Source organism: Centroberyx gerrardi, chromosome 4, assembly GCF_048128805.1.
Source record: "Centroberyx gerrardi isolate f3 chromosome 4, fCenGer3.hap1.cur.20231027, whole genome shotgun sequence".
In the NCBI taxonomy this organism is placed as follows: Eukaryota; Metazoa; Chordata; class Actinopteri; order Beryciformes; family Berycidae; genus Centroberyx; species Centroberyx gerrardi.
This window is the reverse complement of record NC_136000.1, coordinates 6296962-6366312: the sequence shown is the minus strand read 5'-3', so window position 1 is coordinate 6366312 and position 69351 is coordinate 6296962. Positions and strand designations below refer to the sequence as shown.

General features: G+C 41.0%; 7 protein-coding genes and 1 non-coding gene across 13 annotated transcripts; 6 read left to right on the top strand and 2 right to left on the bottom strand.

Annotated features, from left to right (window-relative positions):
* Window positions 1-5307: 5307 nt before the first annotated feature.
* Window positions 5308-12001, bottom strand: LOC139916133 (uncharacterized). Its single transcript, XM_071904930.2, has 8 exons — window positions 11834-12001; window positions 11447-11565; window positions 10993-11191; window positions 10226-10854; window positions 8129-8252; window positions 7652-7726; window positions 6745-6897; window positions 5308-5778 (listed from the first exon to the last, which is right to left on the bottom strand). Exons 1-8 carry the CDS (start codon window positions 11999-12001, stop codon window positions 5575-5577), a joined length of 1671 nt encoding a protein of 556 aa, XP_071761031.2. The 3' UTR covers window positions 5308-5574.
* Window positions 12002-14186: 2185 nt separating this feature from the next.
* rpl27a (ribosomal protein L27a) lies at window positions 14187-18797 on the top strand. Its single transcript, XM_071904941.2, has 5 exons — window positions 14187-14257; window positions 14929-14992; window positions 15102-15177; window positions 16707-16881; window positions 18623-18797. Exons 1-5 carry the CDS (start codon window positions 14255-14257, stop codon window positions 18749-18751), a joined length of 447 nt encoding a protein of 148 aa, XP_071761042.1. The 5' UTR covers window positions 14187-14254; the 3' UTR covers window positions 18752-18797.
* On the top strand, window positions 15635-15762 carry LOC139916154 (small nucleolar RNA SNORA3/SNORA45 family). The gene has a single exon (XR_011784841.1). It is a non-coding gene; the product is annotated as a small nucleolar RNA SNORA3/SNORA45 family (small nucleolar RNA).
* Window positions 18798-19714: 917 nt separating the features above from the next.
* Window positions 19715-23720, top strand: akip1 (A kinase (PRKA) interacting protein 1). Of its 2 annotated transcripts, none has more exons than XM_071904950.2 (5): window positions 19715-19790; window positions 21029-21220; window positions 21346-21420; window positions 21805-21924; window positions 22814-23718. In XM_071904950.2, exons 2-5 carry the CDS (start codon window positions 21062-21064, stop codon window positions 22961-22963), a joined length of 504 nt encoding a protein of 167 aa, XP_071761051.1. In that variant the 5' UTR covers window positions 19715-19790; window positions 21029-21061; the 3' UTR covers window positions 22964-23718. The 2 variants fall into 2 exon arrangements, with proteins under 2 accessions (XP_071761051.1, XP_071761052.1); XM_071904951.2 differs by having other exon boundaries at window positions 19748-19877; window positions 22814-23720.
* Window positions 23721-32186: 8466 nt separating this feature from the next.
* Window positions 32187-37184, bottom strand: LOC139916132 (nuclear receptor-interacting protein 3-like). The gene is made up of 7 exons (XM_071904929.2): window positions 37026-37184; window positions 35844-36014; window positions 34734-34816; window positions 33866-34005; window positions 33691-33743; window positions 32857-32945; window positions 32187-32271 (listed from the first exon to the last, which is right to left on the bottom strand). The coding sequence occupies exons 1-7, from the start codon at window positions 37182-37184 to the stop codon at window positions 32247-32249; spliced, it is 720 nt and encodes a 239-aa protein (XP_071761030.2). The 3' UTR covers window positions 32187-32246.
* A 1090-nt stretch (window positions 37185-38274) lies between these two features.
* On the top strand, window positions 38275-43735 carry rlig1 (RNA 5'-phosphate and 3'-OH ligase 1). Of its 3 annotated transcripts, none has more exons than XM_071904948.2 (7): window positions 38275-38447; window positions 39404-39521; window positions 39887-39982; window positions 40323-40439; window positions 41332-41529; window positions 42102-42271; window positions 42924-43735. In XM_071904948.2, exons 1-7 carry the CDS (start codon window positions 38358-38360, stop codon window positions 43110-43112), a joined length of 978 nt encoding a protein of 325 aa, XP_071761049.1. In that variant the 5' UTR covers window positions 38275-38357; the 3' UTR covers window positions 43113-43735. The 3 variants fall into 3 exon arrangements, with proteins under 3 accessions (XP_071761049.1, XP_071761048.1, XP_071761050.1); XM_071904947.2 differs by having other exon boundaries at window positions 41302-41529; XM_071904949.2 differs by having other exon boundaries at window positions 38344-38447; window positions 39892-39982; window positions 41302-41529.
* A 2362-nt stretch (window positions 43736-46097) lies between these two features.
* Window positions 46098-59352, top strand: znf143b (zinc finger protein 143b). Of its 3 annotated transcripts, none has more exons than XM_078283210.1 (15): window positions 46098-46165; window positions 47131-47246; window positions 48028-48216; window positions 48798-48878; window positions 49553-49749; window positions 50376-50444; window positions 50529-50645; window positions 51685-51760; window positions 52812-52937; window positions 53575-53754; window positions 54571-54798; window positions 55705-55853; window positions 56485-56637; window positions 57459-57587; window positions 58982-59352. In XM_078283210.1, the coding sequence occupies exons 2-15, from the start codon at window positions 47141-47143 to the stop codon at window positions 59063-59065; spliced, it is 1884 nt and encodes a 627-aa protein (XP_078139336.1). In that variant the 5' UTR covers window positions 46098-46165; window positions 47131-47140; the 3' UTR covers window positions 59066-59352. The 3 variants fall into 3 exon arrangements, with proteins under 3 accessions (XP_078139336.1, XP_078139335.1, XP_071761038.1); XM_078283209.1 differs by having other exon boundaries at window positions 49553-49755; XM_071904937.2 differs by lacking the exon at window positions 46098-46165 and having other exon boundaries at window positions 47126-47246.
* A 1315-nt stretch (window positions 59353-60667) lies between these two features.
* Window positions 60668-68050, top strand: wee1 (WEE1 G2 checkpoint kinase). The gene is made up of 10 exons (XM_071904938.2): window positions 60668-61605; window positions 62311-62528; window positions 63143-63209; window positions 63836-64008; window positions 64546-64814; window positions 65216-65314; window positions 65440-65525; window positions 65627-65797; window positions 66298-66443; window positions 66821-68050. Exons 1-10 carry the CDS (start codon window positions 61123-61125, stop codon window positions 66975-66977), a joined length of 1869 nt encoding a protein of 622 aa, XP_071761039.1. The 5' UTR covers window positions 60668-61122; the 3' UTR covers window positions 66978-68050.
* Window positions 68051-69351: the final 1301 nt, after the last annotated feature.

The window sequence follows — 69351 nt, the reverse complement described above, 5'->3', positions numbered from 1 at the left end:
GCCGACTGGTTCAAATACTGTCACCCACTTCCCTTCAGACATTCACATAAACATGTTGAGCGCGTTAATGTACAGTACAAATGAAAGATGAAAGAGAACTGAACACACACACGAGGGAGACTCATAAGTGTGGCCCTCAGTTTCGGGGGCACGGCCCAGATTGATGAAGTGCAGAGATAGTGTCCGTCTGCCCGATGACATCGTATGACAACCTTCGTTCCTATTCTCATGGTGTGATGAGAAGTAACCCCCCCCCCACCCACCCCACCCCCACCACACCCCCAAACCCCTTCATCCTCTCCCCTCTGGTTTGATTCCCAAATTTGGGCATCAGAGGAGACATTTCAACATCTTTCCATAGTTGTGACGCTGAAATTATGAGGTTGAAATAACAAATGATTGATGGAGAGTCGATGCACTTTTGGCTTGTTCTATTTTAAGGTTCCTCTGTTCAGCTCACTCTTAAAACCGTCCAAATCTCTGTCTTGGGCACAAGAACATTGAAAACAAAAGATGATGTCCAACATTATCTTCTCCTGAAAAAAACATTTTTGTGTTAGATACCAGTGGTTTTACAATGAATTATAGACACAAATGAGGCAAAAATACCTCTTCACGGTATCAACTGCCTTACCCCTCGCCATCAATTTTGGGGATGTGACTGAAAATGTGGTATATATCTCTCCAGGAGGGTATAACAACCATCAGGGCCTGCTCTCAACACCGTCCAAGGCAAACATCATGCACTTTCCCCACTCCCAGACACAATAATTCAGAAAAGAATGTTTTAATGCAAGATCTAATCAAGGCTTAAAGCGAGGAAATGAGTCTGAATGACTCCAAACGGCACAAAGAGCGTCAGCAAATCTTCCCGGACAGTTTGTTGGAGACGGTACGCATCCTACAACCGTTCCAAACTGATGAAGCTCCTCAGTGATGAATGATGAAAAATACCCAGTGTGTAATCATGGGTAATGCATGCTCTTGAGCTTGGTCTAAACACTGGATGTAGGTCTTATCTCAAAGAAGAGGTCGTCTATAGCAGCAGGAATGCCAGGAGGAATGCCGGCCGTTTCCTCCGTTTGTGTGTATTGGTGATTCACCTAAGATCAGACAGCGAGCGAGGGGGGCTGGAGGGCTTTTTGATGTTTTTTGTCTTAAATGAAACATCTGCACATTAAAACAAAGTGAGAGAGGGAGACAGAGTGAAGAAAGACAGGAAAAGAAGAAAAGAGGGCAGACATGTGGCCGAGGTTTACTGGACTGGATCAGGAGGGCATAAAAGACACAAGCGGGGAATAAACCTCCCTTTGATAACATCTCACGGTCAATTTCCCCCATTTTAACTGAACATTAGCCACGGGGCTGCTGGCCCTTAAAAGCCCCCTCTCATCTTCCTCTGTATGTCTTCATTCACTGGCTGACAAATCTGGATCCCAGCGAATGTACACACAGATCAAAGACACCATATAGTGTTTATGGCTCGCCGAGAATGGGTTTTATCAGTGGTTGCACCAGATCTTGCCCACTGAAAAGTCTTTTATTGGGTTCACAAGGTAAGAGCAGTCCAAGTGCAGCATTCTTGACAGATTGCATGACGGCAAAAAGTGTGTGAAAGTATGAGCTTTCTAGAAAGAGTGGAATGAAATGGAAGCGGAAAGCAGTCGATCGTTGCTTTTTCTTGTTTGACGAATTATCCTGAGGTGAAACTTGGAAGAACAAAAAGTCCTGAAACACTCAAAAAGAGCCTAATGTTCAGGAACAGAGCAGTGTAGCCTGCTTCAACTGAAAACCGCAACCAAAAACTGACAGCAACCATGCACAGTGAGCAGACCACCAAGAACTGGAACGCAGTCCAGTAGAAACAAAGCCTGTCGGATCTGGTGGACGGGTCCACATTCGCCTTCAGACAGCAGAGGTTTGTCAGCAGAGGGATTTTGAGCTGATTCCAACGGGAACAGGAGAGACATGCAAATTTACAAAGTGATACAAAATAAAAAGAACAAAACAAATATATCAACAAACAATCAGCTATAATTAATACAATTGCTACGGACAAATTAACAGTGCTACATATTACCAGATTAGCACATTAACAGTGCTACTACACCATGCATAGAGCAAAACACACTCATAAGCTAAACTGATGATGCATAATCGCATATATTCTTTAAATGTTTTATTTGGCAATAGAAAATACGTTTTTTGGTGCTTCCTTCATCCACCATCACCAAACCAAATGCAGGTTTAATTGACTCCGGTGTTAACAATATGAATGTGAGCAAAGCATTTTACAGCCTTGGGATACACATAAAACAATAAATTTCAGAGTGACCAAATGGCTTAAATCCAATAAACCACTATGTAACCAACGCCAGTAAAGTGGTGGCAGTGTTTCAACAGGGGGCGCCACATCATCCACAACTTGGACCTTTATTATCATGGTTGTATAGCTATTGATATAGGGGCATTAGGCTATGTGCTATCATGTGTGTTAAGTCCAAAATGAATTTTCCTGTTTGGTATCAATGATGTTCGGTCATGAGTGGATCCTCCTGTAAAATTCATCGTCCTCAGGGAGCCCTAACAAGATATACGAGCTGATGCATTTTATTTGAGCCGTCACAGTGTTTTAATTACCTTCCTGTGGGCGATGGCCTTCTGTATCCAAGCAATAGCTGAGAGAGAACATTACCAGGCTCATGGCTGTGATACTTGGCAGATTCCTGTGTGTTCCCGCAGAGACATTCATGTCATCAGCGAGATGCAGCCAGTGAGGAAGTTACTGTAGGTCCGTTTTAAAGGAGAATACCAGTGTCATTTAGAGTTATAGCCCGTTTATTACTGTCTAGTTTACATTTCCCCGAATCATAACGGTGTCAAACCAAGCTTGAAATTAACTGCTTTTCCGGGTTAACAATGACGCCCTAAATAAAAAGACATGGATGTAACAATAAAGTTTGAGAGGCGACATGTTTTTGAGGGATTATTTCCTGGCAGAGATTTCCATTTCTTGCTGTGGGTGTCAGGTGATTGATGGGAAGCAGTTGCATAATCACATAGGATGTAAGTGACTGGTGAAATGTTTTGTCTACATCCTGTGTTTACATTGTGACACGCATCATGTCTGGCTTCGCTCATCCAATCATAGAGCCTGAAATATTCTCTGTATTGTCTGCTTATTTTATTTTTCTGCTCTTATGTGTTTTTATTCTTCTTCTTGCATTTTTATTCTTGCCTCGTTTTATTCTTTGCATTTTTATTATCGTCTTTTATAACCAATTTCTGTAAAGCACACAAACTTGTTTTGTTTTTTTAAAGTGCTACATAAATAAACTCGAACTTGAATAAGAGGTCTCTGAATGTGAGCACTGATATGAAAACACACTCAACTAAAAGCACAAATAACACTAAAACAGAAACTTTGACAAAACCAAAATTAAGGGCTCGTGTTTACTGTGAGGGATTCTCTGGCTTGGGCAATTTTCAAGTCTGTGGAAGTTGTTTTTCATACTCTGCACAAGAATGATTGGCAGCAAATGGCTTCTTCTGAAGGGAGGAAAATGAGCCTTGTTATCTCCAATTATGCTGACTGTGTGCAGACACCAGCAGAAAGAATGGAAAGGCGAAGGGGCAACCTAGAGGACTGGCACAAGCTTAAAACAAAACATCGGTATTATCCTCTAAAAGTCTCACAGCAGACAGCTTGGTTCCAGCATACAGGCTAGATGCGAGTGCTCCCCCCCCTGGTGGGAGTTGTGTGTATTAACAGCAGAAAAGAAGGTGAGACTGCATGAGCACACTCGCCCCAAAGCAACAAACCAACGCCCTGATTTCCAGATAAGCGTCTTGAAATGTTTGTCTTTCATCAGAACCATCCAAGAAAGAAAACATGTCTCATCAAGAAATACCTCGTCACCTTCTCTCATAGCTGCCTTCTCAACTCTATGTTAATATCCACTTATCTTCAAGTAAAAAAAGGAAAAAGCTCTTATTTCTCTTATTTCTTTTCCAAGCACTTCCCTCCTGCATGGTCTTTCTAGAGTCACAGGAGTATTTTCAGTGTGTTGCGACTCTAACCCTTGATCTTTATTCCTATTGGTTGCTTGTAATGTTGGTGATCTAGTTTTTCCACAGTTGCACTCATTGTAAATTGCTCAGCATAAGAGCATCAGCATAGCGCCCACTGGGTGGATAAATGAATAACCACAAAACAAAATGAGTAAGATGCAAAACTTCTAACAAGTAATTTAATCTCTTATAAAGTCTTCAAACTTTATTTTTCTGTTTCTATTCAACTTGTTTCAGGAATTAGCCGCTGAAGTGACAGTAGGATAGATAAATCATTCAGCTACAGACAAAATTTACCAGCATGTTGTTAGTTAGTTGTTAGTTGGTGTTAATTTGCCAGTCTGGAAAGCACTGGTTAAATCAAAACTCCTTAAGCATCCTGTCATCTTTCTCTCTACCTTTCTGTAATAGTTCAATCCATCTTCCTGTAAAACAGGTTGGGGCGGCACAGCGGCAGAGCTGCTGACAGACGTATCGATAGCAGACACACATGAAAACAAATGGTAACTTTACTAAAGGGTATACATCATGTTCCCTTATACTGTACAGTACAACTTATACAGTGGTGTTTCTCAGGTGGAGGATCAGGACCCAGAATGGGCTGCAACAAATTGAGAAACGGCAGGATATAGAAGAGCATCGATTGGGGAATTTTGCGTTGTCTAATATATTGATTTTTTGTTTTTGTTTTTTCCTACTGAGGTTTTTGTGGGAGTTTTTCATTGTTGAGGGTTTGAGGTTAAGGGGTGTCGTTTTCATTTATTGTTTTCATTTATAGTTTCATAATGTGGGCGTTGTGAAGCCCTTCGAGACTCTAACTGTGATTAAGGGCTGTAATACAAATAAACTTGGGTTGTGACTTCATGGAAAGGGAAAACTTGGTATAGTACGTAGTAGGAAACCTGGTTTTCTCCCATGTTTAATTCTTGACATCACTTATTACACTTGCATCAGTGGAGACCGACACACTGAGCTTGGACAAGTCCTGAATTGTCCCTCTGTAGAATCTACTGAGGTAAAACGTAGGCCACATCACACAAAATACACAGAAATATCTGAGGAGCAGAACAACCTGTCTAAAAATTTAGTTCATGTTTGTCAGACATGTTCGCTCATGTTCCATTCTGTTAAACAACAAAAGGAAATGTTTCATCTTTTGATTTGAGGAGACGTTAATGATGAACTACACCTTTCAGAAAGTCAAAATAACATGATTCATTTATTTTCAATTGAAGGTTTCATTCCCTGAAATTCATCAGGATATATGTCAAGAGTACAGGTGATTCTATCCACAAAACTGTAACATTTCGTTGAAATGACTCATTTTCATTTAATGCCAGTAATCATTAATAAAACTAGACCCTTTTTTCAAAGGGTCGATATCTAATTTTGGAATGAAATAATTCAATTCTACCCGTTTTTCCATTAATGTCACAATAAAATAAGAAACGACTTTATTCCAAGACTAAAAATATACACCTCTGTACATATTGTGTTGACCAATCACAGGTAATATTTTTTCCCTCTAAATACGCATCTCTTCTTCTTGTAGTTTTCCTTCCTCTTCCTGCTGATCCACTGGAGGCGGGCTCTGTCCGTTCTGTCCTGGCTGGCCGTCGGGAACGTCTGGTCGGGGAAAACCTCCTTCAGCTTGCTCAGGAAAAACACCTCCAGGTTTCGACCGGCCTGGGCCATCTCCGAGTCCGGCTGCAGAGCAGAGGGAGACGCATGCAACACATACAGAGAACATGTTTTTTTTTTTCTTCCTTAAACCTTTATTTAACCTGGGAAGGTTGACTTACAACGCCATTCATTCCCTCTCACACATTAACACACATTCACATCTAGTAGTAGTAGTAGTAGTAATAAACTTTATTTGTATAGCGCTTTTCATGCATAGGATTCTTTCAGTTCTTCACAGACAATAAAATGATACAATAAAAAGATACAAAGGTAAATTTAAGTCAGAAGCACAATTCAAACCAGAGGTACAATTCAAAAAAGTAGTAGTAGCAGTAGTAGTAGTAGTAGTAGAAGTAGTAGCCTAGTAGTAGTAGTAGTAGTAGTAGTAGCAGTAGTAGTAGTAGTAGTAGTAGCAGTAGTAGTACCAGTAGCAGTAATAGTAGTAGTAGTAGTAGTAGTAGTAGTAGTAGTAGTAGTAGTAGTAGCAGTAGCAGTAATAGTAGTAGTAGTAGTAGTAGTAGTAGTAGTAGTAGCAGTAGTAGTAGTAGTAGTAGCAGTAATAGTAGTAGTAGTAATGTTACTATTACTATTACTTCCATCCAAGCTATTATTATTTACCTGCATGTTTCATTAAATGCAACATGCTACACAGACCTGTTTTCAATGTGTTTGGTTGTTTTCATTTGCTTGGAGCACCAGGTGGGTGGAGTTTACCACATCAGGACAATTCAAATTTGTCAGGTAAGTTATCAGTAACAGAAAAGTATAAGTTCTTATGAATGTCCAAACTTTCATGGCACTAATTGTATTGTCTTAAGTGGCAAACCCCACACAGCTGGCACCTAAGGCTATTTGAGCCCAGTTTGCTGCTACATGTGGAACTTATTCCCATGGGCTGTGATGAAAAAGTAATTCAATTAAACTAGTAATTAGATTAAAGCATGAAATCCACTCAGATCCTCAAAGTCCAAAGTCCTTATGACAACTTACATAATTGAAAGTAGCACAGTTCTTGAACATCAGCAGCACGTCATCCACAAACTGCTCGGCGGTGAAGTAGTGGAGAGTGTTGCTCTTGTCCAGTTTCCTCCGGATCACTGACAGGTCAACCGGCCTCTTAATGATCTGGTAGTAGTTACGGGCCTGGAGCACAGTCACAGAGATACTGTCAGATCATACAGTACAGAACGTCATCATATTTACATCACTCACTTTTGTTATGAGAGCAAAGTGGAACATTTTAGACGTGAGCCGGTGTGTTTTTCTGCCGTTACACTCTGCTATTTCTGCTCTGCTGAGTTCTGAATGAAGCCAGCAGTCGTCTTCCCTTTGTCAACGCCGAAGACTTCTTAAAAAATGTATTTTGTTCTGTTTGTTTTACAGCGCTTTGTAACTTTATTAAGAAAAGTGCTATTAGTTATTATGACTGTAGGAGCTATTTCATTAGTTTGATTAGTTTCATTATTATTATTTGTTATTTTTGTATTTGTTTGAACAAGCACCAGACCAAGCACTTGTTGGGTGAATGACAGGATTAAGGATAAAGGTATCAGGTGTGTCAATGTCAGGTGATTCACCAGGAAGGGACATGGTTTTTTAACAGAGCAAGCGAGAGGCGGCATGATGAACACATGTATGTTTGCTTTTGAACTGGAAAAATAAGTCAACCTAAACGTGGATCTTGCCTGGACAATGAACTTCTTAAATTACCTGAGTACAACCCAACTGAAATGGTGCATCAGTGGCCTTTTGTTGTAAGTTTTATTTATTTTTTAAATCCTTTTGACAAATAGCCACTACAATGACATATATTTGTAATGTAAGGATGCAATGTTGTATTGATTTGAAGATGAACAAGTTTCAGCACAGCCCTCTAATGGAAAACAGTTGGACTAACCAGGGGGCTGACAGGCTCGTGGAACGGAACGCTAAGCATGTGACAGGACAACAGGAGAGTCAGCTTCTCACACCTCTGCAGAGGGAAACACACACACACACACACACACACACACACACACACATTCATTGAGTTAAAGCATGCCAACTTCCCCCACCACACCCTATTTATTTGTTCTCCCCATTAGTTGATGCAATGGCAGTCCACAAACAACAATTGTCAAAAGAAAATTGTACCGTAACAATATGTACCGTACTGCTGTTGTTACAGGTTTTAATTTTTTCTTACTTGAATTCAAAATTGACATGGTTATTTATGCACTGAGTGAATTTCATGACCCTTGGCCCATCAGAACCCATTCTATAACTTCAAAAGTGCTCATTTCTTTATTCCTGAAAAATTTATGTTTGCAGATATGTGGTTATTGTCCGATAACAATCAGACAATCCCAGTCTTGCTGTGTGTGGTCCAGCTCACCCTCTGGTCTTGGCTGGACAGTGTGTACGGAGGTTTCACCCCCCCACAGGAGTGCATGTTCTCACAGTCGTAGGCCTCCGCCGGGTCCTGGTCGGTTCTGCACAGCGTACACACCCAGTCTCCCCTGCAGGACATAGATGTTATTTTACAGTTTTAGAGTTTTAGCATTAAAAGATGCATTTTCATTATGGTTATTCTTTACAGGAAGCAAAGCATGTATTTAACCTCTATTTAAAGCTGCACTAGGTAAGATTTTTATATAAAAATACACCCATCTTATAAGCCTAAATCACAAATTGTGACTGCAGTAGAGAAGAGCGTCCCATTCCCCCTAATATAAACCCTGTAGATTTACTCTGTTTGCCCAAATAAAATTCTGGCATTGAGTATGAATATCTGCTCGGCTCACAGAAAGTGACAAATCGAAATTTAAGAGCAAAATATAAACTGTCTCCTAAACAGCAGTGAGTGAGCGCTCCGTCCAGAGAAAGCTGGACTCACCAACTTAATGGTTGAACAGAAAATATTGTTTTTAACCATCTCCACACCCACCAGCCACTAAGAAGTAGAGTCTGCGGAATGGTGCAGTTTACTGATGTTACTGTCAAGTTACACGATTTCTGGGTAATGAAGTCCTTCAAAACTTTCAAAAATTCGAAAGTTATCTCTCACTGCCACTTAGGGCCACCAAAGTGCGAAGCAGCTTTAACCAGGCCATACCACGGAGACTGAAAAACTCTTCTTCAAGGGGAGACATGGCTAAGAAAGCTGCATTAGCACCAACACATGCATTAGCAAAAACACATATAGTCAGAATAGTCAGAATCTTAGCTAAACAAAACATAAACTGCATTATCTGAATTATTTTAAACTCTCCGACAGACATGCTCTTTCAGTGTTATATGATTTTTCATTGTGCTCCTGAAACAGGCTGGACCAGTTACTTCTGGGCGAATATTTATCATCTGTCTCTGAATAGAAGTTGTTATCCAGGAATGATTTTGTCTTTTGATAGTGTTTGAGATGCCCAGGGCCCCCTAGTTACTAATCCTAGATGAACACTGCAAGAGGCTTCACAAATAAGAAAACTGGTGCTACATGGCCACTTAAAGGCATTTCAGTCAGGAAACATGAAGTTTAAACCATTTATTGCTATAAATGGTTATACTGTTGTATTTGGCATTAAAGGCTCTGCTCTTTATGGGGCTGTCTGCACAAATCCAAGTATGTCGGGTTAACAGGGAACACAAACAATAACAGACAGCATGGCTGCACAGAACAGAACAGCCACTATTAAAAAATCTTTTAAGGCATTCAGCTGACACTAAATAATAATAGTGAGTTATGAGTGAGCAGGTAGGGGTTCAGTCTTGCTCAGTGGTGATTCTGGGACTTTTTAAATTGCAGGGGCAGGGCGGGGGGGGGGGGGGGGGGGGGGCACCACTAACTTGGGGGTCCGAGGACCATACGCATAAAAACGAGGTTGAGTCAAAAATGAACTATAGTGCAGTAAAGTTTGATTGTTTTTAATTGTTGTGTGTACTCAAGATCCAGCAAATAGCTTTGAATATGCTGAGAAACAAATTAAAATACAAACAAAATTAAACTAACTGCAGGACAAAGTTTCTATTATTTCACAGACTCATGCATTTGACTTGTATTGTCCAATGATTATTTAGGTGAAAAACAGACTATGGACTGGACTGTTAAATATCTGAAAATCTGGAACATAATATCGACATGTCACACTCTTCAGCACTTGTCTCTGTCTATGTTACATTTCAGTCAATTTCAATGTGTCAATCAGAGTTAAACAGCCAATGATGTACAAGAAAAATTGGGGTGGCACCAAGGCACCCTTTGGCTCCACCCCTGGTCTTGCTCAAGGACATTTCAGCAGGAAACATGGCTGTTGATACATGTAAATTGAGGATCAAACTTGTCAGTTCTCAGTTATGGGACGGTTTCTCTAACCAGTACACCAACCAGCTGATTTTACAGGGATAAATCAACATTTCATCGTCCTATATGCGTTGTCTGTCAGCATGTAAAGCTGAAAAACATGCACACGGCCTATACTGTTGGGCGTATACTTACAGTGGGAAGCTCATGAGAGGAGGTATGTGGCAGGCCAGGTGGTAAACTTTAGGGCAGCGGTCGCAGCAGAGCAGATCTCCTCCGTTCAGACACACACCACAGAAATCCTCACTCTCCATCTCCTCGGTCCCAGCTCCAGTTTCAGGCTGCTGGCTGGACGCGACACTCTCTTGCCGGGTTGGTGAGCAGCTCCCACTTTGATCTCCGCTGTCATCCACACACACAACATCCTCTTCACATTTGGATTCAGATTCGTCGTCCAGCTCCGGTGATCTGTCCTGCCCCGATTCCAGCGGAGACGATTCTAGTTCGGGATCCAGTTCGAACACTATATTCTCCTCCGGGTCGGCATCCAAATAACACATTTCTGAATCCGTTTTCACATCCGGATCCCATTCAGATCCAGACTCCAACAGGATATAAGGTTGATCCGGGTTAGATTCGCAGTCAAAACCCGAGTCCTGTTCTGGTTCCTGCGCTACAGAGGGTGAGCTGTCAGGACAGTACGGTTCAGTCCAGGATGCTGATGTTGTTTCTGGCTGGCTGAGATCAAACAAACCTGCTGGTTCAGACGCAGGCGACACCTCTCTGATCTCCGCAGTGTCTGCCGTATTTTGATTTGATCCATTCTGCAGGCAGAGAAAACACACAAGGAGGGATAAGAGTGATGAAACAAAGAGTCAAAAAAGCAGAGTACAGTAGGATTCATGTTTATCTGCCACCATGTGTCGTTTGGAGTTAGTCTCATAAGACATTTGTTTCTTTACCTGCTGAAGATGATCCAAAGAAGAAACCTTATCCTGTAGCTCGGTGTGTGTTTGGCACGGCAGTCGCACCAGAGACACCACCGGCCGAAGAGACGATAAGGACACAGACTGATGAGGGGGCACGTGGATCCTCAGACGTTCCAGGCAAACTACGGCGACGCAGGAATTACCCAGAATCCTCCGGGCCTCTGGGTGAATCCTATGGAAACAAATGAGGCTTAACTTGTTGTAATGACAGCAAACATAAGAATAGTATGTTACTAAGGCATTTGGCAGGAACAACATCTTCTCTACTGCGCCAAGATATTTTCTACTCTCTTACATTTCATCACTATCATCCAACATGGATAGGACCACATGATTCTAAAGTATAACTCAAAAGTGAATGCTGTCAGTTCACGACAGAGTCAGTGATTTGTGTCTTTAGGAGATCATGCTCCCCATATTGTTTTACCTTATTCTCTTCAGTAGAGCTGTTATGCCTTTGTCTGGGAGAGCAGGATGCCTTTTGGTTTTCCTATGCCAAGACCTGTTTGGCTCCATTTCCATCCCATAGAATCTAGTACTGCCAGGCTATTCAAAGAAATAAACATTTAGTGCCACAGAAATTCAAATCCCTGGTATAGGTGTCCGCCGCCACGTCAAGGCATTTGCAGACACATTTGATAAAGACATAAATTGCAAATACTAAATATAAATAACTTCTTCACTTCATTCTCTTTGACGTTCTCCTCTCACTTTCTACTTCACTCCCGACACTGTAAACATTATCCAGCTGTTATGAAATCTCTCTCCTCCGTGATTAAATATTTTTTCAGCACCGTCTCTTCCTCTGTCTTACCTGTTCCGCTGGGAGGCTTGGCTCTGCCGCTGCGGTTGCCAGGTCTGGGCCGGTCTCAGATGACACGGCCTCCAGTGCCAGCCGCACTCTACGCTTGGCGAGCCGTGGCAACAGTGTGGCCCGCCTTTGGGGGAAGTTGCCATGGCGTCTGTGGGGCAATTCTGCCATCTCCAGGAGATCGGGCCTCTTGGGGTAAAGAAAAGAAGAAAAGGCATAAGGGAGAAGTCACACGTTCAAAACCTCCTGAGTCCTGAGTGTTGAGGGCAAACTAAAACCACCAAAACAAACAGAACCTCCTAACACCAAACAGGTGGTTGGATTAAAATTAAGAATGCTGCTCAGAATGCATCATACGCACACAGTTGATATTTCTACTAGTCAAACAAACAATAATGAGGACACAGTAGTAGAAGTAAAGGCAATCATGTATACAATAATTAGTTACAGAACATTGTCAACTTGCAGGTGTTAGGTTCAGCTGCATCCCAGTAATTATTCCTTACCTGAGTGTGAACGTAAACAATGAAAAAACAAATGAAAAATGAAATGAAAAAACAAGATGTCTGCTTGGGAAAGACAGATGTATTCGTCTCCAAGTGGTTGTAAAATGACGATGAGAGGGATCGCGCCTTTCCATGTGTCCAGTATCAAGGGGGACACAAATGATTTGATTGGTGGAGACAGGCGACAGCGGGACAGCCTCTCCGCTCCCCTGACGGTTCAGTCATATAGTGAGTCACTGTAAGCAAGCAAGAGTGTCATATAACCAAGAAATATGTTTGTTATCTAATCATGTAACTGTATTCATCTCTCATATTATGGTAATTAACTCCAGTCACAAGCATGTGATAAAAGTAAAGCAACATATTTGTAATTCATTTATGGCCAAATGTGTTGATAATGTCATATAATGTAGGATTGAAATCAATTATTCAAATCAGAGAAATTCCCTTGCATGCTCCATGACTTCAAATACCATCATGGGTGGATGTAGAGCCTCTGAATTCCTCCACAAGGCACAGAAAACCTTTGGAACAGTCCTGGAGGTTTATCTTTTCTTCAGTTGGAGGGCGAAGAAGATTTCAGAATACAAGTTTAGAATAACAGTTCACTCCCTGAAACCCCTGGCCAATGAGAAGCTCCAGGCTGTGATGTTGACTTTAGCTTTGACTAACAACTCAACTGAAGAAGCCTATGTAAATCAGATTGAAATGAGATGTGGTTGAGTAGAAGTGAACAGTATCACGGTGAGGAGATGCCGGGGCAGCGGGGCGGTAACTTGATGACTTAATGACGGAGAAAGTGTGCCACATCCATCTGATTTCTGTTACAGATTACCTGTTTTCTATTGTAATGCTTTGAATGAATGTGTTGACTGTGCAACTGTGCATTTTATAGACAGTCTCACATAATGCATCCACATGTGCATCGCAAAATGCACTGTTATTTCACTTCTTGAGTAAAAGAAATAGTTCATTTACTATTTTATTTGAAATTATGTGGCAAAGGCTTGTGACTGGAAGATGACTGGCAGAAGACTGGTTGTACTGGAAATGTGTGTAAGTGTATGCATGTGAGGCAGAGTGGTGCTGACAAAGACCATGTGTTCTCTAGAATAGAATAGAACAGAATAGAATAGAATAGAATAGAATAGAATAGAATAGAAAACTTCAATGTCCTCATTGAGGCAAGTTGTTTTGCAGCTTAAAAACAGTTGCTTGTTTTTATTTTGATCATTACTCCTTTTAAATGATTTGACTCATGATGTTTTGAACTATTCTGCAGGTAAATATGATGCTACATTATGGGGCGAGCACTTCATAGTATGCACTTTATCTGGACATGTACATGCTATATATGTACTTTATAGTATGTACTTTATCTTGATATGTGCCTATCACCTGAGGGTTGTTGACAACATAGCACTGAAACTCTGAAACTGTAGGCTATTATTACTGTACTATTATTGCACATATGCTTTTTATTTTAATGGGGTATTCCACTTTTACCATGTGATATGATTGTGTGCTGAATGTTGAAATAAGTGTCTGCTGTAACCTAAATAAAAATGCAAGCAGCCTCAAAGTTAAGGTGCATATTGTTTGTAGTATGTAGGACTGGAACACATTACCACATGCTACTAACAATATGCATAGAGGTATGTAATGTGTATGTGTCTAACAACAACATCATTTAATATTTGCATATAGCCTACATTTACATTTACATATACACATTTACCTGGCGAACACACGATGCTCAGTATTCACTCAAAAATGTATTCTTCTCAAATTAAACCAATTTCTGCCATCCTACACTGGATGTCGCTGTAGATTTCTTCGCACTTTGTTGTCAGACAGCAAGTCTCGCACAAAACCGTGAGATTTCCAAATCCCGTTCCTCTTTCAACTAGCCTCCAAGATGGTAGGTGCTATCGTGTAACCCTGTGCTATGAAATTGGTGTAAATCTACGTCCATCCTTGTTCATTCGTATATCAAAGTACCATCTGAGGACAATTTTGAGTATACTCTTATGTTACCGTCGGTCCCTGGATATTATTACCGTGACACGGGTGTAAACATTGTGGGAAACGGCAAGCGGTCTTCTGTATGATAGTTCGCCTCTGCCAGGCCTTCGGCTCTGGCAGTCAACCGGCAGTTACTGTCTGTACTCACATGTTGTGCCCGCATGCACAAAACCTATTTAGTCCTCACAAACGTGGCAGCTATAACCACTGTTAAAATACTTAATTGATCTGGGGACAGTATGCTAACTGACTCTGCCAGGGGAACTGAGTTGGATTAGCATTAGCTTGCTAGGAAGTTAGACGGCATGATAGCCAACGTTATCAAGGACTGGGGATGAGCTTACAACATCCACCGTTGAAGGAAAATAACCCGCAAAAGCCCATTCATTGATTTAAATTTTGTGCAAATTGTATTTGTCCGTCATCTGGATAAAATAGGCTATGCTGCTGTGGCTTCCGAGCAGACGTTAGTCGTTTAGCTCGGTAGCTAGCCAGTTGCTAAGATAATGTGTCGGATTGTAGCTGGTCTAGCTAGTTTACTAACCTCTATTAAACCAATGTTGACAGCCTACCAAGAAGACCAAGACCAGGAAGCTCCGAGGTCACGTCAGCCACGGACATGGTCGCATTGGTGAGTATACACATTACCTACACTATCTATCTGCTTGGTGGTGTAGCTGATCTGAATCTGCCTTTGGCTGTGTATTGCCACGACTAACTCCCCCGTTTTCTTACCATAGGCAAGCACAGAAAGCATCCTGGAGGTCGTGGTAATGCTGGTGGTATGCATCACCACAGAATCAACTTCGACAAATAGTAAGTGCCACATATGCCTCTAGTATCTGATTCTTGTATTCCTGGTCTTCTGTCATGTGGCCTCGAAATACAGTGCAAGCTCCTCTCCAGTTGGGATCCACTGTTTCATTGCTGTTTCTCATTCCAAGTACTTGACATCAAAATTTGGGCAACGCCAAGTTTCGATTCATTATGCGTGTGAGCAGTTTAACTCAAGACCTGTAGTTTGGGATTGATGGGACAAAAATGATCAAGGTGTTGGCTAATTAATTTGTCAGATCTAACATTTCTCTGTGGGTGACAAAGGCTAAAGAATAAGCAGGTTTACCTTGATTTCTGACATGTTACACAGGGCTGTTAGTATCTGAGTTCAGGACTTCTCCAAGACCCTATAGCCTGGTATATGGCTAATGTTTCCTATGCCAGTATTGGTGTATCCCTGCTCTTGAATCGAGCCAGTTCAGGTGAATGTTTTTCTGTAGAGACTAGAGTCTCATCTTGACACATCATTGTCTTGGTGTGCTAGAGTTCTCTTAGAGTGAAGACTGGTCCTATTCACCGACCGGCTCTCTGATAGGCCGGTCAGCCACATGGGCAGTTACACTTCTGTTATTACACCCTGTCCTACAACTACTACCACTTGACTGATGATGCACTCACATTAAATGAGAATAATAGTTGGATTGACTGGTATCGGTAATCATTTGGAAGTATAGAGTTTTGTTTTCGCAATGAGATACCTACTCTTCAAAATCAAAAGTAATCATGGTACATTTTAAAAGAAGTTAACCAAAAGCAGTTGCAGATTGATCTATGTTTTAGATGTTGAAATGTAATGATGTAATGTAATGCTTTATTTTCCACCTAAAATGACTACAGAGCATTTTTAACTCTTCCAAGTATTTGTTTGTTCATAACACAAGGACAGTTACAATTCCAAGGTGCTAATGTGTCTGTATATTAGTACTGATACAGTTAGGTTGAGCACAAGTCTAGGACAAAATTTAAAGTGGCCACTGAATGACTCAGGCTTGTGATGGACACATCTGTTAAAGATGCTGGCTGGTGAGTACATTGTCCAACATAGGCTGATGGGCTTGCATGCAGGTGAACTCAAATCAAATTGGGTTCAAATCATATATCAGATTGGACAGTCAAAACTGCAAATAGTGTGATTTTAATAAAAAAATAATAATAATGTAATCTAACAAAAGTATCCAAAAAAGTGCCACAAGTACTTGTTGCTATGATAGCGACATATTTCAAGCTAACAGAAAATGCTTTATTCTGTTACCAGCTCAGATTAAGTGTAGGAATCAGGATAGAGAGCCCTTTTATCCACCAGCCACAGCAGCCTGCAGTTAACCAGACACTTTAACTCACAAGAATTAGAATAGAGCAGAACCTCCAAATAAAGATTAGCTACTTGCCTAAACGGGGGAAAACTACGAACCATCTTCAGCATTTGTCCAGAGTTTAGTGTTCATTTCCCGCCCTGGTTAGTGTAGCTGTGGTTTATATCTAATGTCCGTTCCTCTGCGTCTCCTCAGCCATCCGGGGTACTTTGGTAAGGTGGGTATGAGACACTACCACCTGAAGAGGAACACAACCCACTGCCCCACCATCAACCTGGACAAGCTGTGGACACTGGTGAGCGAGCAGACCAGGCTCAACTACGGCAAGAAGCCAGAGGGCCCCGCCCCCATCATCGATGCTGTGCGCGCTGTAAGTATCGTCAGTGGGAGGTTGTATGTCAGTTTGAAGGAAGGAATTTCGCACTCAAAGAAGCAGATTGCTTTATTTTGTTGTATTTTCATGACTGGCAGAATGTGTTTGGCCCTCCTGCCTTCCTCACACTTCTTCATACACCAAAATGAGTGAGATGTATAAAGGTGGAGCAAGCGGTCCACTTTACTTTTTTAGTTTTTATACGGGATAAGCATACAAGATTAAAATCTCAGTTGGGATTTAATACTGGGTCAGTGGAGTATGTGGTTCCAGAGGACAGGGACTTAAACACTCAACTATCTCTAGGCACTTTGTCTTTTTCTAAATAAGCATGATTCCATTCTTTCTAATAGCCATTCGTCATAAGGTTAACATACTGACCAGTCTGACCACAGTGGTCTGGTGTTTTCACTTGTAAAGGTTGAGGTAGTGTCAGCTGGAGGTTAGATTGTTCTCATTCCAGTCTAGTACTTTGTTCAGTGGGAATTCATGGGATTAAGTGCAAGTAAGATGACTGCTCAAAGATTTTGATGCCCATGCTGATTTCATGGGATTGATTGTTTCATATCTCAGCAGTCTGGATATTAACTTTAAATCATACTAATACACTTTAAATTCAGGTTCTAATCTGAACTGTTGGGCAAGATGAAAAGAGTAATCTCTGATCAAAACATTGATCCAGATGCTTGTCATTGCTTGAAAATAACAGTAGTTGTGGTTGGTTTGACGTTGTCCTGATAGGCAGGTTTCGTTCAACAGTTGTCCAATCAGAATCACTTTATTCACAATTTGTATTGTTGACAAAAAACATATTGGCAGCGTACACAGAGCACATACTGATACGGTGCAAGAACAAGAAACCTTGCATACAGCGCAAAACAAAAGTGCATGATGGACAGACTAGACACATCAGTTTGTATCCGTGGTTTGGTGCCACTGACCTGGTCTCTAATTATTAGCATCAGGGCATTATTTAACATACAGATCTACCAAAATTGAATGCTAGCCATTCCATGTACTTCTGTAGCTGTAGTTATTGATAGAATAAGTAATAGAAGTGCAATGAAGGATATATGAGATGAGTGATGGTTTCATCCCTGTTGATTTAGTGACATTGCTACCAAATGCAAACAGGAGGCTGGTGCTGTTCCTATTCTCAGTTTTTGGAAAGAAGGAATCCTGAATCCTTCAATGTTCACCTAATTTGTGCTGTGCTGGACTGTTTGTATTTTAAAGGACAGTTTGCCCAAGCTGGTGCACAGCCCTCTGTCAGAGTACTGAAGTGTGTAGTTGGTCTAATATGCAGTATATTGTAGCCTCACGTGTCATTTTATTGCATTGACTCACTGTTAATTTGTCGTTGGTAATGGTTTTTAATTACATAAATTGGTCTGAAAATGTTCTTGGCTCCGTCTCGCACTTGATTCTGACTTAAGATTTCAATCCTTTGTTGAAGAGATTGGAGTTGGTACGGAGATGTTTTGATGCAAATGGGTGAATGTTATTTGAGCTCTAACTGTTAACATTTAGTCAAATAATCCATCAGTTGGACTAATTTATTACTTTAATTTGAGCTGACCTCATTGTTAGCAACAACTGAAGCTGTTTGCGTTTGTGATTTTTCTTGTACATGTAAACAGTTTTTTATTTGGGTTTGTCAGATAATATAACAGTCTATATGCAAATGTTATCAGTGATGACCTGATGGCACTAACGTTGTGTTTTTTTGACTTCACAGGGCTACTACAAAGTTCTTGGCAAAGGCAAGCTGCCCAAACAGCCTGTGATCGTCAAGGCCAAGTTCTTCAGCCGACGGGCCGAGGAGAAGATCAAGGCAGTGGGAGGAGCCTGTGTGCTGACGGCATAACGCTTCTGTCAATGTTTTTTTCAAAAATAAAATGTATAAATGGGAACTGTTGTGTGTTCTGGCATGTCTGATTTAAAGGGCTTGCAATACATATCAGTGTTTTTTGGTATATTGGCTGAGAGATGCTGTATCTGTTTAATTAATTGGTGAATATGCCAGTAGTATTTGTTGCACACCTGTTGAAATAATTGCAATCACATTACCTCAGGTGCAGCTTTAACATTTAAGTGTGCAATAAGGTGAAGACACATTTTTATCACCACTGTGGCACCACATAGCTCAGTACTTGCTGTTTCTTCTTAAAATGTAGCATCCAAATTATTTATACCTCATCACCATCTTGGCATCAAAGCTAAGTGTGAGTCCTTGAGTTTCACTAAACAAGACCACGAAAGTCTTCAAGTCCTTGAATTTGATGTCCAAGTGAGTGTGGAAACTGGAAGTTGTCTGATGGAGCTGGATCCAGGCTAAAAGTTCTTAGATAAAAGGAATGATGGGTAGGAAGGTTCAAATCAATTCAGGAGGATGAAATACTTTATTCAGACTGGAAAATTTCACAATTCCCAATAACTGAAAAATGCGGGAATATTGCTGTGAGCGATCATCCCCAGCTATGGAGTGACATGGCATACAACATATTGAACACATGGATACTTAAAATACAAAAAAAAAAGAGTATGGAAGAACTATGTATTATAAACAGAAAATGAGTAGGAACCCTGACTGGTATACCAACTTATTATGAAGCACCTCTCGCAAATATAGCGCAAACCTTGTCTGTCTGGCACACAACCTCACATCTGTTAGGAAACACATCCAACAGAGATGAGGAAAATATCTCCTGGGCTCAACATTGGTCCATTCCGTGTGTGTGTGTGTGTGCGGGGGGGTTCTTGGCTTGTAAAAAAAAAAAAAAAAGTGAGTAGGCTGTAACGTTATAAGATAGAAGGCGGAGTTTAGCATGCAGGATTTCCTGTTAGTGATAAAAAACAGGCACGGCAAGTCAAATGTAGAGAATGCGAGGATTGCGCGCAAAAAGGTAACTGATTGAAGAGGGTTTTGCTTCTATGACAAGTTGTATTTGTGTTTGTTTACGACTCGCTAAATAGTCCATTCAAGTCATGAGGTAAATAATCTTTTTTACTGAACTTGTTGAATGCTCTAAGATTTGTTGACATACTGCATGTAACCGTGAGGCGGTAAACCGTTATAGTGATATGTCTAGAGCAGCCTGTGTGACGTAATAATATATTATAATGTTGCAGTGGTTATCGTTTAACCTTTTGGTAGAGAGGTAAGGGTAAAGATTGTCTATTTAGAAGATAAAGTACTCATAACAAGCTTTCCCGGTCTGCTAATGTGGGCGTTAATCTTCACGCATGCGCTGTCCTCTTGCAATTTATGCTGCATTCAAGTCCTATAGGAATAACCTTCAGAACGATTTGATGGTGAAAAGTAACGACTTGTAAACTTTCCTGGGTTAGAACTCGTTTTCTATAGACTTTGGTCGCTCCTGAAGCTTTTTCCACAGTTAAAACAGACTTAATGAGTGATATTGAATTCCACACAAGTATGGATCAATATACAGCATATTGTTTATATTATTATTATTATCCTGGGTTTCAAATGAGAATTTTAGAAATATAAATGTATTAGTATGGTATTGGCCTTCAAAAGCCTTCAAATTGGTTGAAACCTGATCTCCAGCACATAGAGAGCAGATTCCAGTCCACCATGCTTTACAATGACATTTGCAGTGGTGGAAAGAGTACTAGAATGTCCTATTCAAGAATTCGGACTGTTACTTTGCTAATATTTTACTTAAGTAGAAGTAAAAGTACTGGTGTAAAAATCTACTTAAGTAAAAGTAAAAAGTAGCTAATTTAAAATGTACTTAAAGTAAAAGTTAGTTACTGTTTAGAAAAGAAAACATTGTTACATGTGATCAGTTCAAAATGGATTATTTCTAGAAATTTCAAAATAAAGTGCACAAAGTAAAGCCAGATTACTCTTCTCTTCTTTGCTGACTGACTGTTCTCTGTGAATGGCTCCACACTTGGCCTATTTACTTTGGTCCAGTTTCTGATGCTTACGGAGAGCCACAAAATTTGTAGTCTGTAACGGACATGATTTGAAAATTTAGTAAAGAACAATATTTCAGTAAAAACGTACTTGCGTATTAGTTACTCCTTCCACCCTTGAACATCTGTGGTACCAGGGGCAAAAAGGGCTGTGAGAGAGAGTGAGTGAGAGCGCTGTGCTTCTTCCTCCGCTCAGGTGAAGATCGCCTGAGTCTTCCTCACCTGGTTCATGGCGAGTCAAGCCTGGCTGGAGTCTTCGCTGCGCCGCTCGGCCGTCCTGGGCCTGGAGGTGCTGGAGCGGGCCTCGAGGCGGAGCGTCGACTGGACCTGCACCGGGGCATCCCAGACCCCCACTACCTCGGAGGAAGACGCACAACAGCCTGTCCAGGTGTGTGTGTGTGTGCATGTGTTACGTATGATAATGAAGTATGAAGCGACTGGAGTATTTTACCCTCGGCTGTCTCTCGTTTCCGCTCATCTTCTCTCCCTTCTCATGCTCTTGTCGATTTTCAGAGAAGCCACACAAACCTCGATGATGCTTTCGAAACCATAGCAGAGTTCATGGCACAGACAACTTATCAATGCAAGGTCAGATGCTGATCATTTGTTTTATTTCACACATAAATTGCAGACCTGGATGCCTTGCCTATACTCAATCGGCATAAGAAATGAACTTTTTTAGGGGCAATATGATCCTTTTATGGGGCAATTTTGTTGATCTATGAAATAATATGTTTGCAGTTCATATTGGGAAATAAACACTCTACTTGTACCATTGAGATTTGTTTTAACTTCTTTCCCACTGCTGGAAACTGGCAGCAGGCCTTACAGAAGAACATGGTGCTGTTTTCCCCTCTCTGTCCCCAACCAATCCATTCTCCACTCCCTCGATTGTTGAATTTTTGATGATTTATGACTTTTTTTCGAACACACTCAGACGATAAAAATGTGAGTTGTCTGTCTGTGTTGCAGAAGTTTTATGAGTCAGGCCGTTGCTCTGAGCCCAGCGACCCTGAGAGGACGCATGTGTCCAGGTTCCATACACAGCCAGCTGCTGGGACGACCACACCTGCGCTGCCAACCAGGAAACACGTAAGGCCTCTGTACGACAAAGTAGCATCATGAGCTGACACTTTTATAATCTGACAGCTTTAAATGCTGTTGAATAAACCTCTAAAGGAAAAATCCACCCTCGGATCCTCTTGTTTATCATCAGTCTGCCATGTTCCGTGCATTGCAGTTATTGTTTGATGAAGTCTTGTAATTTGCTTGTAAAATGCTTATTTTCATGTATCCGCTTTCCCTCAACCTGCCTCGTCTACTTCAACTTCAGTTTGTGATTTCCTACATTTCCCAGAATGCCATTCAATAACCCCCAGAAAAGGGGCGTAAACTTGTTGCTTTCAGCTGTGGGTAATATGTGTAGGTAAAGAGAGAAATAGCAAGAGCAAGAGAGTGAGAGTTTTGCAGTCATGAAAAATCAAGAGCCGCATCCCTTACTCAAATTACAACCTGTCTTGTTGCTGCATTGCATTCTGGTCTATTGAGGCTTCTGTTCTCTCCTCTTCTACGATGGATTTCTCCCTGTAGGATTGTTGAACGCCTCTTGGTGCAAAATGGCGGCTCTAGAAAGAAGCCCTCGCTCTCTGATACTGAGGGACTGACTCCAAAACCTGGCGTTTACTGTTGATGTTTTAGATCGCTGAAAATTGACACACAACTAAAATTTCCGCTTTTAAACCACCAAACAACAAAATGTCTCCAGAAACGCAACGTACAACGCCAGTAGCTGTTTTTAAAGTGCTTTAGGATGGATCTTTCCTTTTAAAACAGCATTAATCCACTGTGTGGGTATCTTCTACTTCATTGTCTCACCATTTTATTTTTGTATTAAGCACCTGGTCAGGATTTTGAATGTGGAATAAAGTTTATTATTAATATGTCTTTAAAATTGAAGCTGTCATTAAATTCCCACCTTCAGGGTCGAGTGTCGGCGGTAGATGAGGATTTCTACATCGAGGTTTCTCCCGGGACGTACGCCATCACCGCCGGCATGCCAGACTCCCAGCAGCAGACCCAGACGGTCAGCATCAGCGCCGGGGAGAGTATCAACCTGACCTTTAACCTCTGACCCCTCACTGACCAAACCAGCCACCTTTCACCTTCAGTAATACAGCTGACCAGTCCCAATGTTGTTTATGTGTGTCTTCACTTCAGAGGATTTTTGCCTCTTTTTATACTATGACCTGTGCTTAAGAGTTTCTATTTTATTTTATCAACGTTTTATTTGCTGCACATTGAGAAGCCATATTTTCATAACATTATATTTGTGTATTTGATTATGTAGATTGTATGTCAAAGTGGAACATCATGTAATGCACTGACAGTTATGCCTGCACTTATGCCGCATCAGTATATCAAAATAAAGACTATTTTTATCAGTAAATATTTGCTTTGTATCACTATTTTTCAAAGCAACAGTTTTGTACAGGTGTGTCAGGTGTAAACAGCGGTGGTGATGTTGCCACATAAAGACTGAAGTCCTACAGGTGGTCGAGGTGCGAAGCTAGTCTGTCCAAAAACATCTCTGATGTTCGCTCTTCTTCCCTTAGAACCAGGAAGTGGCTGAAACAGTGAGCTGTGATTGGGTGAGACACTGATCTGTATGACAGGATAGCTGAACCTCGCAGGCTGTGATGTCCTCTTTGGCACTATGCTGCCTGGAAATTAAAAAAAAAACAGGAATATATCCAACATGACCAGATCTATTGCAGATTATATGGCAGTAGGGCATTGAAAATACAGCACTTTTCCTATATTATCACAGGCTTTTATGTGTATGTGTGGAGCCAATGTACATGCTCTTTGGAGGAGTGTGTAGCCTTTTTAAACATCAGTATATCATTGTCAAATTAATTGTTATACCTTGGTATAGTTACTGTAAATAAATGAGACCATTGGTCAAGACGATTGGTAGCCTCTATCTCATGCAGTGGTATTGTTAATGCTAGTGTTTCTTTAAATTAAGACTACATTTCCCATAAATCCTGATGCAAAGAGGATGTTGCTACTTGTCGCTCCCCGGCGTTGCTCTGTGTGAGTTTGTTTTCTCTTTGGCTTTATTAAAGAGGATAAACATTTTGGAAGTGATGTATCCATCGGCCTTTCACTCCTTCCAGCATCTGCCATTACAAGAAACTCTGACATCTTTAGATCTGTTTGCTCTGGAAGAACAGCACTCTCTTCCTGTTTTGTGCCGTAAAGCAATCCAGCAGATTTCCCTCCCAAATCCAACCAGGTGGCTCACAATGTAAAATGCAGAGTAGAGGCTGATAGAGGCTGACAGGCTTCTCAGTGATGGTCTCGTTTGTTTACAGTAATTATACTTAAGTCTCAAAATGAATGTGATGATGATTTGTTGATGTCAAAATACGACACATAGCACCTTTAAGTATTGTTTTTAGATCTTTCATTTGAAATCAAATTGAATTGCTTTGGCTTTAAGACCAGAGTGTGTCAGTTGACCCTGTGTATGTTTCCCACCTGGCTGTCTGTGCTGCGGCTCTGGACCGGTTCTCCTCCAGTACCTCCAGGGCGGCCGCTGCTGTTTACTCCTTACTTTAACCGCAGAAGTCAAGTCCACTCTGGTCTCATCCTCAGAAAGAGGTGAAGAGGAGGAAGACGGCACCTCAGGATCACTCTTCCCTGTATCTGTATCTTTCAGGTCCCTCCTATCTAGTTCTGCCCTTTCAAATCTATCCATTCTCCCAAAGCTGCATGTATAAGAGGGTGGAACAATGTGTGCCCACTGCTGTGTGATTGGACAGCAGCAGGAAGACGACGCTGACTGACAGCAGTCGGTGCAGCACAGCTGGGGAGGGCAGGAGGGGCTGCGAACACAAGGCCAGGTACAGTAGAGACTGGGAGCTGGTGTTGGGATCTGGAGCTCCCTCACTATCCTGTCATGGTGAGAGGCCGGGATGTTCACAACCAGGCTGCCAGGAACCAGAGACACACAGCCGTTCCACATCAACACCTGGAGGGCCGTAACACCGTCAGCTGTAACATTAAGAAAGACTGAAGTATTGACAGTGGTCATGAATAGAAACCAGTGCTCGTCTTCATAAACAACAGTAATATTAATCCTCATTAGCATCATCTTTATTTATGGAGCACTTTTCAAAATGCAATTACAAAATTTACAAAGGAGTAAAAACATAAAATCAACAGCCAAAGTAATGAAAGCAAGGTAAGAAATACAAAAGCAAGGCAGCAAATAAAAGGGAGACCAAAAACAATTAGTGAAAAGTCATTACATGAAAGAAAGTCAACAAAAGTGAGTTTTAAGAAGCGTTTTAACAGGTGATACATATTTAGTCATTACAATGTTTAGGAGATATGGTTGTGGAGAGATATCCTAATAAAGCAAGGAGCTCTGAAATAATATATGTCAGTGTTGTGGTCAATTAACTTTAAATTCACCTGATTCAAAATCAGTTGCAATCACATAATAGTTAAAGAAACCTCCTTGTTGATAATTCCTTTAAATGTTAGAAGTTTATTGGCTAATACTTATTTTTAAATCAAAACCCCAATAAGTAACTACCAAGATACATGTATATAACAAATGTAATATATAAAAATATAGTGTACCATGTGATATATCAAACCTATGAGATATATTTCTTTACTGTCCCTAAACTTTTGAGGCGGGGTTAAACTCTACTATGCCTTCTGTTATCTATAGAGGACTGACTGGGATCATCCTACACTTCTTAAAAACACAAACAAAACAAAAAAAATCAGAGCCCAGAGATGAACTGCATCATACCTCCCAGACAGTCTCTGCGCTCTGTGGCGGCCATCACTCTCCCCGGTCCGTATCTCCTCAGGTCCGGTTCCCATGGTGACAGCACAGCATCCCCGGGTGCCAGACAGTGTGTGTGAACCCTGGTGTGTTTGACCATGTCCAGGGAGCAAACCAGCTGCTGCCGGGAGGAGTCGACGCCCACACCAACACTTCCTGGATGGTCAAACTCAACTACCCACAATCCTCTACGACCCTGCGTTGGGACACATGGGAAGAAGATGTCTACATGTGCAGTGAATCAGTGATATGTGCTGTCTACTGGTCAGTGTGCAGTGTGTATTCACCTGTACTTCTTGTACCACAGTACCCAGGTAGTAAAGGCCATCCAGCTCCCTCCTGGCCAGCACTCGGCATCCTGGGAGGAACTCTGCGCCGCCCGGGGTCCGGCCAGACAGCACAAAGGAAGGAACCGGGCGGAGAGGATTACCCAGACTGCACCTGGGTGACCACAGAAAGCCAAGAGCTCTCCTCAGAAATGCATATAGGCCATTAGCCAGATGCTTTTAACCACAGCAAACTACAGTACCATCAGTACATGCATTTGTAAAGTCACAATAAAACAGCATTTTGAAAGCATCTTGCTTCTTAATTTGATGTATTTTCCTGTTGAAATAGGATATTGGGGCAGGACATAATGCAGGGAGGGATCATTCAAAAGTGTAAACCAATGGGATATCAGGTAGGGAGATAAAGGTAGTTTTATTTGATGGGAGGGATGGGATAGTTCAAAAATCTTCTGGTTTATATATGCTGTTGGCCTACTGGTACAGCATGAGGTAACCATTAAATATACACTGTTTTCCAGGAGGTAAATATAAAGGGATTTTTATATAAAAATACAAGAAAATAGAATCTAAGGTGAAAAAGTATTTTTTTCATTTCATTGTGACTTTAACATGGAAGGGGAATTGAGCTATACAGGACCACAATGCAATCACCACAACAATCATAATATCACATGCTTACGCCATGTGTGTACAATATTAGAGATCATCTGTTGACAATGGGGAAGGTAAAACGTCAATCTTGATAACATTATCTGCTACCTAGCTATAACACTGTTTGTAGTGCGCTGTTTGAAACTGTAACCATGGAGACCAACCTGAGGAGAGGGAGGGACGTGTTATGCTGGTGTGGGAGGACAGAGGAGGACTGACAGTAAGACTTCACTGTAGACACGGACGGCACTGATGTCTGGCTCTCAGCAGTATACAGTGGAATCACCTGGCAACATACAGATATACAGACAGTAGATATTATATGCTGCACCTCTATTTATTCAACACACTCTCTGCTAAACGGTCAGTACCGCTTAAATTCCACATTCTGCTCTCAGAAAGAAACATTTAGACAGTGATGAAAAGAAAACAGAACATATATTGTTTTTTAGTCAAAACACATGCTAAATTTTCCAAACATGAATCTGTCTCCCTATTTTAGAGTCACTCCAGCTCTTGCAGACATCTTTCACAGCTTTAGGGCCAACTAAACTATTTCCCCTTGGCTATACAAAACTTTTTTAGGCCCATGTTCCTGGGTCTTTTTTCCCATAATTTGTCCTAATTACTCCTGTGGTGTCTTTACAGCCATTTATCCATTCAGTTGCCACTTTCGCTACACACTGATGCAGCGTGGGACCTGACACAGTCCACACACATCCTTGGACTTGGAGCGTCTTTTCTCGAAGTGTGTTTCTAAAAGTCTGTCTCCAGATACTCTTTACCGTGCAGTGAAGTCAGTGTGTATCTATTTATTGTCAGAAAGCTTTTTGATTGGCTGGGAGGCCAAGACGCAGAACTCCAATAGGAGCCAATCTGGGGAGTTTAACCATACACTTTGCATCATTGATTGTTTTGGACTGATCCCATTATTGTAGCTGCATTTAAAGATGAAAGTGTGGTTTCTTCAAGTGTGTACTGCAAGGCAATCGGACAAACTGTTCAAAAGTTACTGATGTTTGAGTAAAGCTTGTGCATTTTCATGGCAGTTGACGGGACAGGATCAAGGAGGGAAGGGCTACAGGTTCGATCCCCCATGACAGCAGCAAGATACTGAATTCCTACCAGCTCCAAGGACACGATTCAGGGCAGGTTAAAAGAGGAAAGAAGAATTTCCCCCCTCTGGATACAATAGAGTATCACAATATTTCTAGATGAACACATTCACACAGACAAAATACAGTGTAACAGCATCAAAGAGCCATTAAAAAAACCCACCACCTCTCAACCAATCCCAACCAGCAACCGTCAAGTTCAGTCATACCTTCTCCAGCGCCCCGTTCGCACCGGCTGGAATCACATAACAGCTCCCTCTAGTGGCGTGAGTCAGACACTGCAGGAAGTCTTGAGTTTTGCTGTCCAGCTGACCGCCTGAATCCAGCAGGTAGAAGACGTTCACGGGCCTTCCGGCAGCCAGGGTGGGCAGGGCTCGCAGCAGGACCTCAGGGTGCTCTGGGAGACCCCCGGTGAGCAGGTGGACAGCCTGGCAGGCTGGGTCAGTCAGGGCCATACTCAGACCGGCCAGCAGATCCCTGCCGCGGCTGCAGCTGATGGAGTGGATCCAGGAGAGGGCCTTGTACACAGTGTCAGGAGCACAGGGGAGCATGTGGTGGGACCAGCAGCTGACCTACAGTAAGTGTGGGAATTAAACACCAGCCACTTAAAGAAATAGCTCACTCCCAAATGAAACCTCAGTTATTATCTATTCACCCCCATGTCAGTCGAAACGCAATTGAAGTTCGTAGGACCACCAAACATACAAGTTCCATCTCAGCCTTCTCCCAAACTGTTTTAGTTAATGTGGCCATCTTTTTACAGCTCCAAAAAAAAGAATAAAATACCCATGAAATTTCTCCAAACTGCTTGTGCAGTGTAATTATCCAACATAACTCAAGTGTTTTGTAGCCAAACGATTGCACTGTTCGTACACACTGATTACAATCAACAGTGTTCCAGTGTGCTTGCTAGGGTGCGCACATGACCAGATCATTGTCAGTGAGGATAATATATAGTACGGCAGCGTTTTGACCCACAGTGCAATCGTTTGGCCACAAAACACTTGAGTTATGTTGGATAATGTTTAAGGACATTTTGTGCTTTTTTGGAGCTGTAGAAAGCTGCCCTGTTAACTTCAGTAGTTTGGGAGAAGGCTGAACTATTACTGGCTGTGTGTTTGATGGTCCTACAAACTTGAATGGAGTTTTTACTGACATGGGAGCATATAACAATGTTTAGGCCTTGGAATGTGTCAGCGTGTCATTATAATGAGTTATGGCTCATTATAAACAATACAACAATGTATTTAATTTACTCTGCACCTTTTCTATCAGAACAGCCATTAAACTATCTACTAAACCCCATTGATGTATCAGAGTGGCAGTACACTTGGTAATTTGGGCAGTTTAGATGGACAACACTCAACAACAGGCAGCAAAGTGAGCGACTGAGAAGATCTTTCCTGGCAACAAGATGTTCCTATGTGATTAATGCAACAATGCTGAAGCAACTCCTTTGGCACTGTTTCTGACTGAAGTTGCCCAAAAAGTTGCCCTTTGTATCACTGCTGTAATCTCTGATGATTTTGCTGTTATGAGCTGTGATCCCACATCACCTTGTCTGAGAATGTCATGATGTTGAAGAGAGAGTCTCTCAGAGAGGCTTTAGTCAGCAGGGTCTGGATCAGCAGGCGAGTCACTGACCCCAGAACAGCTCTCATGTCCTCTGAGCTGTCCAGGACAAAAACTATGTTGCAGCTCCGCTTGCCCAGAAACAGTGGAATCAGCTTGTCCAGAGGCAGCGCAGCATCAGAGGCCATGGTCCGCCCAGATGTCCTTTTGGCAGTTTTGTTCCTTTTTGATAGTTGACAGCGGAGAGTAACAGGAAAAATGGGAGAGAGAGAGAGAGAGGGGGATGACATGCGACAAAGGTCCTGGGCCAGATTCGAACCCAGGATATCGCAATTACATAGTACACGCCTTAGCCAACTGAGCCACCAGGATTCAAATTTTAAAATATTGCATAACATACATAAGATACCGTATGTCCATGTAATGCCACAATCTCCAAATACTGTGATGTTGATGATGTTTGTTCTTTTTGTGGAAATAATGATGAAAACCTGATTCACTTGCCATGTGAACATGGTATGCAACTTCTGGGATAAACGCTTTGTACTGAAAGATTTCATCTGCTACTACAGTAACAGCAACAAATCCATTGAACTTTTTTTATCCTTGCTGCTAAATCTTTCATTCACAAACAAAACTTTACAATGAAAATACAGAAACTTATCTTATCAAATCTCTAAACATGGTTAAAAAGAAAAATGTAATCCTTTTAAATCATTTTTGTTGAATCTAAAAACTAAGTTATATTACACATATGTTTTTACATTCTGAAGCCACCAGGGCGGCCTAAAACACTTTCAACATTTCAAACATTTTCAAGTGTGATCAAATGTTTATCCAGAAAAATGGCAAGCCCCCTGTGCACAGCAATTTATAGCTTATTCTCCTTGGTGCAGGCCATGAGGAAACATGATTATTATAACATTTATGTTCTGTCACTGTCTTCGTTGTGTTCCCAGTAAAGAAAGCAGCTAAATACTGTATATGGCTCCTGCTCGTCTCTCTTGTCCTTTCCTCTGAACTGGAAACTATACCACATGTTTCTCACATAAGCAGCAAACACTCAATGAGTACATTACCTACAGTTTATTCTGTAAATCCCCAGAGTCTCTGCCTGGCTCGCTCACAGTCAGCTGCACACAGCGACTTCACCTCACTGTTGATGTGGGTTTCCATGGAGAAATGTGCAGGACCGGGCCACTGGAGGGGCTGTTCACCTGCCAGGCAACTAACCAGGGTGCGTTACATAACACAGCCGCCACGTCCCGGTTGCTATAGTCATAGGCCAGCTGTGCCATTAGAGCTTCTCCCCACCCAAGGGTGAGAAATGACACTTGGCCCTGCTCTTATTCTCATTATTCTCTCCAAATCCCCCTGGCCTTCGCACACTTCCCACTGCGAACCCTCTTGACATCTTTCAAAAGGAGCGTTCCCTACTGTTCCACCTCTTATAAACAGCTTCAATTACGTCAGACAACCTTTAACTGTCCCATTCACATAATTGGCGCTCACCCTAAATAGCACAAGGCATAGTTACATCAGGTCTTGTCAAGTGGTAAATGTCCTCTGTTGCAAATTACACAAACAATCGGAAAGACACATTCACATCACTTGGGATTTTATTTTATATTAAGTGCTACATTTTGCTACGGTCAAGTGATAAAGCATATAAGTGTCACTATCATTTTTATAAATATTCAAAGGCAGTGACCTCAATGCAAATACATGTTTAAGACTAGAAAATACATTACAACATTATAAAACACAATAGATAAACAGTGCCAGTGTTAAACTGTATCCAGTAGATTCTGCTACGCTTGTCGGAGACACTTCAAGACATAAAATAAAAATCCTCCTTGTTCTGCAAGACTCATTTCCAGCTTAAAATGTAGAGGAGTATGTCTAATAAAACAATACAAAGTTGTAGAATACAATAGCTATAAATCACAATTCTATAAGAATCTTAAAATCTACAGCGCTACAGGTTCTGTCACTAATTTGTTACCTAGTTACACACCACATGTTGCTGTATTGACATGACACTGACATGCAGAACAAGTGCCACCACCTCGCTTTTTGCGTCAATTCGTTCTATCAAAAGTCATCGCTTGTGGGCGTTTCACTGGGTGTGTTCTTGGGTCAAGCATCGGTTTTGTTTAACATTGTTTGTTTATGCAAGCCTATTTTGCATTTTATCCTTTTGTTACACCCAAATAAAATCTATAATCATAATCTTTAAATTATGCTTTACTCTAGCTAAGTGGCTACAGCTATTTGGATGTGATGGGATAGATAGGCTAGCAAGCTAACGGAGGGCCTACCAGAGCTCAAGTTGGCAGCTAAAATATTTGAGGCTACTTCAGGTAACGATACACAACAGGAAAAACAACAATCTGGCTCATATATATGATTCGGGAAACACATCGTTTTCCATTCAGACAGAATGATCCTAGGAACAAACTTTTAATAACCAGGAGAATTTGAGAGCCAATTTTTTGCCTGAATCTGATTGGTTCTCCTCCATGACTGTTGTGCTTATTGGATATAATCAGCTCAGAAAAACGCATCTGGTGATGTGACTACGGTCAAGAATATTTATTGTATTCATAATCTCCACTATCTCCATCATCATCATCTTGACCCTACACTAGGCTACAGGAGTGGTTTTTGTTGCCGGTGCCATGTGAGGAACTGCTTGTGTGTGCGGCTGTTGAATAGCTCTCTGCCCTCCATGTATAATTCAGTGAAGTCAAGGTGGAATATCTGACTTGTTAATGCAGCAAACAACAGAGAGACAGAGTGAGAATATGAAGTGACAAATCTGTAGTTCCCCAATGAGGCATCTAGTCACAAAGTTGTAAGAGGAAACTGTCCTATTGCTTTTGGTCACTGTGACGGAGGTCGGTGTCACTGTGGAGGTCACAGGTTTCTGAAGTCAGAAGAACTGTTACAGGAAAAAGGAGAGAAGAAGAAACAGGGAGGACTTGGTGAGATTCATTCAGAAAACATTTGGTCTCTTCAAATTCCGGAGCAAGATTCATAGACACATATTCAAATGAAGTCAAGGAAAAAACGCAGTTATTTTGTGTTGTAATTAACTTTTTTTTTGGTGAATCCACTTTCCCTCAACCTGCCTCGTCTACTTCTACTCCAGTTAGTGATTTCCTACATTTCCCAGAATGCCTTTCAACAACCCCCAGAGAACACGCCTGAAGTTGTTGCATTCAGCTGTGGGTTATGCGTGTCTGAGGAGAGAGTGATAGCGATAGTGGAGTGAGAGTTTTTCCAGTGAAGAAAAACCAGCGCCCCTTACTCAAAGTGTCTTGTGGCTGCATTGCATTCTGGTCTATTGAGGCTACTGTCAGTGGAGAAACTGGTAGATGCCTCTGCCTCTTCTACGATGGAAAGTTGAAAGTTGAAAGATGTGTGGAGCTGTGTGGAGTTGGATGAATGTGAAGCAGGAAAAAAAAACATGCATGCTCAGCAAACCTTCTCTGGATACATAAAGGTTAAAAAATATCCTTCTTACCTTTCACTGAACGGCGTTTTGGCAAACTGGACCTGCTCCCTCACTGTCCTCCCAAACACCAACATCTGATTCTCCGTGTCAATTACACACTGCAACAGGATGACAAGCCGACACGTCACACAACCTCGCCACGCGCTTACCTCTACAGAATCTGTCAATATGTCAATCAGCCCATTTTTATATTATTTCAAGCCGCATTAGGCAAGATTTATATATAAAAACACCCCTGTCTAATCAGCTTAAATCACAAAGTGGAGCTCCAACTGAGAGGCGCATCCCTTCCCTATACTAACTATTTTACTACTGTATTTTCCCAAATGAAATTCCGGTGTTGGCTATGGACACTGGTGGGAAATCTTGTCAGCACACAGGAAGTGACGAATCGAAATTTAACAACAAAACACGAAACTGTCTCCCAAACAGCAGCAAGCGAGCGCTCCGTCCAGAGAAAGCATCTCCACTCCAATAAGTTTAAATCCGAGAAGGACACAGTTTGCTGATGTCACGCTACATGATATCTGGGTAATGAAGTCCTTCAAACTTTCAAAAAATTCAAAACAATTAGCTATGAGTGCAAAGTTGCCTAGTGCAGCTTTAATGTGTATTATTTTTGATATAATTTGCATTATCCTCTTTATATGTTTTATGTCACTATGCTACTGATGACACCCAAATTTCCCCCCAGGGATTAACTGATTGACTAATTGATTAATTGATTGACTGACTAACTGACTGAGTGTGTGACTAGTAAGTAAGTGAGTGATTAAGTAAATATGTACAGTATGTATGTACAGTATCTAGAACTATCTGTCTGGGGAAAAGAACTGTTTTTACCTTGAGTGACTTTAATGTCTTGTTGCCCAGGGACATCAGCGGCCTGTTGCTTTCTGCGAACAAATCAAGGCAATTTAGTTGTTGGAGGCTCATTTCATTCTGTAATAGCTTGTGGTTTTCAGAATCATAAACTACAGTCACATAATTGGCTGTAATCTCAATCCTACTTCCTTACCCACGATGGCAAAGGAGCACTTCATCCTGAGTTGCCCGATGGTCAGGCCCAGTTCCTCGATGTGGCCGTTGATCCAGAGCCTCCGCTGAAACGGAAAGCCGTCCGTCTCCGTTTTGTTCACGTCGACCATTTCATTCAAACTTTTGGGAGAAACAAAAAGTGTGACCAAGTCAATTTTGCTCAAGTCCCAAGTCAGTCCCAAGTCTTGAGGCACAAGTCTCAAGTCAAGTCCCAAGTCTAAAAGTAGAACACCAAGTCAAGAACAAGTCAAGTCCATGTCATTAATGTCAAGTCTCAAGTCTAAATGTAGAACACCAAGTCAAGTCAGAACAAATCAAGAGTCCAGTATCAATTTAATATCTTAAAGAAAACTAAATATCTAGGACCTTTCAATGCAATATGGTTTTAATAGGATAAAAACTTGGTAAGAGCATCATGAGTTTGATTTCTATAATCAGTTTCAACTTCAATAAATTCAATCATTCCATACAAATTCAGAAAACAGAATTTAAATTCAGTCATCTGTTGGAACAAATCTCATCACTTTCAATCTGAGTCATTTACACAAACACAAGATCTCAAGTCAAGACTTTAGAAACCTTTTCAAGTCATCAAAGTCAAAGTCAAGTCCCAAGTCACCAGAACCTAAGTCAGGTCAAGTCTCAAGTCTTCTCTTTGTGCATCGAGTCAAGTCTCAAGCAATTCAAACTGTGACCGGAGTCCAAATCATGTGACTCGAGTCTCCACCTCTGCTATCTTCTCACCTCTAGCTGTCAGTGACTGCATGAATAACTTAAGGACACAGAAGACGACATAATGCCGGTCAAACAGACCGATAATGAGTGTGTGTGTGCTGAGGTCATCTCACCCTAATCTCTCCACAGTCAGGGAGGACATCAGGTTCAGTTTGCAGCCTGTGTCGATCAGCAGCCTCGCTTCCTGTCCCGAACACTGCAAACACACACAGAGAAGACAGAGGTGAGAGGCTGAGGGAGACGACAAGGTGCTGGAAGGAAAACACACAGTGCAGCAGTGGAAAACATCACCTGTACACAGCAGGGTTGGGTAGTATTTACTAGGAATAGTTGCAGCAGCATTATGTATTCTAAATACAAAAAATTACTGTATTTTGTTACGTTACCAAAAAAATTGATTCTGATTACAGATACAAGTGAAAAATTAGAGGATTACTTCTGGCAATACTTTTAATGTGAAAGCAAGAAATACAGATGGCCATTTAAACAGTGACAGGAGATCAATGTCTTTATAAAATGTGGGACAAATCAAATGTGTTTGTATGCAAACCTGAAATAAATTTCCTGAACTGTGTAATTTTTCACTTTTTCTTACCTGCACCTATACTTCAAATACGGCAAAGTAATCTGAAAGTAACTGAAAGTAATGAGAATACATTACTGAGTTAACGAAACTGATTAACGTTTTGATGAGGTAAATAGTAACTGTAATGGAATACATTTTTACAGTAACCTACTAAGGATGGGACAATATGCTTTTCTCACGATACGATTCGATACGTGATATGGACTTCACGATACGATACAACCACGATACGACGTAATAAATAAAATCAATGACAACAAAGTCTGACTGTGCAGAATCTAGCGATGGCATTGGCTTGTTAGAATGCAAACAATTTAAAAATGTCATTATTACAAAGTGCAAATAATATCATTTGGATGGAGAGCTTGTGAAATTGTGATGGTCAAGTGTCTCATTTGTGATTACTACAGCAGAATAAAAATGGAGCTAATATCACAATTCATTTTTCTGCCCCACGATACGTATTGTGACATTTTTGTATTGCGATATATTGAATTTTGATATATCATCCCGTCCCTATAACCTACCCAACCCTGCTTGTATACATGAATCTGCCCAAATGGTTTTAACTGGTTGAAATAACAACATGGTTATGGATGCATCACACACACCGCTGTCTCATTCTCTTTCTCCTCACCTTACACGGCACATAGATTAAGTCTTCCTCCTCTTCCTCCTCTTCCTCATGTGATCTTAAATGGCTGCGGCTCAGAAAGACCCCGCTGTGGTTTGGTGTTACCCCGCACATGTTCAGCCTGCCCCGAGTCAGCTTGGCTTCCAGCAGCCGCTTCTGGAGGATAAGGTGTGGCTGCCACCAAAACAAAAGCAAATCAATACCCAATTCCCACAAAAGGCATTTTTCGTTCATATGTGCTGCAAATATGGACAAGATTTCCTCTTTTTCCCTGAGGAGCTGAAGCTAACAGTCTGCCAGATCTACAAACAAAGCTGCCATGTTGTCATCCAGACCTTCAGAGGCCAAATGCTTGGTCAATATGCAAGGAAAACAAAGATGGCAAAACTCAAAATGATGTTTACATTCCACTTTACTGCTTTTATTCATTTATTCATTCATTTTCTCTACTGTTTATAGCTTATTTTAATATTCTTTGTGTGCAGAAAAGTTCAACCAAAAATGAAAATTCTGTCATTACCTACTCACCCTCATGCCAGCTGAAACACAGGTGAAGTTTGTTGTTTGCAAACTCCCTGTGTGTGTTTCAGCTGGCACAAGGGTGAGTAGATAATGACAGAATTTTCATTTTTGGGTGAACTATTCCCTTAAATTCTATTTTTCCCTTAGCCTATATCTCGGCAAGAAAAGCAAAGATGGGAAAACTTAATTACTTTTATTGAGTTATTATTTTATGTTTTTGCTACTTAGGTGTGTGCTTAAATTCTATTTTTCCATTTTGAATCCTATTACTGCTCCGACGACCTATTTTCCCCAATGGGATCAATGAAGCTTAATATCTTCATCATATATTACCCTTACATGTTTGTTTTTTTTCATCCTCATATAACTTATTACATATGACTTACTCATATAACGCATTAGTTTGATACCTAGGCCTACCTACTATGGTAGGCCTATAGTATGAATTTATATCATAAAGATTTAGGCCTATGTAAACCCAAAAAGGTGAACTCTATTCCATTAATAACAACGTGCGTAACCTGAGTTAAGGTGGGTTTATACTCTCCAATACATCCCTACAGGCCTATACGTCTATAGTCTATCTAGCTACTGCAAATCAGTTAAAATGAATAATTAAATTAAATGAATGGTTAAATATTATCATATTACTCCCAGGCTCACCCCCTCTTTAGATGTCCCAAGCTTTTTGAGTCCGTCCAGAGGCAGCAGGTCAGCCGAGTCCTTGTGGAGGAACTGGACCGCCTGCTTCAGCCTCCGCTGCTGTCTGACCGCCGCAGCGTCCAGGACCTCCGCGTCGCTCCGCTTCTCCGCCCGAAACATCCCGGCGGGTGTCCGAGCTGTCAGCGGGGGAAACAGGCTGTGTGTCTCCCCTGTTATCCCTGCTGCAGCGGGCTACAGTCAGCGGACGGGGTCGTAGCAGGGCTCCGGGATGAGTTAAGTGGATGCTGGAGACGAGGAGAACCCCGTTACGCCAGAGGCTTGTACGCTACGCAAAGCAGTGTCAAGCCAGAAAGATTTAAAATAGGACTTCCGGTCACAACTTTCAAAATAAAATTCGTACTGACAACGTTATGGTGTAAAATCGAATCATTAATTGACACATTTAAGGAACATTTAATTAACATTTTATTAATTTTGTATCAGCAGTTTTATTGATTGCATCATTTAAATGTGAATTTAATTAATCACGTTTTTTAAAATGTAGGCTATCCATTATCCTAATTAATCGAGAGGCCTATTAATTAATCACAAATTTAGTCTATAATATTTAGGTGAGTATACTAGAGGCTCCATAACTAGCCTAATGGCCGCTTATGTTTATAGGCTAGTTGTTATTGAGATTTTGGACTAGGCCTACACTAAATCACGTACCTCACTTTGAGAACCACTGGATCACAGCATACAAAATTACCTCAGACTTTGACTCTCTATATGGGAGGTGACAGAAAATATGCTGTAAAATTGACTTGACTAAGACTAGAGCATTGTGGGATAGATCCATAGACCGTAAAAAATAAGGTTAGATCATTATTTAAAATAGTGGGCAGGCATCCAGAATGTGACCAAAGACAGCATGTTGTAGCAGCTTAGGCCTATATTTAGCCTAATTGTAAGAATTATAGTAAAGAGCGAGAACAGATATTTAGTGAGTTTCTTCTTCACTTTGTTAAGTCGAGGTAAACATCGTCAGATAATTAAAAGAGGACTTTTGAACTTTTTACACACAAGCCAATATCCTCGGACGTAGGCAGAAGCTGGAGTAAATATATTCATGAACGATAGGGGGCAGCAATGCGGTTTTCAGCGTGCAGTCTGCCGGAAATTTTATTAGACGAAGAAGAAGAAGAAGACAGCCCAGCAGCAGCAGCACTCGCCCCTTCACCACTACACATGCCATGGAGAACAACGGTTGCCAACCTAAACACGGTTCCTTGCATTTGTCATTAACCATTCGCCACCGTTAAGTTAGACACGAGTCAAATAGACGAAAAAATGCGACGCCTCGGCTCGGTTCAGCAGAAAATACCGTGCATCTTCCTGACGGAGGTGAAGGAAGAACAGTCCAGAAAGCGTGAATGCCAGGTTGGTGCGCAGCGGCACAGCAGCCATTGATAATGAATCTGAATCCAGCAACACGACAAGCAAGATGGAATAACAAACTATTATGTTAACAGTTAAATTAATAGCAGTGTTATTTTCTCGTCACATGTTCATTTCTGATTTGGTTTGGTAATGGTTTGACTGTTATTAGATACTTATGTTACTAATACGGACTGACACAATGTATAATCTGTGTTTATTGAGTATTTTGAATGCTGAGCTGGTCACAGTGTTCAGTATGTATGAAACTAATAACTAATACATAGCCTGGACGCTCTATTGCCACTGACTAATACCTGATTTGAATATGCTCATTCCCTACAACATCCACATGAGCTTTACTGTATATTCTAGTGCTGCTCTGACCAGTAAAAACACATCCCTGTCCCCAGTAAATGATCCTGGGACTGACTTTTACAGTTCAATGTTATGGAGCTGCACTTAAGGGATTGTGCAAATTCATCTCTCATATCTGGCTATGGGAGAGAAAGGGGAATGTATACTAATACTTACCAAACTATGTAAGAGTGTAGGATAGGGCTGCAACTAACCATTAGCACTGTCGATTAATCTAAGTTTTTTTGATTAATCGATTAATCATTTAGTCTATAAAAAGTGAAAGATAATGACAAATGCCCATCACAAGTTACCAGAGCACAAAGTGATTCTTAAAATTGCTTACTTAGTCTGACCAGCAGCCAAAAAACCCAAAGGATTCATTTTTATAACGATATGAATAAGAGAAAAGCAGCAAATCTTAACATTTGTGAAGCCGTAACCTGCAAATATTTGGTGTTTTTACTTGATAAATTGATTAAATTTTCTCACGATCGACGAATCGATTCAGCACTAGTATGGGAATGGCATTCAAAGCGTAAATTCAGCAGTTTTCCACTTGAACTTACAGCACATGACTCAGTTTCCTTCTCTGTCTTCAGCAATTTCAGGTTGTCGCCACTGAAAATGTGAATCCTGTCGCTCTGGAATCTAATATTGACTGTGCGCTGGCCACAGAGAAACTGGATGGCACCTGCTGTTACGTTACGGTTTATAAAGGTGAGTGGCATCAAAGTGCTCTTGAGCAAGGCACTTCACCCCTGGATACCGACATTGATATTGGTGTCACAGTTTAGAACTTTTTCATATCTATATTTCATATTTAATAAGATTTAAAATGTAGTCCTGTGGAACCCCATCTAAAAATATTTTGTTGTAAGATACGACTTAGTACAGAATTATATACCGTAAGTGGAGAGTGAACCCCATGAGCAAAAAAAGTTATCCTTACACGCACTCTCTCACGGACCCCAGGGCGTCCCCCGGACCCCACTTTGGGAACCACTAGTCTTATAATAACTAAATGAAGAGTATGAATTCTTAGTTGCTTGCAAAACTGAATGATAGTTTTTCTTGCTCTGTAGGGCAGCCGTACCTGTGGGCTCGCCTGGACAGGAAGCCCAGCAAGCAGGCGGACAAGAGGTTCAAAAAGTACCAGCATTCACACAAGAGCTGTAAAGGTATTTTTTGTGTGTAATTTTTCTGTATATCTGTTTTTTTTCCTTTCTGTATATGTATGTATGTGTGTTTATGTGTAAAATAGAAATGAAAGAGCTGTAAAGGTATTGTATTTTAGCCTCAGTTATGAAAGTACATGCTGTTATGGATGTGGTTAAAACCTCTCCCACATGTCATCGTATCCTCAGCTGTTCTAAAATTGTTTTTGATCTTTTGTAGGTGGGTGACTGGTTTTGAGATATGTTTCTGTTTCAGGGATCCGTTTCATTTTTCAGATCCATTTTTTTTTGTTCTGTTTTTCTTAATCGTTTTTCTGTTCCTGTTGTGATTGTCGTTAATCAGGGTTCACGTGGAACGTAGAGGAGGATTTTAAGACGGTGCCGGAGGCCTGGATCCCAGCCCACAGGGTCAAACATCACAACGGCAATCCGGTTCCCGATGAACACGGACACATTCCAGGTGCTTTGAAGTTTACACATTCTGCTTTAACCACTGAGGAAAACAATGGTCGCAAAATATTCTGTAGGTTAGGGTTTTTCCTAAGGTCTCTGGTGAGGTTAAGTTTAGGTTTGAAGTCACAATGAGATGAAAAAAAAAACCTTGTTGGCTAATTCCCCATATCATAACATACACCTATTTAACAATAAATGCCAAACAATTACATTGATTTTATTTTCTTGTATTCTATCAAAATCCCATTAGTTTGACTTACTGGAAAATGGCAACTCTTCAGTGATTCCTTCATGGTGTACCAGTAGGCGAACATAAAAATAACATAATAATACCTTTTACAGATTTTTGATTTAGCTGGAATCTGGAAATCTATCGAATTATGGAAGCGAAACATCGTCCAAATGCCATTTCCTTGTGACGTTAAAGGTTAGGTTTTGTAATAAACGTTTTTTGCTGACAGTTATGAAAAGTTCTGGGTTTGGCCAAAGAGTATCAACACAGAAATAATCCTTGAGAGGGTTTTCTTACTTGTGATTACTGATTATGTGTACGACTGTGATGCAGCTAGGTAAGAAGTGCACTGGTGTAGGGAAGCACCAATAATCACAGTAAAGAACATCCTGCAAGGTAATATGGACTTTGTACTGTCAAGGTTTTCTCAACAATAGTGTAATAGATGAGATAAAAAGACAAAAAAAACAAAGGAAAGCAAGAAAGATTGCTCACCAGCTCCTGGGTTGAAATGGATTTTTTTTTGTCAGATTGCTTGACCAAAACCAAACATCTTTTTAACACTTTTCCAGTTGGCTTTGCGTTGTTGTTACATATTATTAGCTTCACCCAGCATTCTGGTCTTTACTGACTGCAGAGATACTGACTGGTCCTTGTGCCTGTGCAGGCTGGGTCCCAGTGGAGAGGGAAAACAAGCAGTACTGTTGGCACTCCTCTGTGGTGGAGTACGACGCCGGCCTGGCTCTCGTTCTGAGGCCGAGCGCTGAGGATGAAGACACGCTGGAAATCGCAGCGGTCCCGCTGGCTGAACTGCTGGAGCAAACGCTGGAGCTCATCGGAACCAACGTCAATGGGAACCCGTATGGTAAATATGATACGACTTTTTCCATCATGTCCATTCGTTGCCATTTTTTAACGTTAGTGACAACAAAAGCTTGATCCTATAATCTTTATTTCAGTGACAATCCAAACCATACTAAAAGGGCATTGCACATCCTCCCCAGGTTTTCTTGTCCTCTTTTTGCAATCCAGGATCACTGATCTTGCTGAGTTTGATCACTCGGATCCAGATACAGCATCGAGATCCCAGATTTGCAGTCTTTAAAGAGACCTCTGTCTCGCCACCTGCTGGACAATTAGTGTTACAACATCTTGTTAGGGCTAAAAGACATGAGTGATCTTGATGATGAAGTGTATAGACAGTTTATATGTCAGTTGTATTCCCCTTATCTGCACCAGTACACAGTGCCAAAGAGCTTAAAGACAAAATTCAAAGTCTCACGTAATGGCAAAAATAATTCAAAACAAAACATTGGTGCCAAATATCTGATAGTGGTATCGGCTTTCAAAAATTGTTCAAATCCGAGAGTCTGCCTCAGCTGTCAGTGGTCTTCTGTGTCGTGGAATGTGAAATAAAGTTGTTGTTTTTCCCAACAGGCCTGGGGAGTAAGAAGCAGCCCGTCCACGCCCTGGTGTCACACGGCAGCGTGCGGATCAGAAACCCTCCACCGGCCGACTTCCAGCAGCTGTGTGCCTGGCTGCAGGAGAGTCCGGAGGGCCGGGTGGAGGGCATCGTCTGGCACTGCAACAACGGCACTCTGGTTAAGGTGAGACGCCTTCACACAGGCCGTCTGCAGGTTTCACCAAGCTGAATCTAAGACCTTTTAAGACCTTTCCTAATAGGTAGAATGAAGTGTAAGACCAATTTTGCATTTGAAATTAGTGTGAAAATTCTCTGTGACTGATTTCTCATTGGAGAAATAGTGCACCAAGAAACGGTCACCTTTTTTTAACATTTTTTTTACAACACTGTATTTAAGATGCTCTATTTAACTGTACATAATACCTTTTAAGACTTTAAATTTAGGCAGTTTAATTTTAGACATTTGAAGACTTTTTCAGGACCTACAGGCACCCTGAAAGCAGTTTCTTAAAAGCCACTTTTATAAACTTGTTTTTATGTAATGTGGTTAATTTTGACTTTATTAAGTTTATTTTTTTAACCACTTTTTCTTTTGTATGTGTTTCCCAATTTTTAGCTCCTTTTTTTTTCGTAGATATTTTAGCATTCTTTGTTTTTATGCCTTTTTGGTAGAGTGCTTTGTAAACTCTGCTTTTGGATAAAAAGCAGATTTTTTTTTTTTTTCTTAATTGAGAATGATATATTGATATTGGTAAATATTCTCCATGTAGGGGCTTTCAATAAGTTCTAAGTCAACTATTTTAAAAAGTTGTGTGTGTGTGTGTGTGTGTCGGCAGGTTCATCGTCACCACCTGGGGCTGGGGTGGCCGGACGGGGAAACCCTCCTGGGCTCCAGGCCGGTGGTCGTTCACGTCGACGGGACGGTCGACGAGTACGACATCGACAGCAGGGACTTGTTCACATCCTTCTCCAGACTGAACGGACGCCGCTTCAGCCGGCTGCGGGACGTCCTGTTCGACCCGTAAACCCAGTCGGACCGAGAAGATGACACATTCCTTTTCCTAACCTCTGTACTGTACTGCTGCTAATGCGTTTACACTATTAGGATTAGTCGGTTTGCCAATCCTCTTAAGTTTGCCAATAGCTGATTGATATTGCCACTAATAATTCCAGTGAAATTATTTAAGGTTCTTAAGTTAAAAGCACTTAATCCTTCAGTTCAACAGTTAGGCTTGTAGACCAATGAAGTTCAGGCTTGTATCTATCCACCGGCAGCATAATTAATATAACGTTACTATCTGAGGCTGTTATCCAGAGCGACTTACAGTGAGTGAGCAGGTACAGGTTCAAGGTCTTGCTCAAGGACACTCCAGAAGGACACATGGCTGCTGTGGGGATCGAACCTGTGACCTTTTGGTTACAGGATGGTGTCGCTGACCTCTAGGCCGCCCTGCAGCACTGAATAGGAACGATGGAGTGTATTACAGGCTGTGAAGGCCGTTTTCCATTTGCTTTGCCGAAATGTTTACAGCTTTAGTGTAAACTGAGTGACCAATTGGATGAAGTGTAAATCAGTTAAAAACATGTTACATAAAATATATTGTAAATATAAAGTTATGACTCTTATATTGCTATGTGAAGAATAAATGAATGGTATGTAAATATCTGTCTATATGTCTTAAATGTGTTGACATTGCAGTAGTAGGATATTCTACTATTGCTAGTAGAATATCATCACTATTACTAGTTAAACCATTAAGCGACTCAAGGGATCGCCAAAGTCATCAGGTTTCACATTTTACTGATTGCAGCTTTAAGGAGGAATTTTAAGTGAAAACACAATTGTTTTTTCTTTCCAAATAGCCCTTTTAACAGAATAGGAAAACTATGCAAGATGAATGATATCATTATATATATTATATTCCCTCCAAGGATGGAAGGATATCTGCTGGTGTCAACTCAACCAATAACCCACCATTGAAATACTCACAAAATATATATAACAGACAACTTGCAAGGATGTTTACTACCTTGAAAAAGTCTATTTTTACCCACAGCAGTTCTAAAGGCTATAGAGTGGGAGCTCCATTACTTAGTGTCAAGTCAGACAAAAGGCATCACTGAAATGTTTACCAGTCTATATAAGGTGTTGTAATCCACAAAGACTCCAACGCAAATTTATACCAACTTGGAAGTATGGCTAATAAAATGTAAAAGCCCATGTAAGGTATAGCAGTGGCATATTTTTTGCGAAAGACTATAGAATGGGAGCTTTTATTTTGAAGGCAGCTTCCGGTATTACCCCATATGTCCCTGTGTGGCTTGACGCAGCTTCAAAGCGCTTGATGATTCTTGGTGGAACCCAAAAACGTCACTGTTTAGCTCGTGACTCCCATGAAAAAAAAATGTTTTGAAAGGCATAAAACTAGATTTTTTCTGTTAGTGCAATTTTATAATTTTATATAAATGTATTGAATTTCCATTCCACGTTGACAGAAAAGAATACTTTGAATAGACAAAAAAAACAGACAAAAAAATCCAGATAAATGTATTTGACCATATTGTATTTCAAGAAAATATGCAAAAAGTCAAGAGGGGTTGAATACTTTTTATGGCCGCTGTTGATGGATGGAAGTTTGTTTGTTGTTTTTCTGTTATTAGATGCAAGTATAAATGTATTTTCATATAGGCCTAAACAGTATTAGAAATATCTGTAAGCAACAGACATAATTCAAATATTAGTGTTTGGCTTACTTGGCGTTTTTCGCAATTTTGACCCAAAATGTAAGTGTTAATATAGGCTCTCATGTGAATCAGACTGAAAATAACAGCACTGAAGGTAAGCAGTGGCCTAATAGTGGTAGGGCTAAATAGTCTTGACTTTAGCACACTTGAGTGGTAGAAGGCATTTTTTGGGAATAATATACATATTTTTTCCTGATAATATCAAGAAATTGGCGCTACTTGGGCTATTATTTCATTTGATATATAAATGTTGCACAGGAATAAATGAAAAAGAAACTTAAAATATTTAAACTACAAATTTCCATAATAGACTTTGAATTCCCTTTTATTTTATTTTTTTAAATATGCAAATTGCATATTTAAATTGCAATTAAATATGGAATCGTCCAGGCGACAATGTAGGCTACTTTTTATTAGCTAATTATATATGCTAATTTGAAACGTTTTGTGTTTAGTATTCAGTGCTTTACGCCTGAAAAAGAGCGCATCATGCAGAGCTGATGCAAGTTATTAAAAACGCATATTAAGTTATCACATTAATCTCGGTCCTTGCATCAAGAGCTCTGTCACTCAGTATCAGAATGGAAAGCGTCTATAAGTGCATGTTTTGTATAGATTTAGGAATTGAAATGGCTCGTTTTAATCACTTATATGCCTCCGCCAGCCTGCTTCTTATTTTGGGATGTGAAATAGATGCTGGGCCTGTCTAGTGTTCAGTAGAGTTCAGTAGAGTCCAGTAGAGTCCAGTGTGTAGTCTGTGCTCCTGTGGCTGTCAGGTGTCAGCGGGAGTTTCCTCTCTGCCTCTGTTCACTGCATTGCCCACATACCCCTATTTTTCCCACACGACCTTGTTTTCAACATGGATGCCGAAAATTTCCCACACCGTGTTGTTTACGTTACAGAACAATAAAGTTAACCAGATCCCGTGGCGTGTAGTGGCATTAAAACCACAGTGTCGGATGACATGTTATGTTGTGTATATGCTTCAATAGAAACCGTCCGTTTTACTACGACGATACGGCACATTTATAGTCAAAACCCTGAGACAATACGAAAACCGACGCGGAATGGCGTCTGCCAGGGGCCCGGGAATCTGAATAATAGAGACATAGCCTTGCGCTGTAAATGATGAACATATTTATTGACCAATGGGAGCGGTGATAATTTAATGTTGCCGTCTCTGTAGCCAATCAGACGCCATCTTTCCGAGTAGGCCGAACATTGCCCGAATGATTTTTTTGGTCATACATGTTCCCGGGTGCGGACATCGCTGAACGTTTCCTGCACTGGTGCATGGTGGTCGAACAGGAGGAATTGTTGGAAATTTTCGGAGGTTAGTATATAAATTGGTTTTTACCCAGTGTGCATTATTCCCACAGCCATCTCCGGGAGAGGGGATGACAGGCTTCTGCGGGGATTCAAAGGAAGAATGGAAAATACTATTTCACTAAAATAAAACTGACATCCGCAGAGTGTTAATGCTTATGTTATCATTAATTAGCTCATGGATTCCCCGTTCTTGTTGCCTAACTGCACTGTCAGTTAGCTGTATGTGCGCCACTGGAAGCTTTATCGAACCAGCTAACTGTCTAGCTGTCACCGGGAGGCAGTTTACATCCTAAATGCGAAGTGGAAATAGTTATATTGTTGTTAATCCGGCAATCTTCACAAAGCAATTTGCTAATAACCGCTGAAAAGTCGGTGCATCATGGCTTTCATGGTTAGCAAACCTGTTAGCATGATGGCTCACTTTTGACATGCGACGACTTTTGCTGTCAAACGTTTTACCGACCAAACCTCATGTCATTAAGCTAGCTGGCGTTGGGATTTACACGGCGTGCGGACCGGTAGCCTGCCTGCAACACTTATATAATGGCTCATTACATAGATTTGTTGCAAGTCATAGTTATGCTACATCCTAGCTAGCTAGCCTCATAAGCTAACCTGCAGCTCAAACTATAAGCGCCAAAAACACTTAGTACTAGTTGATCCTGCCTAAAATTAGGAGCCACTCAGGAAGTGAACATCCATTTCAAAAGTAAAATTTAGATTACATTTACTGACTGATACTGTAAAATTTAGTTTATATTTATGGAAATCTTGTTCTTGGAAGTGTCATACTGATATATGCCATTTATACATTTGTACACCCCATCATGGAAGTGTGTGTGTGTCAGAAAGACACCGTAACTGGCATGTCCTGCAAAATATCTGCATCCTTGGTGTGGGTTTGTGTCTGTGTGTTCACATGGACACGAATACATGTTTCAAGTGTGTGTCCTGCGTGTGTTTCTGCAGCAGCTAAAGCATGCTCTTGGCCCAGATAAACCGGGACTCCCAGGGGATGGCAGAGTTTCACGATGCGGACGGGCAGCCGGTCACCCTCTGCCTGGCAGAGGCCGTGACGGTGGCAGGTGAGCTCCCAAAACTTCGTGGCTCCCCTGTGATCTTCTGCAGCAGTGGTAGCTTGGTGGTAGTTTTATTTGGTACCGCATCTGTTCCTGTTTTTTGGTCCGAGTCAAAGTTCTCGTGCAGGTTGCAGCGCTACAGGAGTTTTCCTTTGAATACTTTATCATTACAATAACATGTACTCTACAACTCTGTTTTTGGTGGACATTTGGCAAAATTATACTGGTATTTTCTGTTCATGTTTTCTTTAACATAGGTGATAATATTCTTGCTGCGCTACTGCTGAGTAAATAGAGGAAACACTCGATATGCCTCGTTCACCCTTCATGAACAATGGTGACCTGAGAAAAGACTGGCGAGGACTATAAATAGGAAGTGATTTAATCAACCAGTCTCTAAAAAATATATGTATTTAAAGCGACAGTAGACAGGATTATTATGTAAAAATATACCCATTTTATCAGCTTGAATTTCAAGTGGGGCTGCAATAGAGAAGAGTGTCCCATCTCCCCCAGTTGAGATGCTGTAGATTTGCTATATTTGCCCAAATGAAATTCTGGTGTAGAGTATGGTCACAGTTGGTAAACATGAGCGTGCTGTAAGCAGTTTACCGACATCACGTCACATGATTTCTGGGTATTGAAGTTCACATTTTTTAAAACGGTGACCTCTCACTGCCATTTGGAGCCGCCAACGTACAAAGTGGCCCAGTGCCGCCCTAATATGATCTTGTTACAGTGTGCTGTGGGTGTAAGCTGATAGTTAATATAATGTGTGATTTCCCAGATGGTGATCAGATGGAGAGCATGGACACAGTGAGCCTGCAGGCCGTCACTCTGGCGGACGGGTCCACCGCGTACATCCAGCATGATTCCAAATCTTCCTTCTCGGACGGGCAGATCATGGACGGACAGGTGATCCAGCTGGAGGACGGCTCTGCTGCCTACGTGCAGCATGTGTCCATGCCTAAAGGAGGTAAAACACAAAGTCCCTGCAGTGTCTCAGGACAGAGAGAGGAGTAACACATTCCCATACTGTACTTAGCAATATGAGGGTGGATAGTACCTTGTTTGCCACCCACACCCCCTAGTGAGGGTTTGTGGTATGAAAGGAATTAATAGTTACCTGTCCTGTACATTATCTCCATTGCTACAATTGAACAATAAAGCCGACTAATAGAGCTCAACAGTGACCGCCCACTTTTGAACAGCTCCGGTTCCAGGAAGTGAATTTCCCATTCATTCCTCCATTGACGTTTCAGAAAATCCTTATATAAAGAGTTTTAAGCCTGGAACCAAGCCAGCCAACTATGAGATGAATCCCTGAAAAACATTTGATTCGGAGCAAAAGAAATTGCAAAACGGAAAAAAAGGCCAAAAAAAACCCTTTGCCTTTTTTTCTGTTTTCCAATTTTTCCTATAGGACTGCAAGTACAAATAGAAATGTTCAGAAAGTCAAGCAAAGCAGAGATTATTTACAGTATGGGAAGGCCCACCTGTGGGATAAGCTTGGTGAGGTCAAGTCAGAACGGTAATGATTGTTTTTTTCTGTTGCAGGAAGTGACAGTTTACAGCTTGAAGACGGGCAGGCGGTCCAGCTGGAGGATGGAACAACAGCCTACATCCACACACCCAAAGGTACAAACTGTTTAAAACCCTCCAGCCCTTGATTTCCCAAAGCACTTTAAGCTGTAAGCAGTTCTTTTCACCTCCTACTTTAGATTTCAATCATTTCATTTCATTCCGTACAAATTTAAATGATCAAACATTAAAGGAAATATCCACTCTCAGATACTCTTACACACTTGGATATCCTCCATCTGTGATGTTCAGTACATTCCAGCAGTTGTTTTGTGATAAAGTGTTGTAATTTACTTTTTTGTTGTACCCACCTGCCTTGTCTACTCAGTCTACTTCAGTTAGTGATTTCCTACGTTTCCCAGAATGCCTTTTGGCAACCCCCAGAGAAGTAGCGTGAACTTGTTGCCTCTTCTACGATGGATTTCTCCCTGTATGATTGTGGAACGTCGGTGCAAAATGGCGGCTCTAGAAAGAAGCCCTCGCTCTTAGGGACTGACACCAAGATCTGACTTTTACTGTTGATGTTTTAGATCACTGAAACATTTTCTGCTATACATTTACTCCCATGTCATAGCCGTGGGACAGCGAGTTGTATGAAGAAACACTTACTTAGGCTACGAGCATGTTGGGCAATTCAGCCTCCAGAGCAAACAACCGTTTCAGGTTTCATATTGGAACTGAGCCCAGTCGCCTCATTCCATTTCTCTTCCTACATCCTCGCCTCTCTGCAGATACGTACGACCAGAGCGGCCTGCAGGAGGTGCAGCTGGAGGACGGCAGCACCGCCTACATCCAGCACACGGTGCACATGCCCCAGTCCAACACCATCCTGGCCATCCAGGCCGACGGCACCATCGCGGACCTGCAGGCCGAGGCCGCCGCCATCGACCCCGAGACCATCAGTGTGCTGGAGCAGTACACTACCAAGGTAAAGGTACTACATCATCGTACTACTACTTAAAGCACTGGATTACACTAGTTTGGCAAACTTGTCCCATGTTACACAATCAAGATTAAGGCTGGAAGCTCTAAATTGTTTTCTTCATATACTGCATTGATCTCAGTATTTTTATAATTTATCATTTATTTCCAACTGAATATATTTCATTTGTTGGTATATTTTCATATTGTACATTTTCTTTGCATGATCTGCTGTCATATTGTGCACCCTCCTAATGTTGCAACTCATTTTTCATAGTTTTCATTCATGCATTTCCATTTAACATGTTCTTGGTTTGTTTCAAATTGTCAGTTACGTTATGTTTAATACCCTCCAGTTGCTATATTCTTATTTATATTCTTTTTTTCTTTGCCTGATCTTATTATTTTGCTGTGGAAAGGACCATATTTCCCCCCTGGGATTTCGTTGGCCAGCATTTGGTGATAATATAGACTGCCTTGATATTTATCTTTTGTATGGATTTAATTTTGAAGTGTTTATCATGTGAAACGTTTTTGCAGATGTAGCGAGCAAGCCTGCCTTTCCTTCTTGTATTTCCCTTGTGAGTGTTCGTAATCCAGCAATCTAACACAGGGCTTTTTCTTCCCTGTCAGGTGGAGAATGTAGAGAATCCCTTGGGATCCTTCGGCAGAGTGGAAGCAGACAATGGCGTCCACATGCGGGTAGAGTGTCCTTTAATTTCTGGTGACTCTCTGTCCCCTTCCCAGGTTTGCTAGTGGGCTCTAATCGGTGTTTGTCCTCTTCAGATTGTGGTGCAGGGTCAAGACAGCCGGCCGGCAAGGGTCTCGCATGTGGGAGAGAAGTCTTTCCGCTGCGAACACGACGGCTGCGGAAAACTCTACACTACTGCCCACCATCTCAAGGCAAGAGTGTGTGTGTGTGTGTGTGCACTTGTTTCTTATATGATCATTCAAGGGTGATAGGAATAATGTCAAGGCGCTATGGCTCTGACTCTTGCACTCCTCACTAGGGTTCGACCAATATGGGTTTTTGAAGGCCGATATCAATATTTTTTTTTTTGCAGATATTTTGTGCCGGCGTTCAGTATCATTAAATTTGACCTTACTCATTCTCATAAAATCAAAGCTTGTCATCAAATGAAAAGTATTCAGTATTTCCTCCAGGAAAAGCCTCTGAAAACAGCATTTAGGCCATGGCACACTAAAACTCTCCATTGAAATACAATTAAATTCTTTTAAAGTTAGCAGCTCCTTAAGAACCACCCCGCCTGTTCAATAGTAGGGAAAACCCTGGGACAGTTTAGGCCTTTAAATAGCTAAAAAATAAAAATGTACAAAACCATAGCAGGGTTCCTATTTAACCCTGGAATGTTTGGAAAAGTATGGAAAATGAATTTGATCATTTCCATGTCTTGGAAAGTTTGGGGAAAGGTCTCGATTAAAGTCACTCTGGACAAGAGCATCAGCTGAAACACTAAACTGTAAATGTAAAAGTTCGTCCAGCTGCAGTTTGGAATTTCTGTGATATTACAAAAATGGGTTATTTGTTTATTTAAGTGATGGCAAATCTTCAATGACGTGAATTACCGTCATTCTTTTTGATGCTGTGATGCCACTTGTCACTCTTGTGTTATGTCAGAAGGGATTTTAGCACTTCTGCTTGCAATGTTGGTGATCTGGGAATTGAAGCTTATTCGGCTGTTGCCCTCGTTTTAAGTTGCACTGGATAAGAGCGTGAGCCGAATGCCGAAAATATAAATGTGCGAGCATGCGCCTACTCAAGTGTGGGATTGTTTCGTATTGCGTCTGTTTTTTCCCTTGTATTTCAAACCTCTCATCTAAAGACATTATTTCCCTCGCCGTGTCTTCCCACGGCAGTGTCAGCTGCTAGTTTGTTTTCTTCAGCCCCGTTGCCAAACAGTTGTGTTTGTGTTTCCCACAGGTACACGAGCGCTCCCACACTGGAGACAAACCGTACGTCTGTGAATATCTTGGCTGTGGGAAGAAGTTTGCAACAGGTAACGAGCCGGTGTAGGGGCTTTCATTGTACTCACAGGGCGGGCAGTCTTATTTACTTACTAACCGTTTTATGACTCTGGGTAGATTTACATGATGCACTCAATACTCCAGTTACTGAGAATAATCAAAACAAAGGTGATAGTTTGATTAAAGCATTTGGACTTTTCAAAGTATCACAGATTCCCACAGTTTAACCCATTTACATTGATTTATTTAATACTTTACATAAGAGTGATATGCAGATGACGGCCATCTCCATATCAGACAAAACATGTCAGAACATTTTGTCTGATTTTATTTTTGGTGTTCTTTGTTGTTCAGTTTAATGCACTGACTAAACACCTTGATGTAATGGCATTATTATCAGTGTTTACTGAAAGCAGAAGATGCCATAATAACCGTAGTGGCGTGTTTGACACAAAACAGAATGAAATCAGGCTGAAGTGTTTTTATGTCTAAATAAATTGAATGACTGAGCAGAAATCTAGGTGTGTTAACCAGGTTATGCTTATACCATTTCTGACCTTACTCTGATTAAGATAGAGACTAAAGGCCCGTTCACATCTACAACAACAAGTATAAAGATAACTGTAACTATAAAAAGATTTAAATCGTCCTAAGTAAATAGCAAATATTCCCACTACAATGATAACTATAAAAACATCCAAAATAACTATCATTATATTTTTGGTTCGATCTCAGAGCGATTTGTTTTGGATGCAGAGACAACGATAACACATTTCAACCAATCAAATGAAAGTTGTAAGAAAGAAGGAGGCGGTAGAGTCACAGTGATACTTTGTTTGCTGAGGAACTGATCACAGATATTGCAGTTTGAATGCTTGACCAACAATGTATTGTTATAGTTTGTAGTTATCTTTATAGGTATTGTTCCAGATGTGAATGGGCCTTGCGTTTACATGATAACTGCTACAGTTGGTAGTATTGTTTTAATCACATTAAGATCAGATAATTGGTGTGTATGTAAACGCGTATGTGTATGTAATGGCTTAGCTGAATCTGGACTCCATGTCTTTGTGGCGTTTGCAGGGTACGGACTGAAGAGTCACTCTCGCACACACACTGGGGAGAAGCCATACAGATGTCAGGAGATGAACTGCCGCAAGTCCTTCAAAACCTCCGGAGACCTCCAAAAGCACACTCGCACACATACAGGTGCGCTGCAACACACAGGAACTCACTGATTGATCTTTTATGTTTGTTGTATTATAAAGGTGCGGAAATGTAGAATTGCCTTATCCTATGTCATCGGTCTGGGACAGGGTTTAACTACGGTGTGTGACACTGCTCTGTTTCTGCTGGGTCCCAACATGACAAGACTGCTAATGTCTTAATGAGCAGGCGTCCCAGAGTGAGACTAATTTTCCTCAGGCTAAAAAGCTTCAGGAAGGGTCTCTATTTACATTCTTCTATTCAAAAGCAGGGTTCCTAAGCAAGTCTGCAATGTTTGGAAAAGTATGTAAAATTAATTTGTTAATTTATTGGTCTTGGTCTCAAAAGTTTGGGAAAAGGTCTTGAATATAGTATAGGGGAGGGGGAACTGCTGTTCAATACTCATATATGTGTATCAGGACTCAACAGCAGTTGTAAGGTCATTGGTCATTTCACATATTTGTTTTTTGTGAACAATAATCCTCTGCTAAAGAGTAATATTGCCCATATGACAATGTTGACCGACCAAAATCATCAAAGCCAGAAGTCTAGGAAAAGAATGGAGATTTATTCCTGGAAAAGTTGTAAGAACCCTGTAAAGCCTGACTTTTCTCTTGTTTGTCCCGTCTCTTGCTTGCAGGAGAGAAGCCTTTCAAATGCCCAGTCGAAGGCTGCGGCCGGTCGTTCACCACCTCCAACATCCGCAAGGTTCACATCCGAACGCACACCGGAGAGCGGCCATACTACTGCTCCGAGCCGAGCTGCGGACGCTCCTTCGCCAGTGCCACCAATTACAAGAACCACATGAGGATTCACACCGGTAATATTTTATGTTTTTTACATCGCAGTGTAACCATTTAGCTGGTGCTCAACAGCTTATAATGAGTGAGCAGGTAGGAGCTGTGAGTCCACTAAGCCACTGTGCCGCCGCCTCAAGCCTCAACTGAAGCACTTATTAATTCTCGGGTCACAGTTACACTCAATGTGTCAAATGCATTGATCTCCAGTGGAAGTTCATAAGGATTCACACCACTGATTATCAAACCTCACTTCTTAAGTTTTAAGATATTAGAGGGGCATAGCACGCATAGAGAATTGTAACCAATGAAAACTCACCTTTTTTGACCCAACTTTTGCTCATGTGATTGTGACCAAGAAGGAAAGGTGTGTGCTGTAACAGTGCCATAAGGAAAGACTTTTCATCACTCCTAATTAATGCTGCATAGTTCATTCATTTTGAATGACAGATTCTGTTATCACTCTGTATCATTATGTTCCAGAGGGAGGTTTTGCATGCACTGGATTTATTCTAATTATATGTTGATAATGTAGAGATGAACTCAACCAAATGCTGTTTGACCCTTTTTTTTTGCTGTCTCTCTCTGTGACGCTTCTATGATGAAAACATTTAATCTGTGAATTGACAACAAAAAGTATATTGTTCATATTTTAGAGCTGCATAGAATACAACTTACCTTTTTTGGACTTTATGTCCTTTGCTCATGAGTTGTCATGAAAAGACAAACTGTTACAGGTGCTTTATTGATGCAATAAGGACAGGACTTTTCACGACTCCTAATAATGATGAAAACAAACCTTCATTCTCACTGTCCGACTACTTTCCCCGCTTCTCCAGGAGAGAAACCCTATGTGTGTACTGTGCCTGGGTGCGAGAAGCGCTTCACGGAGTACTCCAGCCTTTACAAGCACCATGTGGTTCATACACCCTGCAAGCCCTACAACTGCAACCACTGTGGCAAAACCTACAAGCAGATCTCCACACTGGCCATGCACAAACGCACAGCGCACAACGACACGGAGCCCATCGAGGAGGAGCAGGAGGCCTACTTCGAACCCCCGACAGGTCAGTGTCAATAAAACATGGAAGTTGCAGAAAATTTCCTTGAAAAGCAGTTTTTAATAAAGGTTTATGAGATAAATGAGATTAGATGAAACTTGATATCCGTGGGGAAAGTGGGTTGTTGCAACAGCAAATAATAGGATACCACAAAGAAAAAAATAGGTTATTAATACGAATAGAGCAAATGGGGTGGTATCAAACGTAGCACATCTGACAATTACAACACTAGAACATATTAAAGGAACACTGTGCAATTTTTTAACCTTATCTCCATATATCGGTCCTCACTAATACATGCAATGAGATGGCACCATGTCGGTCTACTCGCTCTGTGTCTCGGAGACGGGCTGTGGGAAGTCCCAAAATTCACCCGCTGATGATGTCATCGGCGGGGATTTCTAACTAGAAACTACAATATAAAACCTCCTTGATTTCCAACTCGTAGAAACTACAACCGCTCTAATCCGATGATGTCATTGGCGGGTGAATTTTGGGACTTCCCACAGCCCGTCTCCGAGACACAGAGCGAGTAGACAGACATGGTGCCATCTCACAGCATGTATTAGTGAGGACCAATATATGGAGATAAGGTTAAAAAACGGTGAAGTGTTCCTTTAATATGTTCTAGTGTTGTAATTGTCAGATGTGTTACGTTTGATACCACCCCATTTAATTAAAAGTATGGAAAATATATGAAGTACACCATGTATGCTGTGTGATGTGTAGACAAGGGAAAAGTATGTATAGTATGAAAATATATGCAGAATGAAAATAAATGAAATATAAATATATGCTATATATAACAAATGAGAAATAAAATTAAATGTTGATAATGTGGAATAGCATGTCAAATATTGATGTGCTGTATGGCAAACACAATAACTTTAAAATCTTCTCTGTTTGGTTCAGATGCCATCGATGACCCTAATGTCACCTATGCAACAGCGGTGGTGGAGGCGGAGGACTCCGGCTCGGAGCAGGTTCCTGTGGAGAGCGCGGAGATCCTGGGACAGCAGCATGTTGCCTTGGTTACACAGGAGGACGGAACTCAACAGCAGGTAATGTAATGCAGTAATATGGTGAATTAATGCCCCCAGGATCCAAAATTACATTACAAATGTCAGTGAAGTTTGTCTTTGGTGAATTTCACTCGCCACACTGAGCGGTAACTTATTGAGACAATAATGTTTGAATTCCTGTTATTTACAGCACAGACTTTGGTCTTTACCTGTTCTCAAACTTTGCCCCTGCTCTCTCTGACTGTGAGCAAATCAAATCACAGCAAAACAATGGCTCTGTGTCAAACAGGCTCCTGATTGGCTGCCTGTTATGCTGCTCTACACAAACTGGTAGCATCTAAACGTCTGTTTCTCCGCTGTCTGGAGGGTTAACTAGCTTGATGTTAGTTGAAACTTAACGATGTGGCAACACACAGCTGGTGTGAGGCCACCAACAAGAAAAATGACAAAGACAGAGAAAAGATCCATTGTATAAGCAGCAGTATGTTCCTTAGCCTTTGTGCGTATTAAAATAAAATTAAATCTAGACAGGCTAGTTATGAAATTAATACCGAAAAGAAGAATATTTGCTGTCAAAATAAATGACTCTGTGGTTCCATGATCAATAATGCATAGGAATGAAGCTGTGCTGTGAAACTGAACGTTCTTTCTGTAATGTCTCCCACATCAGGTCAGTATCTCTGAAGCAGACTTGCAAGCTATGGGCGGCACAATCACCATGGTAACCCAAGAGGGCACAACCATAACCATCCCAGCCCACGAGCTGGCAACGCAAGGGGCTCACTCTGTTACCATGGTGACGACAGACGGCTCAGATGGGCAGGTAAGCAGCTGCACAAGTTCCAAGTAGGCTGTAGGAATGTTGTTGTGATTTTATAGAGGGCTTTCGGGTGATGTAACGCACAATCTGGCGGCCATATTGGAGGTCTGCAGCTGTTGGGCAACAATGAATTGTTTTTTTCAGGTTTACTGAGCTGACTCTTCTCAAGCTACAACAAAACTGTTTTGGAGTAGAGAGACTAGGGCTGAAAGATATTGACAAAAAAATCAAATTGCAATTATTTGACAGAATATTGCAATTGCGATTTAAACTGTGATTAATTCATCACGTTTTTCTTGTCATACATTTTTTTTAACTTTAAAGTGATTTTGTTTAAAGAAAAGTGATTTTGTTTAAAAAAATAAAAAATAATTAGATGTCTGTGTACTTGTACTTGATTCATGGACCGAAGATTACCTGCAGCTCTAAAACACCTCTAAAACATTGCAGAGGCTGCAATTTGGAAATTGTATTGGTTCATATTGCAATTTCGATTTTTTTTTTTTATATTTCATTGTACAGACTCATTGTAGAGACTAGGGCTAAAGACAAGACAGTTTACTGTCACAGTAACCTAAATTTGGAAACAAATCCACCTTATCAGACCTTGCACTTTTGTTTGAAACGTTACTGATACACCCGTATCACAATAATCCTTTTCAGGTATCTCTCCATTTCTAGCCTGGTTGTTGGATATTTAGCCCTAATTTGTGCACAGCTAGTTCTCCACTGGACCTCCATGATGGCACCAGACCTGGTTGCTAGGTGATTTGTGACCCAACTGCAAAGCCTTGATTGAGTTCGGTGTCTCTTGTCTCCCTCAGGTGGCCATCATGACACCCGACATGGCCTCGTTCCAAACTGTGGAGGAGGCCGGCTACAGCCAAGACCAGGACAGCATTCATCCTGTCACCTTATTGGCCACCTCCAACGGCACTCACATCGCTGTGCAGGTTGGTAGACTAACACCATAGGTATTAATAAACTGGTGGGACAAGTTTCATTCTGTGAAGTCATGACTCCCTCCTTATCTACATGTTATCTACATGCAGAAAATATGTGAAATGGCAGACTGCGGGCACATGGGAATTATCAGTATCACAAATTTCGATACACAATAAAGCTGGCCAATCCAGCATTAGAGGTCCCTAAAAATTGAGGGTCAATGATTGTTTAGAACCTGCTGCATTTCTGTATTGATCCTCTGTGTTTTGCTTAAAAACACCCTGAATGCTCTGTTGTTTATATGCTACTGACAGGAGTTTCGGTCAGGGCTAAGTGCACCCAAGCCCTTTTCTCCCTAGATAATCCCTCCTCAGTCCCCACCCTGTTGAGTTATTTGCTGAAACGCTCAGGTGAAAATCATGGGTAGGTGGGGTTCAGAGCGGGGGGTGGGGAGGTAGGAGTAGCTGGGCGCACTAACGGTCGTTGCCACCCTCCTGTTTGTGGTATTGACTTAGGTGTCGTCCTACAGGGAAGTTTACAGCTACAGGATACATGGTTTTACATGTAATCCAAATCCACGATGACCAACACCAGTCAGTCTCAAGTCTCATAGAATGACCTTCTCCACATTATGTTCTCCCCCCCAACAAGGAAACCAAAGCGTAATATAATTTACAGTTGTGGTTTTATTGCCTGTTGACTTTACATCACTCCAAAGGCTTATCACCAAGTCCAGAAGGAAATAGTTTTCCATATGTGAGAAATGCCAGCACTCCTCTCACAGTATCTTTTTTATTTGTATTTTTTATTGTGTAATGACAAACATCGGTTGTCCGTGTGTCAAACAAATTCACCACTGCAGCAAACCATGCTATTTAATGTTTGTATATTTGTATCTTTTTTTATTTTAAAAAATCTGAAATAAAATGATTTAAAGTCCTAAACAAAGTGAGCAGTTTTTTTCAACAGTTTGTCAATGGATATTAAGTATTCAGGCTTCAAAACCCTGAGGGACTAATATCACGTCAAAGCTTCCAAGTCTTAAGACAAACCATCCTTTATTTAACCTGAAGAGTTTCAGGCAAACAGACACGGTCTTCATTTACCCCCTTCTGCTCACTCTGTCATGCAAATCACAATGCAAACGCTCTCTTTCCATCTTTTACCACCTTGTGACAGTCATGGGTGAAATAAAGCAGCTATTTACACTCCCAGAGGTGGTAGTGTCTTTTCGAAGGGGTGGCAGTAAATGGATTTAATCATTGTTGATTACATGCTTGCAGTGTCCCATGAGTTAGTAAGCCATAAAACAATAGTAGTGATTGATTATCAGTGGTTATCCGTGTGCCAATAAATGCTTGTATTGTGCTCTCCCCCTCCCCCCTCCCCTCCCCCCCTCCAGCTCAGTGATCAGCCATCGTTGGAGGAAGCCATCAGAATAGCGTCGAGAATACAGCAAGGAGAGTCGCCAGGCTTGGACGATTGACGGCAAAACTAACCAGATCATGGACAATGACTTAGGATCAAAACCATCCAAATTGGACTATATCAAAGAGAGAAATCACTTGTCTTCCTCCGTGTTTTTTTTCCACAAAAGAACTTAGCTTTTACGTGTACATAGGTTTTTGATAACTGGAGTTCCGCTATGCTATTTTGTCCCTCATCCGAACAGATTGGAGAGGGGGAGGATGCTTTCTAATGTTTATGGTGCACAGTGCACACTGCAATGTACAGCTAATGCTATTTCTAATAAAAAAAAGTTTGTGTGATTCATTGACTGTATATCTGATTTTGAATCCCTGAGTCCCTGTTACTTTTTGTTCACTGCATTACTTTTGAGCAAACAGCATTGAGTATTGGTACAAATGTTTAAGAGATGAAATTTTAATGATCCCAGTGGGGAAATTGGGCTGCAGCAGCAAATAATAACAGATACAGCAAAGAAAGATTGAATATAAATAATAGAGTAAATGGAGGGTTATATTACTGACACTTAAACACAAACATATTAAGTAGAAATGTATGAAAAAAGTATGGATTATAGCATCGAGTGTGCAAAAAATACCAGCAGTAGTAGTATAACTTACTGAGACAAAAAATGAACATTTATCTATATATGCAAACAAATGAGAAGAATATGAAGATTATTATTGATATGATTATTATTATGAACATTAATGGTTCTACAAAGGGCCATACATATGTAGAGAAAGTGTCTAGACTTACAATGTACATTGTAAAAAAAAAAAATTCAACTTGAAAAAATGTACTTCACAGATGTAGATAACATGTAGAGAAAGTGCTGATTCGAATATATGCATTAGCAGCTGTCCACATTATCAAAAACTCCAGATGGAGGCACCATATGGACAGAAAAGTGACAATGTGCAAGGCACATGTCCATATGTTTACTCATGCAATTTGTAATGCTTTTATGAAAAGTTAACCCATTGATGCAACTAGCCAACAGTTTTCCATATGACTTGGAAAATATATGTTTGTAGTGGATGGTACACCCACATTAACTCATTTTAAACCACCTTTATATAAATATTTGATATAACAATTAGATTATCAAGATTAGATTATGTATATAAGAAGTATCAAACCGTGTAAATTAGTGTATATGAAGATAGGGTCTTTTAAGGACAAAAAAAAACAAATTATTGCTTTTCTGGAAATATCTAATTGTATATATTCGTGGTGGTTGGCCTTATTGATCGGCAACTTTAAATTATGGTTTATCCACTTTTAATTAATCATTACATCAGTGGTTATGCTATATTTTTGCGTCATGTATAAACCAAAAGGAATGGACTTCGGTCGGTTGTCGGACAAGACTTTGATCGTGGCGTCTAAATAATGGATGCATTGTCTGGAAGTTAATGTAATTGTTTGACTCCAAGAACACAGGGATGAAAGGAGTCCGTTCGCGCCGATTCTTGTCCTATCATCGATGACGTAACGCCCTCCGAACCCTTTCTGGAACGCCCATCTTTCAAACTTTCAATAGGCGCTCTGATTGGCTGCGGCGGATCACTTGACCAACGGTCGCGGGAAGTCCTTTGCCACGCGCGTGATAGGAAGAGCCAGTTCTTGACTCATTCAAACATTATTGTAAACATAGCTAAGATTTTATTGTGGAAAGACGTGTTTCTATATCGGTATGCCACCAAGAAGGTATTGACGGACACTGATACTCGACGGGACCGTGTACTAACGTATTCGTATTCATTTTAAGTTCATTTTCAGACGTTGTTCGGACGGAGAAAACAAGTTGTTAGTGCGGTGCCATTTTCAGCGTTGGATGGGCGTGTTTTGGTTAGCAAGCAAGTTAGCTAACTTTTTCTAGCTAGCATGTTAGCGAAGTTTTAAGAATTTGATCTTCGGACGCTTCATCAAAAGACAATACCGACATCCCAAGGTAGTTAGATGTTAACTAGTGTTGGGTTTTTTGCAAGCAACGCAAACTAAGTTACATTAATAGTAGCGGGTCCAACCGCGTGATCTTCGCGTTGACGAAGTCGGGCTTTTAATCCGAAAATGTCGAGTTACAGTTGCCATCGGTACGGACCACCGTCCCCTAAGGCTCGACCAATTCGCCAGAAACTACAATTTACATCCAGCGACGGAGAGGACGACCCCATCGAGGACGTTAACAACAGCACAGGAGCAGAATCGGGATTTACGGAACTGGACTCCCCAGTGCAAGTGAGACGGGACAGCGCCGATAAACGGCTGGAGGGAAGCAGCCCGTTGAATCGCACCGGGGACGACGACGTGGAGCTGTGGGACGAGGAGGGCTTTGGTTCCCCGTCTCATCTACAATCCCCTGGCAGCGTTATCTTCGCCAATTGCTCGCCGTCGCCGAGGAAAAGCTCTCGGCTGTACAGTGGGTCACCGGAGCGATCATACGTCCAGGACGACGGCGAGGGTTCCAGCTCCCCAATCCCAGATTGCCCCGACACACCTCCACATAAAACTTTCAGAAAACTCCGTCTTTTTGACACACCACATACGCCAAAGGTTTGTATTTGCTGATACATTACATAAATGAATGTAAAGTCTTTATAAACCCATCTGATTGATAAATTGAGACAAATGATTGTGTTTGGACCACATTTTCTACTTTGATAGTTATCTGCTGCTGTTACAAACTCCACTAAAGCAGGGATTTTAGTAAAACTTCAGCTATAAATTCCTTATAACTTCAACATGTTTGCGTCATAAAATGCTGATTCTGGTACTTGTAAATATTGTGAGCTATTGGATCTGGGACAGAAACAACGCTGACAAACCAGCATCAGTTTCATACAAACAGTTCATCCCCCTTTCGAATTTCGAAACGTGTGCTGCGTCAGTTAAGTAACGACCCAATGACCCATTTAAATACTACTGTACAATTGCATAATGCACTCACGGTAGCCAGCCAGACAAATGACTCATTGAACTGGAGTTTTATGTCTGGGCATGTCGATTTTTTTCCCCCAGGGCTTACTGTACCACACAGCATGAATGCCTTTTCAGCAAAACACAACTTCACTCTAAGATATTTCCATTTCAAAACATCCCATCATATATTGTTGATTATTGATTGGATTTTGAAATCACCTCACACACTAAATAGTCCATCCTCTTTTTTTGCATTTTAAACCTTTACTTTGTATTTTACTCTGCTTCTGCTGATTAATTAATCAGTAATTAATAACGCATCTGATCTATCTTTTGCAGAGTTTGCTGTCCAAAGCCAGAGGCTCCAGCCTGGGATCCTCTAGCAGGAGAGTCGCCCTGTTCAAGAATGTGGAGGCGTCAGGAAAAGCAGTCACAGACAGCACCGGCAGGAGACACCAGACCCCTCTGGTCAACTTCAACCCTTTCACCCCAGACTCCCTCCTCATCCAGTCGGCCACACAGCAGAGGAACAACAGGAAGCGGGCACACTGGAATGAGTATGTCGCTCAAAATGTTTTAGTTTAAGTCTGCTCCAATTTTGTTGTTTGTAGGGCAGGAGAGTACCTTTTCTATTCATGCCACAGTGGCTGATAAAATATTTCACATGCCACTCTCATTGTTTTACTTTACCAACCAACTTTGTAGAATAGGACCTCCAGATTACAGTTTGTTCCAAAGTGTCTGGGAAAGTAGACTAGCTACTGACAAAATTTACCAACATTTGGCTCCTGGTTTTTATTGATTTCCCACCCTGGTCAGTTGGTGTATAATTATAATGAAAGTTTTCATTTTTGTCAAAGCAGTGTAATTACATTATGGTGCAACAGAACGAAGTGCACAATAACTTCTTCCCCAATGCACATATAGTACAGACCAGTCTCTTGTACCTATACCTGTTTCTTATCTTGATGAACACAGATTGAAAACCCATTGTTGTAGTAACCAGGTTCGTTAAATCCGTTGACTAAGCATGACTAAGGCAAGGGGGTTTGGCAAGGAACCAAGACCTCATGGTTACTGGTGAACTCTGCCATGTGCTTGTGAAGACGCCAGTGCTGCCCTCTGGTGTGCAGAATGTGAACCAACATCCTCTATTGTCTTTGATTTTCAGCTCCTGTGGGGAGGACATGGAGGCAAGCGATGGCGAGGGGGAGGAGGAAATCCTTCCACCATCCAAGGTAATACTTCTGTGAGATCTGCATGAATAGCATATGTTGACGTTTAGGATTTTAGATGGTTAATTTTTGTTTACCAGATACTTGTTACTTCTAGGAAAAAGTTTAATTTCAAACTTGATTAGTCTATGAAAAAATATAGTTTGCAGAAAGTGTTTACAATTTAAACGCACAATAAAAATACGAACATTCATTGAATGTATATACTATACAGGCAAGTCAATCGCGACATTGTGCAATAATGGTTACAAACATGCTCAATGCATATGCAAACAAGTTCTTATACTGGCACAAGACACTACATCATTTCATGTGCAAATTAAGCAATCTAACTGCAGTGTGGATAAAAGAGTCCCTGGTTCTTTTGCTGTTGATTTTAAGCACTAATGTACCCACAGTTTCTGCATTCGTCTTTCACTTTCCCTGTAACTGGCAGAACTAGTTGTGGTTTGGTTTCAGTGGTAATGCTAACAAGCCATTTTAGGGAAACTGGGGAACAAATGTTTAAACCTCTTCGTACAATGTGGCAAGTGTCTGGCAGAAAAACAACAACTAATTTTGAGTTGTTTAGACTAGGGTTTATGTAATGAACCCGTTGTAAAACTGTCTGTCTCGCTGTCTGTCTTCAGAGGATCACCATGATGGAAAGCAACATGATGTCCAGATACGCCTCAGAGTTCCACGAGCTGGAGAAGATCGGCTGCGGGGAGTTTGGTGCTGTGTTCAAGTGTGTGAAAAGACTAGACGGCTGCATCTACGCCATCAAGAGATCGAAGAAACCGCTGGCAGGATCGGTCGATGAGTAAGTTGAAGTTTGATCTTTTGTAATATACTTGCAAGGGACTACTTCACCATTTTCAACGATTATCTTAATGAGATTTCTTATAAGAGATCTTACAAAATTCTGTATATCAATTTTGGGAAAATATAATTATCTGAAGTTTAGCATTCAATATCTCTAAGATTTAGAGGATCCAGTCTGTAAAGCTGATGTCATTGTGTCAACTAAGGACTTAAGTTAATTATTATGTTTTAAAATACTATAATTTGTTACAATTTTGTGCTACCAATCATTTTGTAATAGGTGTCACACTTTTCAAATGGTGCATAATTGCTTTGGAATTAAACTCTTCATATTTTTTCCGATGCTCAACATTCTACATGCTCTCAATATCATCCATGCGCTCCACTGTGTTTCTGTACAGACTGCTCAATAGAAGTTGTTTACTGGAAAAGCTTGAGGCCCCTTTTTTTTCTTTGAACTAGAAGATCTTGGAGACTTGCCTCAGACATGCCTTAATTAAAACGGTCTGTTCCCCCCCCCCCCCCCCTTTCACAGGCAGAACGCCTTACGGGAGGTGTACGCTCACGCTGTGCTGGGCCAGCACCCCCACGTCGTGCGCTACTACTCCGCCTGGGCCGAGGACGACCACATGCTCATCCAGAACGAGTACTGCAACGGCGGCACGCTCTCCGACGTCATCGCAGAGAACTACAGGCGGCTGCACTACCTGTCGGAGCTGGAGCTGAAGGATCTTCTGCTGCAGGTCACACGAGGCCTCAAGTACATCCACTCTACCTCCCTGGTGCACATGGACATCAAGCCAAGTGAGTGCTTGAGGATATCATAATAGTAAAAAATAGTAATGCTAATAGTAGGTGTAATTGTAGTTAGTAGATTTGTGTAGCATTTTATAAAGTAAACTAACAGGAATAAAACAGTAGCTGTAATAAAGGGAAATTTTTCCTGGTAAAAGACTGTAATGTAATATTGTCATAGCAATACCAATATACACTAAAAGTAACAATAATGGGTTAAATATCCACTAAACAGTTCAGATATAACCTGGCTTAGATATTACTGCTGTTACAAGAAATTCTACGGTTGTTGTTGTTTTTTTTGGGGGAAGTATACCTGATTTTGTATCTACTGCACAGCAGTGGATCATGTGTATAATGTACATCTTTCCTGGTTAGAAACTAATTAAATATTGACTTCTTTCTCCTAGGCAACATCTTTATTTCACGGAAGTCTGTTGCCAGCTTTGATGAATGCGATGAGGAGGATGAAGATGAAGAGCTGACCACCAGCGCTGTCTACAAAATAGGTAAGCTGTTACTACAGTCATTCTTGCAATTTCCATGTTTTTTCTACTGATATTCTATTGTTGGGCTCATTGTAAGACTGTCAGCTACATGCTTAAAATGTGAATGTATTTGTTTTCCTCTCCAGGTGACCTTGGTCATGTGACAAGAGTGAACAATCCACAGGTAGAGGAGGGTGACAGCAGATACCTGGCCAATGAAGTTTTACAAGAGGTTAGTCATCTTATTTAATTAAAAACTCCTTGTATTTTTGGACAAATAAAGCATCAGAAAAGGTTATTAACTTCCCCTTATTGTACTCATTTTCTTCGCAGGACTACAGCAACTTGACTAAGGCGGACATCTTTGCTCTGGCTCTGACTGTGGTCAGCGCCTCGGGGGCCGAGCCTCTGCCAACCAACGGAGACAAATGGCACGAGATTCGCCAGGGGAAACTACCCGCCATCCCACAAGTGCTTTCTCCAGAGTTTCTCAGTCTTCTCAAGGTAACGGTTACGGCCGATGTGAACGTTATTATCTGATAGTTGGGCTCTTTCTCGCTTGTTTTGAATCTGTGTATCTGTTTACAGCCCGTGGTTTCTTGGTGTAGCCATGGATATGATTTTACAGTCCCATCTCCCCTTAAATTAATTTGATTTCTTCGTTCAAGGCCTTGAAAGTTTTCATATAAAAAGTAATTATAGCCTTTAGGCCCTAAAACATGTTTTTATCGTTCTAGTGGAGAAAAAGTCTGTTCAGGCAGATTTGTGTTTTAATGGATTTAATTATTTTTCACCTTGCACATATATTTTAACTTTAACTTTTTAACTGTGAATAAGAAGGTGTTAAGAAATCTTCACTTTAACTTGCAGAAATCTGCAGAGACCCTGCATTCATTTCTAAAGGGACATAACTTTTCCTGCTTGTTGGTGTTTCTGATCACATCCCTGTCTAGCAGTGTTTTCTGGTACTAACTTAATCTTTTCATATTTTCAATCCCCTTCAGTTGATGATCCATCCTGACCCAGCCAGGCGGCCGTCGACCTCTGACCTCATCAAACACCCAGTGCTCCTGACCGCTGCCAGGATGAGTGCAGACCAGCTCAGAGTGGAGCTGAACGCTGAGAAGTTCAAGAACGCCTTGCTCCAGAAGTAAGTACACAACGGCACAGACAAACACAAACTAAAACTGAAGAAACTATCTTTATTCAGAATTTTGTAACGGCATTCTGATGTACAAATACAGGAAAATGACACTTTTGTACAAGTTTTGGCATAGAAAATTCACTAACCATGTGAAAAAGTCATTTTTCATTTCATTGTGACTTTAAAGTAGAGTAAGTCTTGCACTGTATGTGAGGTCCTGTTGTCCTTGTAACATGTCAGTATGGACTTTGTTACTATGCAAGTTGTCTGCCTCTGCACAAATGTTGCCAAGATGAATTCCTATACATTTATTGTTCTTTTCGATTAAAGTAAAACGGATTTCATGGAAACTGACCCCTCCTCCTTTGCTTTGTCTTCCTCAGGGAACTGAAGAAGGCCCAGCTGGCGAAGGCTGCAGCTGAGGAAAAGGTTTTGTCCACCGACAGGATCCTGACCCGGTCCACCGTTCAGTCCAACCCCAGAACCTCCAGGCTCATCGGCAAGAAGATGAACCGGTCGGTCAGCCTCACCATCTACTGAGACTCTAAGCTGCCTTGACAGGAGTTCAACAGATTGACTGGATCATGGACCTTGGATCAGACCATTTCAGTTGAAACGGTCTAGATGTTTTTTGAAGAAAGAAGAAGACACACACTCTTGAAGAGAACCCAGTCAGTTGTGTTGGGCGGGCTGTTCAGCTCAGTCGAAGCTGTAGATTGTTTGTTGCCACACTCTGTTCTGAACTCGGACTCATCTCGATAGACTCACGTTGTCCACATAGTTCAGCCCTGTTGCCGATGGACTTCTCCTCGGAAAAACTGTCATTCCCCGAAGGTAGTTACTGTACCTTTACACTCTGTCATTCCTCAAAGTTGCATAGACGTCAGGCTCTCTCTCCATTTGTCTCCCCGCACTTCCTTCGACAAAGACTTATTGGCGGCGGATCGAAGCCGCAGCGAAGCTCTCTTCAGTGTGAATGTACTAGCCGTAGCCATGCGCACCTTACTGCCTGTCAAACGCCTGATGCTGGGTACAAGAGGGTCTGAGAACTGATGATTGCTGTGTTTGTAATGGAGCACTTTGGAGGCAACAAGTGGAACTTGCCACATTAAATAAAACCTGCTGCTATTGATGTTTTGTCTGTATCAGGGTTTGGTGGGTTTCAGGTTGGATCAGTCTAGAGATCATTGGCTCTTATTTTCAAGTAGCAGGAGTCAGTTTCCCCCATGTTTTTTTTTTTTTTTTTTTTTTTTCTTCCCCTGTCAGATCTATTTGTGGGAGTGGAAAATGGATCATGCCATTTGAGAAAATCAAATTGTTTGAAGTACCAAATCCAATGATCTAGCCTTTGTCTGTAAGGTTAGAAATGGTACATAGTGTTCTATTTCTCATGTTGATTTGAGCTGCCAACCCTGCCTGTAGCATTAGAACAATCATTGTCCTGTTCAATGGATTCTCATGTTCTACTTTTTTTTTTTTTTTTCTGCTGTCATTTCCATGAGGCATGTCTTCATGATTACTGTTAGAAAAGTATTCTCGTTTTTCGTTCTTGTAACCCCTAACAAAACCTTGCATTGTTGTAACCTGTACATATGTTCTTTTAATAAATTCACCTCCTCTACAGTTTTTGTCTTGTCCGGTGTCAGATTATATGCCACAGAGGGAAAATGCCTTCTCAAATAATTCTGTCCGTTCACAGTATCTGAGGTTCAGTCCATGTCCCAATTGTCCCAAGGCTTAAAAATCCCTTGTGACCCGCTCTCCTCAACCAATTTAGTCATAGCTCCAGTCTTCAAGCAAGTGAAAATAATTCCACTGGTTTGAAATGCAATTTCACATGTTTTGGAAATTCCTGGCAATTTGACTTGGTGTCAATATGTTGAAAAAAAGCATATCACTAATATCAAGAAAATGACTTGCTTCAAGAAAAATGCTTAAAAGTTGGTTTGAATTGGAAATAAGTAAAATTATCATCCAACTGGCAGATTTTTTCCCCCCGTCTTTTTTCTTTCTTTAGAAATATAAGCTTTTAATACTCAATACTACACCAAGTCACTTGAGATGGAAACATTTTACAGTATGCCATCCAGTACAAGGAGTGAATACATGTTTAGTACTTGTTTTGTTTCCAATGCAGTTTTCTAGGATCAAGTGTATCTTGAAACCAGGCAGAATAAGGCAAATCACTCCATTAGTATCAAGAAAATGACAATTGAATGGAGTTGGTTTGATTTGGAAATAAGTGAACATTTTTCACTCGTTTTAAGAAATAAAAAACATTTAATTTATTTTTACCAAATGACTTGTGAAGATATTTTGCAGTATGCCCTCCAGTACAATGAGTACTGGAAGACATGCTTTATTAAATATATAATGAATATATTGGAGCCTGGGTGGGAATCAAACCCCCAACCCTGTCAGTGTGGGTGCCTTGCTCTGTCCATCGAGCTACAAAGAACAAAGTGGATTCACCTGCTCAGTTCAGTTCAGTTCAGTATTTTGTCCAGGTTATTTTCTTTAACATATCAGGGTTTAGAGACAGGGGCATGAGAGATTAATTTGAATAATCAATCTAATTATTACAGCAGAGCAAACACAATTTACAGCATCTAGTTTATTCAAAACATAACATACTGTAGGAACCATTCATACTCTTACAGAGATTAAGATTCAGAGAATTGATATTCTATAAAAAGCTATTTCCTATAAACTATTGACACAAAAGTTATGCCTGTTTCGCACCAAATTTGACTTGACTCTTTTGGATTTTCCCCTTTATTTTAATTGTCAGATAGAGTTAAACAAGAGCTTTCCAGTGTTATATAATACTCAATTTCGGCCAAAATGTCACTAAGGCCCTTTTCGCACCAAACCGTGGATATTGACTTCGGGGAAGCAGAACACACACACACAC

Coding starts and splice junctions, on each gene's coding strand:
- wee1 (XM_071904938.2), top strand. CDS start 61,123: ATGTCGAGTTACAGTTGCCATCGGTACGGACCACCGTCCCCTAAGGCT. Junction 62,529..63,142: donor AAGCGGGCACACTGGAATGA/GTATGTCGCTCA, acceptor TTTGATTTTCAG/CTCCTGTGGGGAGGACATGG. Junction 65,798..66,297: donor AGTTTCTCAGTCTTCTCAAG/GTAACGGTTACG, acceptor AATCCCCTTCAG/TTGATGATCCATCCTGACCC.
- akip1 (XM_071904951.2), top strand. CDS start 21,062: ATGGCGAGTCAAGCCTGGCTGGAGTCTTCGCTGCGCCGCTCGGCCGTC. Junction 21,221..21,345: donor ACGCACAACAGCCTGTCCAG/GTGTGTGTGTGT, acceptor GTCGATTTTCAG/AGAAGCCACACAAACCTCGA. Junction 21,925..22,813: donor CGCTGCCAACCAGGAAACAC/GTAAGGCCTCTG, acceptor TCCCACCTTCAG/GGTCGAGTGTCGGCGGTAGA.
- rlig1 (XM_071904947.2), top strand. CDS start 38,358: ATGCGACGCCTCGGCTCGGTTCAGCAGAAAATACCGTGCATCTTCCTG. Junction 39,522..39,886: donor TTACGTTACGGTTTATAAAG/GTGAGTGGCATC, acceptor CTTGCTCTGTAG/GGCAGCCGTACCTGTGGGCT. Junction 41,530..42,101: donor CGTCAATGGGAACCCGTATG/GTAAATATGATA, acceptor TTTTCCCAACAG/GCCTGGGGAGTAAGAAGCAG.
- znf143b (XM_078283209.1), top strand. CDS start 47,141: ATGCTCTTGGCCCAGATAAACCGGGACTCCCAGGGGATGGCAGAGTTT. Junction 47,247..48,027: donor AGAGGCCGTGACGGTGGCAG/GTGAGCTCCCAA, acceptor GTGATTTCCCAG/ATGGTGATCAGATGGAGAGC. Junction 54,799..55,704: donor CTACTTCGAACCCCCGACAG/GTCAGTGTCAAT, acceptor TGTTTGGTTCAG/ATGCCATCGATGACCCTAAT.
- rpl27a (XM_071904941.2), top strand. Junction 14,993..15,101: donor CCACGGACATGGTCGCATTG/GTGAGTATACAC, acceptor TTCTTACCATAG/GCAAGCACAGAAAGCATCCT. Junction 16,882..18,622: donor TCATCGATGCTGTGCGCGCT/GTAAGTATCGTC, acceptor TTGACTTCACAG/GGCTACTACAAAGTTCTTGG.
- LOC139916132 (XM_071904929.2), bottom strand. CDS start 37,184: ATGTTTCGGGCGGAGAAGCGGAGCGACGCGGAGGTCCTGGACGCTGCG. Junction 34,817..35,843: donor TAATCTATGTGCCGTGTAAG/GTGAGGAGAAAG, acceptor GTGTGTTTGCAG/TGTTCGGGACAGGAAGCGAG. Junction 32,272..32,856: donor AAAACGCCGTTCAGTGAAAG/GTAAGAAGGATA, acceptor TTCCTGTAACAG/TTCTTCTGACTTCAGAAACC.
- LOC139916133 (XM_071904930.2), bottom strand. CDS start 12,001: ATGGCAGAATTGCCCCACAGACGCCATGGCAACTTCCCCCAAAGGCGG. Junction 8,253..10,225: donor CCTCTCATGAGCTTCCCACT/GTAAGTATACGC, acceptor TATGTCCTGCAG/GGGAGACTGGGTGTGTACGC. Junction 7,727..8,128: donor TGTCCAGCCAAGACCAGAGG/GTGAGCTGGACC, acceptor TTCCCTCTGCAG/AGGTGTGAGAAGCTGACTCT.